The 72089-nt window shown below is 45.1% G+C and overlaps 1 protein-coding gene across 1 annotated transcript; it reads left to right on the top strand.

Annotated features, from left to right (window-relative positions):
* The first annotated feature begins 14663 nt into the window (after positions 1–14663).
* On the top strand, positions 14664–52706 carry LOC135397086 (homeobox protein six1b-like). Its single transcript, XM_064628421.1, has 2 exons — positions 14664–15510; positions 50020–52706. Exons 1-2 carry the CDS (start codon positions 14933–14935, stop codon positions 50450–50452), a joined length of 1011 nt encoding a protein of 336 aa, XP_064484491.1. The 5' UTR covers positions 14664–14932; the 3' UTR covers positions 50453–52706.
* The last annotated feature ends 19383 nt before the right edge of the window (positions 52707–72089 follow it).

Below are 72089 nucleotides of genomic sequence, written 5' to 3'. Positions count from 1 at the left end.
GTGTGAATTATTGAGATGACCTCAGCGTTCAGACAGTAGCACAATAGCGCATCTGTCGGCAGCGCACATCAAAATGGACCAAGACGCGATGTCAGTACGTCTATTGCTTTGATAGCTCTGGAGCGAAGCATTTGGAATGATGCCAAATAACAACACGAAGATGCTAACTCTTGATTTTACTACGATCAGCAAAGACAGGCGGTCAAGAATATGGGCACTTTATGCATGTGAAATGTAAAACGTGATCTCAAAAACATGTAGTTTGCGCGTTTTTTTTTTTTTTTTTTGTAGTTCGCGTTTGCCGAGTTCTTCGTCTGTCACGAAGCGACACCACGTGACGTGTGCCATTTACTGTGAAGTTATTGCATTATAACGACCGAAATCGATATTATTAAATGTATCATTTGTAAATACGAAAGCCAGCACTGCAGAATGATGAGCCCCACAACGGCCGCAGAAAGCTGAGCCTCAGCTACCACGTGACTGCTCTTGGCGTATGAGAGCATTGAAGGGGGAAGATATCGGCGCTGGAAACTTGAACAAATGATCATAAAGACCGCGTAACTTCGCGTGAAACATTATTTTCAGCTCTCGTCGCCACTTACCGACAACCTCTAAAATCTGCTCTACCAGGGGTTCTCTATAAAGTGCGCGCACATGCGCATATCTTTGACACCTTTCACCACGCCGTCAGCAGCTCTACATTCCTAAAAGCCATTCACGCAGACTTCCCACACTTCGGCAGCACCAAACGGAAAACAGAAAAAACGGTATCACGTGACAAGGCGTTCAAGAGAACAAACATGCCGCGCATCTTCGAGCGGTGGTTTGACCTTAGGGGGGGTGTCACATGAAACCACGAGAAAGAGGCGGCAATGAGTGCTGTACGCTAAGCGAATTCGGCGCATGCTAAGGGATGAGCCCTGTCGTCTGCTTTGGTTAGGCTTCGCCTCCTGCGCATCGTCTGCATCTGGATGTTCCATCGCATTGAGAGATGCCTCCTGCGTGGCCTCCCGCAAGGACAAGACTTGCTCGTGCTGTCGGTTTTTTTCTTTACTATTTTTTTCTTCTCCGTAGAAGTGGAGCTCTTAATGTTGCAGATGAATATTTTGGAAGTGGTTTCGGTTTCGGTCCCGTGTCCCGTGATGCTCGTTTATGTCGTGCGTTGCTTGTGGGAGGCGACTCGGTTGAGTGAGAACAACATAATGCACGAAGAAATAACTGAAATGTGCTGATTAGTCAACAGGTATTCGAGTCATTAAAAAGCGGTTAAGTGGGCGAAAAGGACGGGCTTTTATTCTTTGCCGTTTTTGTTTTTGTTTTATTGGAGTCGTTTTCAGTTTGTGTCTCGTTTTCACTCATTTCTTCCGCTGGCTAACCCTGTTTTGAACAAAAATAATAAAAGAAAGTAAGTCGAAAAGCAAAAGAAAGAAATAGCTTATGGGGGTCGCCCACACATGCTCAGTGCCCTCATGTCTAATGAATTACAAGTTTCTAAATGCAACGAACGAAGAACACGGATGCAACCCTTCCGCCACCTCAGCGCATCAAAACACAAAACCATAAAACCACCAAGCACAAATCTCGGGATAAATCTCAAAGTGAACAATGGGGAACCACACACACACAAACACACATGCTGGCTCTTCCATTTCCTACCGCTCCACTTTTCAACCCTATAACCACCACCGCACGTGTGGAGAGAGAGAGAGAGAGAGAGAGAGTAAAACTCAAACAACCGGACCGGCCCTTCATCTGCTGTAGCACGCGAAAGACGAAAAAAGAAAAAAAGAAATGAAGAAAGTGGACGGTGTCGAATTTCACCCACGCTGCACTAATGGCTGCCAAGAGCCCCTAACTCAACGAACAAAAGGAAGCGAGAGAACGGTAGTAAGTTCACACACTCGCCGACATGGGCGCTGCTTGTGCCTCCCCAAAACTATCCTCGTCCCCGGGTATCCCGATATTTGTCCAGCCTTTCCCTGTCTTTTGTTTGTAGCCCTTTATTTTTTGTTTTGTTTTCTCCGAACGTCACAAAGCCAAGGAAGTAAACAGAGAGACACCTCTTCGGAAGAAAGGCAAATAGAAAGCAGACGATACCGGAAGGTGGGAGGAGGAAAAAAGGAATGGTAGGGATGCGTAGGGAAAGAGAAAGTCAGGAACGGGAGCAGAATAGAGATGAGATGTTGCGGCCGACGTACAAATACGATGATATAAAGGTATATCTCCATGAAAGACTATACGTATGGCTTGGAGGTAAGCCATGCCTGCACGAAATAAATAGCTTCTCGCTGGCTATCTTGACGTGGTGTAAGGACAAAATAAGCTGATGGAATTAAATAAGATTAAGCTTACGTTAAGCTAATCGAGCTAAACTAAGGCGCTCGTCTTACGTGGTTCGGTTAAAAAACAAAGAGAAAAATATGGACACGTTAGCCTAGCTTTACGTCGCCTTGTCCACTTAACGTGCTTAGAGTGTCGAGATGGCGCTATCTCATTTCTAGAAAGGACACTTTGCACAGCATACACTGAGCCAGCGTTGTCACATGAGACGCGCTGAAACCGGTCTAAACAGAAGGAACAAAATTCTGCGACGTTCCATCAGAACCAAGCTAACCTGCAATAACCCAAATTAAGCTAGCTCCTCATCGTCTCAAGTGAGCTATACTATAGCGCTGTTGATCGCGAGGCTTTTTCTGTCAAGACAGCGAATCCCCGCAAGAAAAGCGGACGGTTGCAGAAAAGCAGAGCTGAATGACAAGGGATTGATCTTGTCAGCAGAACTCATACGTGCTGTTGACAGCAGCCAATCCCACGACCGGAACGGGGCGGAATACGTCGGAGGCGGAGGGTCTCACTCTGCCATATCACCTGCTTCTTCTTCTTTTTTTGTTTCCTCTCGATGTCCACGAGCCGTGCCTGACAGCGCGTATAGGACGTTCGCGTATAGGACGTTCGCGTATGGTGAGCTCCCATAGTTCGCGTATATCACTGTGGGTTTCTCTCGTGATAATTTACTTTATGTAAGGCCAGCACCGAGGATTAGATGAAAATGTGCACTGTGGGACAAGCCATCATTGGATGAAGAGAGAAATATGCCAACCATGAGGGTTAAGAAATGCGGTCACCCATTCCAATTCCTTTAGTGAGGAATGGGGGATTCGTGATAATTCCATTCCTTTCAATTCCTCAGAATGAAAAGGTACGGTCAATTCCCACTCCTCGAATGGCTTAGCAACCCCACTATATTGCAGGGGACCGGTAGTCGTTACTGACTAGACCAGCAGTGCTATAGAGGAGCTTGACATTACCCAGCACGGAAAAAGGCACAAAGACAAAGTTATTTCGCTCTTGTCCTTTCAGACTCATTGGTATAGCAAGACCTCGCTACTATAAACGTACTGTAGTTAGCCGGGCCAATGTAGAGTTGGGCCACCATCTCCATATATTTCTTTTTTTTTTTACCTACCCACCCACCCACCTCGCTGTTGTCCATTGTGCAGCTGCGGTGCGTGTGTGCTAAGGGCATGAGGGCAGAAACCAGCGGATTCAAGCCAAAAAACTGAACGGGACACCGAGACAATTCCATTCCAATTCCATTCTGGGCTCTGATAAATCTGGAAGGATTGCGGCGGAATCATATTCCAACTCCGGAGTGATAACTCCGCCACCTTGGCCACCATATAGAATTGGAGTGAAAAAAGGAAAAAAAAAATTGAAATAATGAAAAAAGAAAAACAAGAAATACCACAGACTTTTGCAAATGGGCGCCTCGCTTCCAACGAAACCGCGTCCAAATCGACACCGTCATCACCATCAAAGTTACGCAATCTCGTTATCCCGTGCCGGTCTGTTTACGTTAAAGGGTTTGCATTACTTGCTAACTTTGCCACTACGTACGTACGTACGCAGTAAACTCTAAGAAACAAAGGAGTCAAACGGGGAGTAATTGCAGCTTCTACTCCCCTAGATTGCCAATTACTCCCCGTTTTAGTACCCAACCCCGACATTTACTCCCCCGACATTTACTCCCCAGGACTGCAAATTGTCACTGAACTTCGCGAATGGTCTCCTGAATGCAACAGTCTACGGAAATATGTGCCCTTGGTCAATTTGATGACATAAGGCTGTATAACTCACCAAACGTAGCAATTTTCCAGCCACACAGAGTAAGAAACAGTTAGCGCTGCTTTCTTCGCAAATTGTGTCTTATATATGTCGCAAGATTTTATATCACTCCATATATCACGGTTGACGGTTTGCTTACAAAGTATTTTCATGCATGCACACGAATTATGTACCTGGGACTCTCGTGAAATGCAGTCTCCACTCTGTCACATTCATTTACTCCCGTGCATTTGCTCCCGACAGGGACTATTTTTTGTGGCATTGCATTTAGTCCCCAAAAGGAGTAAAATGACTCATTTTTTTCTTAGAGTGTACGTGGAAAGAAGAACAGGACGACCAACTTGTAAACGTAAAATTCAATTGGGAGTGAAAGTGCAAAAATGATGCAGAGAGTGGGTGGTGATGTCACGTTGCCATTGAGACTGCATCATGGGGCCAGTGAGGCTTGAGACGAGGTAACGGCGATCCCCCTGAGACAAGATGATGGGGACACGCCGGGTGTATGGGTGTACTATATACTGGTGCGCGCCTGCGGCATTTTCGATCTGCGCGCGTCCTCATTTCCTCGTACGGAACAAATGCATGAGCTTATAGTATAGCGTTTTTGCACAAATTACCAAGGTTATATGATCGGTCCAAGTACACTCGTGCTCAGTTAGGGTTTCCCGTTTTCGGCGATTATATTTTCCAAGATATCACGATGGTATCGCAGATAGGTGACAGAGAAAAACTATCCTGTTATCTCATGATATTACAGGCCAGCTGACACTTATATATCATTGTAATCGGTTTTGCGCCATTTTGCGCCAAAACAGACCCGACACAACCGCTCAAAATAAATCACTAAGCGGTTGTGTCGTGTCTTTTTTTGTGTCTTCGCCTAGCTCCAGTGTTTCTTCATTATGGAGATCATCCACCAGCTCACGTGCATCTATACGCTATGTTACCGCACCACATGCTACGAATACGAAGAAATAGGGATAAGGCTTTGCGAATAATTAGTACCACTCCGAGATTTATTATTCTTGAAGAACATATCATGCAAGAAGAGGCAAGCAAGTTGGTGTGAACTTGAAGGAGGTAACACATCCTTGAGTTTCTGGAAAGATAGATGAAGAGACGCAACGAAGTGGACAAGACTGTTTAAAAAAATATTGTTATTATTGGCAAGACAGTTTCATGGACAATCAGCTATGAAACTATATTCGATCAGTTATTCACACTATTATGGCCCTAATGGGACTATAGCTTTATCGCAATATCGTCGTCTTCTATAGAGGCACCCTCTACATCTTGTAGTAAATGCGCTTAATTCCACCCAAAATACTCTCAGCTTCTATATATACAAGGGTCCACACTTTGAGGGAGTCACTCCTACCGTTCGGTGAAGGTAGCAGTCACCCCACCCAACCAATGAACCACAAGGGCCGGGGTGGTGGGGGACGCGGGTTCCAGTTTGTCCGGGTTCGAGTTCCAGGTTCGGGTTCAGTCCAAGTTCCGGGTCCAGTCCGGGTTCAGCGGGTTCCACCGACAGTTTGAAGGAAATAGTAAAAGCTTTCTCTATGTGACCACAGCAAAGAAGGAAAGTTTTGTTGAACCGCGTTATTCAAAGCTCGGGTCGTCACAGCACGCAACCGACAAACTGGCGTGAAAAATAAATAAATAAATAAATAAACAAATAAATAAAATAAAAACCTACGCGACCATTCTTGCACCGAGATGTCCGTGTACCAAACTGTCCGCATGCACCGAAACGTCCGCGTATATACAGAGACGTCTGTACCACAATGTCCTGTACGGAACGTCCTGTACCGAGACGTCCAAGACCTCTACGCAGGACCACTATTAACTCACCGTTTTTAGAAAAGAAGACTCTATAGGATTTCGCATCACGTGTTTGTATTTAATAATTTCTAATAAGTGATTCAAAGCACCAATAAAGCAGTTCTCTGGCTTGCGGTTGTCTCAAAGTGACCGCGTCGACCACACTTCAAGGCAGATATGCATTCCAAACCAAATTACAATCAACGACGCACAAACTGCCCTGTTCCATCTGCTCGCAACGAAATTTTAATTGCATAACACCTCATTTATAGTATACTTTTTCGCCGCTGTGCGCTCCGCCTTATTTTCGAAGCAAACGAAGACATCGGATGGGTTGAGCAGAGGTTGTAAAATCTCGGTCATATTTTACGACTCCAGCCGCAGTAAAAGTCAACCAAGCTCTCAATTGCGGTGTACAGAAAACATACGTCTCGATCACGTGACGTTTACGCGTCTGCCTTTAAACGGCCGTGAAAATTCGCACCCTAGATATGTGTGGGGATACAAAATATGCGACAACTGTAAAATAATCTTCAAAAAAGAGTGATATTGAAAGTTGCTGGCAACCGTGAAGACTCATGGCAGTGTCGGCCATTTTGACCCGTCGGGGTGCCATCCTGCAGTAGCGGTATTATTATGCATCCATATCTATGACAGTACTTATTTATTTGTAATGATAACCTTTAACTGCCTCTGCTGTCAAATGCTCCTGTGCATGAGAAATAGCCAACGTAATCCGATTGGAATTCGTAGCCATTCCTTAAGACATTAGGTTCTAAGTAATGTATGCTTGGAATAAGTTCGCCGTATTTGCGAAGGGCAAGGAAAAATAGACTTATTTTTATTTTTACAAGGAAAATATTGATACATTACAGGAATTATAGAGGAAGTCACGTAAGAATTGATAAGTAATTGAGACGTGAGTAAGTAATTGCTCACGTGATGCATTGTATTACTGTCTGGTTGTTTTCTATTTACTTAGTTCTGGAAACCTGTTTGATTGTATCTGTTCTCTTGGTATATATATATATATATATATATATATACTTGTGTCGCACCTAGTTGTGTAACCTGGAGAAGTGCAGTCTCTTGCACGAAAGTTCTTGTTCAAATAAATCTTAGTGGCTCCTAACCGTTTTTCATGTTACGTGTGTAATTGAGACTTGTAACAGTACTAGTTTTAAACCGCTTCCTATGTAATTATACTGCGTATTTGTTTTACATCTTACCCTGTGATTTTAGTGTATTGTGGCTGTTGTACATTGCTCTGTGTTACAAATCTGTACTTACTCCTTTAGTTCTTTTCATCCTTCCTTCATCATCTACACATAATGTTCCACGTGCAATGATATAGGGTACCGCACCACCGCGGTGAAACATCCCATCTCATCGTCATCAGTTATTGTTGTTGTTTCTGTACTTGCAATGTGTCTCTAGGTAGAAAATTCATGTCCCTTTCGTAGAGGAACAAGAATGAATCAATAGAAATAGTAATACACACTGTATTCAGCGCTATTAGCCAGAGTGCGCTGAGCGTGTTTTCCCGATTTCCCTTAGAACCTTTCACGAAATAATCCTGTCCATACCTATACAATTTAGTGTTTCCCCCACGAATCATCAGTATCACTTTGGGTCAATAACACAACTGTGGAGCCCCCTCCCACCGTCTGGATAAACTAGCCAGGTCCACGGCCTGGAATAGCGGAATGAAGGATGTCGTTACCTTGAAATCAACGCAAAAGGAACGGGGGTCATCCGCTGCGTCGACCTTGATTTATGATCGATAGAAAAAGCGCAGTTTACGCCTTCCCCCTCCCTCTCTTTCTCAAGAAGGCCACCAATGCGGAGCGCTCTCTCATTGGTCTCCTCAAACGCTTATTCCGATCATAGCGGGGCATCGTTTGAGGAAACCAATAGGAGAGCGTCCGCATTGTAGCGCTCTTTGAGAAACAAAGGGAGAGGGAAAGCGCACCTTGCGGTTTCTTTCGTCCACTGATGATCGATTTCATTTGATTTTAAGAAAAAATAAACTGGAGATTTTGGCAACTGATGAATCTCGTTCTTTTTGTGTTGATTTCAATGTAACGCAGTCTTTCGTCCCCTTTAAGTTAGCTAGACGATCATTCTTACAGAGCGAAAGCTATTCTAATTCTTTCCGTCTTCCGAAACTGCGATTGAATAATGGCAGTTGAAGAAAAGGTACCAGTTTTCCGAAACATGCTAGTATATGATAGTGAGTTCTAGTATATCGTACGCTGTCAACTTTGCGTAAACGATAGCGTGGTGGTTGTGCGCTAAGCGCAAAGCTCTGTTTACGTCTTGCGCGTCAGCAGACCCACCAACTCTATCCCTTACGTATATACGCAAAAGGCGACAGCGTATACGATATACTGAAAATCACGAATAGCATCCGCTGCTTGCGTCACATTGACAAAGCACGTGAGAGGCGTTCCCATGAATCCTTGCGCCACCAGACGATTTCTGTTTCGTTCATCTGTTGAATCCATTTGACGACGACCAGGACTCAAGACAGGGTCCTTGCCTTTTTACGACCGCTGCTTTTGACGGAAGTCGTAAAACTGTGCTCCAAACCATGGGCCGTTTAATTCCGCTCAAACTGTTACCATTTAGCACCGTATGTGCTGGGAAGCGTGGGAGCAGCTTAAAGGGCCTGTAGCAACTGTCTCGGCAGACGCGGACGGTTGGACGTGCGATAAACAACACTGCGCACGCAACCAGTGACGTCATTCTGCGTAAATACTCCGGGGAACGTCCCTCGACGCTGATGTTGTACATGCTCTCGTGTATAGCGGTAGAGCTCCGGCAGTTGTAGCAACAGTTCCCAATGCAGAAGGCTATACGAAACAGATGACAGATGTCACATGTTCGTGGTTCAAACGTGGCAACTTATCTTTGAGCGTGTCCACGAATAATTCGCTATAGGGTGATGATGACGATGATGATGAAGGAACATGTTGCGCAATAATGGATTGTTGACTCATTGACTAATTGATAGGTAAAAGAAAAAAGGAGATGTAAGTCCGCAAATCACTCGGGACTGGCTACTCCAGGACGCGTTATTTGCGGCTCATTATATGTAAAACAAGTATAGGGAAAGGAGGGTGAGGAAAAAGAAGAAAGGGGAAACTACACAAATATATACACCTCATAATAGTCCGTTTCTATAGACACTTCTATAGTGTTGGCTCATATATCAGCTTATTATTCGTCATCTCAAATCAAGTTGAAAGATGAAAGAAGGAAGTCACTGAAAAACGTTAGCCATAGCTTCCTTCTTTCATCGTTAATTTCTTAGACACTTGAGGCATTGTATTATATTTGTCCTGTCTATGTGTTCCGCAGCCTCAGAACATCAATCGCCATCATGTTCAAATAAAGTTGTTGTTGTTATTAGGGTTTCTATATAGTTTTGGGCGGAAAAAGAGGACGATATTTTGGAAACTTTGCGGTAAAAGTATTTTCTGTTATGTCTGACACGGGGAAAATAGCCAAGAGACAAAAGTTCGCCGGCAATCGAACTTTGAATGGGTTTCCACTTAACAGGTGAAATACGTGACATCACGACCCTTTCGGGACGACCAGCTGCGGGTACTCGTTTTCGCCGAACGCACGAAAAAGTACCCGGCGGTCTATTGTCGGCGGAAAACGCAAAAACCTTACTTACGATTAAGGTGAAAGAGTTCTACCAGCGCGCCGATCAATTATAGCGCTCACAGACGATGTCGGCGATATGGCGATGTGCTCCTCCAATTTAAAAAAAATTACTAATCACGAATTACAAATCATAAGTTCGCACTTGCGTTGAGTCGAACGTCACATCATTATTCCGTTATTAAACCGAACTCGAAGGTTTACAAAAGCTAATCCGAATATACGTACGCTACACTCAAAAGCATTTGGTTGCTCAAACGCTCTTCGAGATTCAACCACACGAAAGTTGACGAAGAGGAAACGAAATTTCGCCACCAGGTGGCGTTGATGATCGTTCAGCACCCACCATTTCTCCCCTCCTTTTAAACGAAAGAGGGATCGCTAATGGCTCACGGAGTGATGTTCACCCCCAGCCAGAACATCCAAAGGAAGGAAGGATCTTGCGTGATCGCAAAGTGGTCGAGCCTCTGAGGCCGCTTCTGAACACCCCGTCACGTGACCAGGCGCGATAGGAATAAAACAAATGCCGAGGCAGAAGGTTACGCGTTAAAACCATCTGCTGAAAGAGACAGCCCACGTTTCGTTGGCGTTAACCAATGAAAAGAGCTCGAAGTGTACGTACAGCATCGACGGCATTATTATTGCGTGATGAACGTGATGACTCACGTCAGTTACTCAGAAATTTCAATTTCAAAGGGTAATGAACGGTTCTCGGCTTGCGTCCGTGAAGGTGCGCATTGGCATTACATTTTCATTCGAGCCATTAAGAAGTTCACAAATAAGATATTACAGTGAACCCTCGTTATTATGACCATGGTCGTTCCCGAAAATTTTGGTCATAATGCGGAATTGTCATATTAACGGGGGGGGGGGGGATTTGCAGAGGTTTCACTGCATTGCTCCCCATGAGCACGGTCGTAAAGCGCGTATGTCAGATTATCGAGGGTCATATTAACGAGTGTTCACTGTATATCGATATAATATGTTTCACATACGAAGATTCCGTATAGTATAGTAGATATATCCCGTGGTTGACTGGTGGCATGCTATTTATTACCGATCGATCTGCCTGTGTGGCGGCTTGTTGCTCTGCAGAAATTGCGTGTCCTGGGCCGACTTCACTGGAACCGTAGCGACGTTTGTCTTACAGCATCTGAAGGCAACTAGGAGATGAGGAAAAACAAAAAATTATCTCCTGTCCTGACTCACGCATAGGGCATAGCCAACGTCCATTCTTTCTACGCGTATGCACACACCATATAATCCTTACGTGCGGAGAGAGTTTACCTTCTCGAGAAATTCTCTCCCGTTTCATGGACAACCAATGCAAGTATAACCTGGCTCTGCCCGAAAGTTTACGTATTAAATAGTTACTCTGACTTCGTGCTTCATTCTTTCGTTATTATTTTTCTTGACGACATACAGAAGTATAAGTCTCGGCTTAAGAACCCCAGATTCACGAATACGCCCGTTTTACAAACGGTATCTCATGCCAACGAGTACATCTCCCTCGTTTTATGAATCGTCGATTTCTGAACAGTGAACGTATTTTAGGTGAACACATTCGGAATACCTCAGTGTTTGCGCACTCGATCCGTGCATGAACGGAAAATATGCTTGTCCAACGGTTTAGCAACGCACAGCTCGTTTCCAGGATAAGATATTGACGGTTATGTACCAGGGAGGGTGACTCAGCTAAGTTTCTGAAGCAAGGACAAGTAGGAAACTGTCCCGTATTTTGAAATTGACACATAACGAGGAGCAAAGCGATCGGCTGGGAACAAAGCATGCCTTCAGGATACTTTAGGAATCACAATTCTTTGGTTCTGCTGCTGGTAAGGGCCACTGATTTGTTTGCATTGACGGAAAGAAAATTTAGGACAATAATGGACTACCGGCCAAGTAATAACGTTAACTCTGGGCACGTGAGCTAATGCATTTTCAGAAATGCGGCTTTTAGCAAGTTTCTCAAAGCTCTCATTTCAATACACACCGTCTCAACGTGGCTTTCACCCCGTAATTCAAGTGCATGACCAGATGCTGTGACATAAGCCTCTGTTCCACTTGCGGTGTCGTGGCGACCACCCAGCACATTCTTATAGAATGTGCACTCTACTGCCCGCAAAGGCGGATACTGTGTGATGAGCTTGCCCGTATCAGCAAGAGGCCGCTCGATTTAGCTGCACTCATTGGCCCCTATGAAGATCCTGTGCTCCATCGTCGGGTTCTTCACCTGTTCATGGACTTCTTGTCGTCCACTGGATTGCTCCAGACGTTTTAGTTATTTCTTGTATTTTCATCCTTCCTTCATCATCTTCACATAATGTTCCACGTGCAATGGGGTAGGGTACCGCGCCACTGCGGCGAAACACCCCATCTCATCGTCATCATTTATTGTTGTTGTCATTTCAATAGAACACCTTCCATCACTTCTGTTTCATTTAGAAACTCGGTGTAAAAAATGAACGATTTCTGACTACCATAAATCGAGGGTTGATCACAAATGTTAGTCGTGTCTCGCATGTTGTTTAAATTCGGTTAGGAACATTTTCCAGGAACATTTTACGGGATGTTCGACTAGTACAGCCACAAAAGGACAAGGCACATTCGCCAGGTAAATACAAATCGAGAAGAGCGTTTCGGTATAGATATTAATGTATAGATTCGCGGCGAGCGAGACTGGAGTCAGTTCAAACGTAACCAATTATACCGAAACATCGAAGCAGACGACACCTAGCAGAAACAGCGCATGCGCGGATATCATCCCGCAGCTATTTGCCGTCACACATGTAGTAAAGCAGATAAATACAAGTCGTCTCGGGCGTTTCGGTGCGGATGTTGAGGTACAGATGCGCCGCGAACCAGGTGACAATCATTTCAAACCAATCGTTTCAAAGCAACGAAGCAGACGACACCCAACGGAAAGAGCGCATGCGCGGACGTATCCTCCCACAGGTATTTGCCGTCGCGTACATATCACCGCGGAAACAGATCCACACCCGTGACAGCTCCATCGCCGAACACATGTCACTGTAACACAATTAACAGAGGCTTTCACAGTTTCGCCCGACACACAACGGTTGGTACGTCATCACTGCTAACAATACCCATCCTTTCTTGTGATTGACACGCCGCTTGTCTGTCGATCCAACAATGAAGTTGTTTTCCTACTCTCGATACGGATGAGGCATCCTATTCATCCTGCCTTCAAAAATCACGCCACTACTTTCAATAGCAATATAGCGAAGTCAAGTTTTGACTCCTCGAAAACAACTGCCTGTGTGCGTTAGCTTCTCACGTACGTGTTTCGGTGAACCGCAACTGTGGTTTCAGCTTACAATCATCATTGGGTTATGCGAGAGATACGATGATACAATTGTGATCGGAAAAATAATGTGTGTGTGTGTGGGGGGGGGGGGGATCTCTGACATGAGGTGTAATGTACCAATGAATGTCCAAGTGCTTATTCTGTACGGAACGACTTTCAGGGAGACGCACCATATCTATAAAGAGAGGCATTGTACACGGCCTTCCTATAGTACAAAATTTGGTCGGAAATATTATACAAAGTGGCGGGGGGGGGGGGGAAATATATTTATTAGACGAAAGGAAAAAAAACCGGGGGAAGCTTGCTATTCCGCAACAAAAAGAAGAAGAATGAAGATGAAGAAAGAATAATAAAATAAATGAGGTAAGTGGGATTCGACGGTATAACAGTTAACAGGCAAAGCACTGACGAGAGCTGTTAAGGACAGTATAACTATAAGTGACATGTCGTCGTATATCAAGTGTGATAATGAAGACGTACCTGCGGCAAGTTGCTGAAACGGAAAATACGAAAAGGGAACGCAAGTAAAAAGGCCTTGCCTTGGAATGATTTTGTAAAAAAAATTAAAGGTATAGGGTAAAAGAAATACCTCGCGCATGAGGAAGCACACGGAATAACGGCCGGTATGAGAGGTTTTGTTTGAGACGGCATGAGCTTGCGGTTTGTGCGGTTGTGTGGTTGGGCAACTATGCAGTGGGTGCAGAAAAGAGAATGGTCTACCTTACGCCAACGAATTGTGAGCCGCTCACTGTATACTATACACTGCAGATGATTCAGAAATGCTGTGAATGGCAAACGTTACAGAACAGTTGGTGTCTCTCTTAAACGCTTCCGGGACTGGATACAGAGCTCGTTAATCATATTTGGCTCCTTCACGTTGACCTAGGAAAAGAAGAATAATGCACGCTGAAGGTCAATCGAACTTGAAAAAAAAAAAAAAAATAGCGGTAACCCGAAACAAAACATCCCGAAAAGTTCTCTGGGCATTGTAATGCAACACCCGCTAGAGCAGCTCTCGAAAACCTTACGGACGCCAACCCGGAACCATGAAAGGCCTCTCGCTCTCATTCCGCGTCTTACAAGTGAAACGCTACGTATCTTTATAATGTTATGTAATTCAACCCTCGTCACAGCCACCAGTAGGAAGAGGCACCCCTGAAAACCCACACGAATGCTCGAACTCGATCCTAGCAGATGGGCTTACACACAAAAACCCTACACCCCTAACTTCCCCAACAAACATCTTTCGGAAGCAAGCAACCTCTCAGCTCTCACATTTCTTGCTTCGGAATCGTATCTCCCTCAACGAAACAACTACTCGTCTAACCTCCTTACAAAAAATCGCAAACCCCTGTTCGTAAGAAAATAAAAAAATAAAAAAGAAAAGAAAAGAAAAAATTAAGAATTGAAACCTTCGCACAACCACAAGGCACACATTCTCAATTAAGAGCCCCACGAGCTCGCAAAAACAAAACTCTTCCACATTCAACCGTTTTACCGCATTGAAAACCAACACTCCGCCCATTCCAGCCCAGAAACCTTGCGAAGGTGGGCAACCACGACGCGCTCGCGCTGAATGGGAGGAGCTTCCACCTCCGTCGCCATGACAACGACCAATCGCAGCAGCCTTGTCCTCACGCGCACTATCATAATCGCGATGGCGCTTTCGAGAGGTAGAAGAGGAGCGAACGAGTCAAAAAAATATCGTCTGCTCAAGAGTATGGGTCGCTAAAACGACAAAAACCGCGTCGCTGGAGGGACGTCGAGATACGGACGTCGCACGAAGGTGTTGTGCGATTATTTCCGCAGGTTGCAGTCGAACCGGCGAGGAGGTGGGCGGTCTCGCAGCGTCGGGGGAGAGAGAAGGCCGATACGACCGCCTCTATGTTCTCGTAAAGTGACGCCTCGAAACAACTCAGTAGTGCCGCGTCTCCAGTTGTTCTGTGTTGCTCGCAGCGCCCGGTGCGTTGCAACAGCATCATGACCGAAGGCGGGGGTGCTGCCATGTTGCCTTCGTTTGGGTTCACGCAGGAACAAGTTGCCTGTGTGTGCGAAGTTCTCCAACAGTCGGGCAACATCGAGCGGCTCGGACGTTTCTTGTGGTCGCTGCCTGCATGTGAGCATCTGCAGAAGAACGAGAGTGTGCTGAAGGCAAAGGCGCTCGTCGCCTTCCACCGCGGGAGCTTCAAGGAACTGTACCGGATCTTAGAATCCCATCATTTCTCCGCTGCGTCCCATCCGAAGCTGCAAGCCCTGTGGCTCAAGGCCCACTACATCGAAGCCGAGCGGTTACGGGGCCGTCCCTTGGGAGCAGTTGGGAAGTATCGGATTCGTCGGAAGTTCCCTTTGCCCAGGACGATATGGGACGGCGAAGAGACGAGTTACTGCTTCAAGGAGAAGTCGCGTAACATTCTTCGTGAGTGGTACGCTCATAATCCTTATCCGTCGCCGAGGGAAAAGCGCGAACTCGCCGAAGCCACGGGTCTCACCACCACGCAGGTCAGCAACTGGTTCAAGAACCGGCGACAGAGGGACCGGGCAGCCGAAGCGAAGGACAGGTCAGTTGCGTGTAACTTACTCTTGTTGCAGAAGTCTTATTTTTGTCCGAAAGGATGCGTTAATGATGGCGACGATATGACGCCTGAGTTGGGGTGAACGGCAGTTAAAGGTGCACAAAGTCAGCTTCTCACTGAGTTACGTGAAAGGCAGTGACATAAGAGAAGGCGCGAGTTTGAATTACCAACGGCATTGCCTAGTGAATGATTGCGAGGCTGGCGGATGGACAGCTGACCATCGCTGACGGACCCGCTAAAGGGTTAGCAGCCATTCTGTGTCAATAATGCCTCAACAACTTTACGTACGTGTGCACCCTGAGTTACCCACAAGTCCACTTTATGGTGTGGTACCTTCATGGGCTAGTACTATTCTATAGTACACCACATCGTATACTATACAATTACTATACACTACAATACTACAATACAATATTGACGTACACTACAACACAAAGTATATAATTATGCGGGATAGATGGATTACCGTATGCAGTGAAAAAACGATCAGCCGCTGGATAGCTATTGTGGTAACACGTGAAACAGTGACATAGCAAACCCTTCTTTGGTTGTCATCGTCCGTGTTTTGTAAACAGCAGTTAAAAGCGGTCGGTTCTTCTTGGAAAGGGAAGATGTGTACTACGCCTGAGCAAGGCGAAGGTGCTGATAATTATCGTGTCTTTAGACTACATAGTTAGCCTTAAAAAAAAAGAAAGCATTGCGCTGATGCCAGAGGGCTATTCTGTCTATACCAGGAAATCCAGTGGAATTACGTTACGCAAAACACAAGTTTTCTTTGCTTGAGAATGCATGCATCTTGACACGTGATGATTCCCTTCGATATGTGGAAGGCTTTGAAAGGACATAGAAGGCACCAAAAGAGCAAAATAGTATTCAAAGGGCGCGAGAGAAACGACACGACGTGTTGAATAGTTGAGTTTGATGTAGATCGGTAAATATAGAAAAAGCAAAGCTTTTTTTTGTTTTTTCAAGCAAGCAAAATTCACAGAATTATATGACATACTGCAATCTTCTTGCAATGTTAACGCGCAGTGTTCAGGCGCTACACAAGCGCACCCACCGTACAACAGTGTCGTCATTTATCTGGCGAAACGTCGTAAAATTTAGCGTATTTCGTGACATATTTAGCGGTCTTTCTTTCGTAGTTTCATACGAGCAGCATATGGGTTGTTCGCTATCATATTCGAAGTAGCTACTGAGACAGAAAACTGGAAAAATAAATATTGGAAGACGCAATGAAGTCAATATGCGCAATGAAGCCACTTCACTCTCTCCCTTTTACCAGTTCGAACGTGTTGCACTTGAAAGTCCCGTTCGGAGATATGTAACTGTGGTACATGACGTCGATTGCATAATCAATTTTTAATGGCCCTCTTGGTAACAACTGAACCCAACTGAACAACAACTGGTAACAAACATGCGTTCGCATACAAAGAGGCGGAAAACGAAGTTATCAGTCTTTCCGTTGACAGGGTGGTAACAGGACACATTTTGTGGCCGGTCCAAATAGAAAGACAGAAACGTACAAAATATGAATGATTGCGTAATAAGTCAGAAGGGCCTTGCGGTGCAAACGCTCGAATCAAAGTTTTGTACCTGCGAGCGAAATAGAAAATTAACGTTTTTGACGATTTATCAGCGTCAGGGAAGTGAGCACACGGCAACCCCGGTAACTCGGGTTAATTGTTAACCCTGAGGGTAATTAATATAAATCAATTAAACGTGTTAAAAAGTGCGAACAGCGGCATTGCAGAAATTTATATAGAATGGGAGGCAGACTTTGCCTTACGGGTATATGTGTAATGTTTTATGTAAGAGCGATCTCTCGTGTGGGACTCGAGAGACATGCACATAGGTTACATAGTTTAGAAGTTATAGTGAATAATGATTTACAACACAGGAAGCAGTTTGCGACATCTTTTTTCATCATATAAATGTTCCGACGTTCCAACGTAAGTTTGTTTGAATAAAAAAACACTTCAAGTTGCACTCACTCTAAAAACATAACTTCGGCGCAAAACACAATATGTGGCAACGATTTTGCCGAAGTTGTCGCTTACGATATGAGGGGAGAGCAGCGCGTACACTTTTTTGTGACGGTGGAGAACATGTCAAAACTGCCACAAAAAAAAACCTTAGGCGTCCCACTTTCAACAAATCGGGGAAGAGAATAATTATAATCATTCTGAATGTCAAACAACAACAACAACTTTGATGATGAATGGAGTTCTGAATGTCAATTTCCTCAGAGCGTGTGTGTTTTGCAGTGAAGTACTGTTTTTAAACTGCGCATTAGGCCTATATACACACTGGTCCATAGTGGAACAACTCACGCAGTGCTGGAAGCACGAGAAGTATCAGTATTCATTCGATTCACGCATTAACCCTGATGTGATATCCAACTTCTGACACGGAGGACATCATCGCCAACGGGCTTAGTTTCTGAAGATGCAAAAAAAGAAGAAGGATAAAGAAAAAAAGCACGTGGCACGCAATGACGTTGTACGATGCGCGCATACAGCGGGCTGTTGCTGCCGTAATCGTTTCAAATCGAACTTTGGGCAAATTAGCCGTGACGGGATCGGCCGAAGTTATATGCACCTTTCCCTTGTGCAGATCTTGCATGAACGAGGAAGAAATTTCCTACAAACACCGTACGCTATATTTGCTGAACCTGCACGCGTAACATGGCAGTTCTTCGAAGTGTTCTATCAATCCGGAACCGATCAATCCGATCACAAAGAAGAAAATAATAACATATACTACAAGCCGTATTTTTAACACCATCTATAGCGAAAAGTCTGGGAAATCTCTGCTACGAATTTTCTGTTTTATACTCGAAACCTGCGCAGGGGGGGGGGGGGGGTATGTTATAACGTGATCAAATACTTCTTTGAAGATTGCATATAAAATTAGTGCGTTAACGCAACCTTCCAGTTAGACGATTCCCTGAATCAAATTCGGGAGAAAATATTTCAATGTCAATGTTCATTGTTATTATAGAAGCGATGAAATAACAATCGGAGCATCGACAATAATGATGAGGCACTGCCTCAGCATTATTGACAAGGTTACGAGCAGCACCGTGAGGTAATATGCTCGAAACAGCCCGTTTACATTTAAACTCGCTTTAAAATGTCGCCAACTTATATGATCGATGTACGCACAGGATACGTATAGTTTCATGTTATGAAGCGTTTCTAGTAAGCGTGATTAACACGGAGCTTTCGGAAATGATTAACACTTTCGATTGTCGTGTCAACCATCTTTATACTATATAACATGAGTGTCTGATATGCAACCAGTAACGTCAACGTGAATTCTCACAAAGAATCATACCTGTTAGACAGCGGCTATACACTCTAAAAACAGAACTTCACCGCATAGCACGCTGTGCGCCAACCATTGCCACGAATGATAGGGTTATCGCTTCTGATTCGAGGAGAGAGGAGGGCGTACGCCTTTTTGTGGCAATTATCATATATCCAAATTGCCACAAAAAGGCGTACGCCCACCACTTTCCTTGAATCAGAGGCGATAACCCTAACATTCGTGGCAATGGTTGCTGCACAGCGTGCTTTGCAGAGAAGTTCTGTTTTTAGAGTGTACCAGTGGTGAAATTGGAGCCCACGCAATTCTGACTGCCGGTAGGTGTCGCTCGCTGTATACTATTATACCACGCAGGTTATAGCTTTACGTCAGCACAAACGGTTATACCGCATCAAAATAAACCCCTAAAATACGACACCAAGATGGGCATTGTGACACTATCCCTGTGGATGAATACGTGAAAGGACAAACTGCGTCTTTGTATGGGGACAGGGTTGCAGAGTTGCCACTCCGGAGTTGGAATGATTCCGGAATGATTCCAGATTTACGAGAGCGCGGAATAGAATTGGAATGGAATGGCCGAAACTGTTCTGGGAATGGAATTGGGCTCTTTTTTTTTCTAGCAGGAATGGAATTGGAATGGAATGGTCTGGACACCCCGGTGTTTTGGTTTCAATGCACTTGTTTCTGTTCTCTAGTGCTCTTTGCACACATTCACCGCACCGGGACACGGTCTACACTCTTAAAAATGAACTTCACCGCATAGCACGCTCCTAGCCAACCACCATCTCTAATGATATCGTTACCTGCCCTGATTTGTTGAAAGCGGGAGGCGTACGCCTTTTTTGTGACACTTATGCCGTTCATAATTGTCACAAAAAAGGCGTACGCCTCCCGTTTTCAACAAATCAGGGCAGATAGCGATGTCATTTGAGATGATGGTTGGCTAGGAGCGTGCTATGCGGTGAAGTTCATTTTTAGGAGTGTAGAGCGAAATAGCCTTGGCTCTGTGCTTTTTCCGTGTTATGTCAATCTCCTCTAGCACTGCTGGGCTAACAAATACAGTATACGGTTACCGGTCCCCCCCCTTTTTTTAAATTGATGGAATTAAAGGAACGGAATGGGGCTGCCAAGCCATTCCAGGAATGGGAATTGACCATATATTTTATTTCCGAGGAATTGGAAGTAATGGAATTACCACAAATCGACATTCCTCCGAATTGAATTGAAATGCATTGGGTGACCCCATTATCATCTCTGTTCGTCTCTGGACATCATCCTTTTGTGTTTTCATCATCTCATCATCGGATTGAACTTTCTGTATTAAGTGTACTGGGGTAGCCAGTTTGACTTCGTCGAAACTCACATCCCCATTTTTTCTTTATTCACATCACACATCTCACATCTCACACCCCGTTCCGCAACCCTGTGGTGTAACTGTCAGTCCTTGTTCTGACATTGAAAAGGAAATGATGCGTGGACAAGATTATGCACCAACCCGGCGCTAATGTGCTGCAAGCAACCCTGACCAGAGATTAGGTTGTATTCGGTGACACTGACCAAGTCATCGATTAAAACGACCAATATTAATGTATCAAAAACAACATCCAGTAAATTTTGCGTCGCGATCGTTTTCGTACGATCCCAGTTGCCAGATGCAGTTGTTCACGTTAGATCATGACGTCATCGTATACTGTGATAGCGCGACATCATATTTATACGGGCGAGGTAATTTCAAGTTGACCTAGACTTCCAGGGATGCATGAACCAGTAGCCTTGCAGGTTGGACAAACCGGCGCTATTTTGAAGGCAGGCGGCCAATTGGCAAGCTGCGCGCAGACAAATTAGTGTCTTAGTTTCTGAAGGACCTCCAGACATTCACGCTATTTTGCCTGGCAACCATGTGGCGGTGAACGGTCTATCCATTGTGTAGTACTAGCTTGCGACGGTATACAATATTGTGCGCGTCACTGGGAGAACACAAGGTATCACAAAAGCCCGATTCTTACATGACCCTGCTATAACTTTCGCGGAGTAATGTTCAGAGTTGTGTAGTTCTCGTAATTAATTGTGAAATTTACTTTTTAATGAAAAAAAAGCTGGTTAAACTCTGTTACTTGCGCCAGCTCGAGGAAGGGTGACCGCTGCTGATCCCTGAAATGCCCTGCTGCTGAAATGCCCTGGTGCGACTTGCGCTGCTTTATTTTCACTTAGTCTCCGTATGTATTTGCTTGCTCTCTTAGATGTTTTTTCGATTTGATAACTAATTATTTTTATTTTTTCGTACTCATCTCGCCTGCACTACACTCTTAAAAATGAACTTCACCGCATAGCACGCTCCTAGCCAACCATCATCTCGATTGATATAGTTATCTGCCCTGATTTGTTGAAAACGGGAGGCGTACGCCATTTTTGTGACAATTATGAACCGCATAAGTGTCACAGAAAAGGCGTACGGCTACCGCTTTGAACAAATCAGGGCACATAGCGATATCATTCGAGATAATGGTTGGCTAAGAGCGTGTTATGCAGTGAAGTTCATTTTTAAGAGTGAGGCATTGGCGAATGCGTATTATCCAAAGTGTTTCAAAGTAATGACGCTCATTGTCAGTATATCATGTGGTGATACTGTTGCTGTCCGCATAGCTCATGGCCTGTGAGATTCGGCGACGTGGTTTTACATTTTCGCGGCGACGATTTTGACATTTTCGGGGGTACCCTGAGTCGTTGGACGACTTCATAGCAAACTGCGTCGACATAACGCCTTTAAGCGACTGAGGGAAATCCAAGGAAAACCTCATGCGACACAGTGGGTGCCGGGATCGGAACTCAGGTCGAAATATCAATCCCAATCAGCACCCAGCGATCATGCCCATAGTTGTTAGCACAGCAATCGCACGAACAAACGAAAATGCGTCAGAAACCACCAGACCACATCAGGCCACGGTCAAGCAACACCTCGAGCGGAACAGAGAGAAAGAAATGATTGACAGGCGCAGAAGGAGTTCATCGCGTGTCAATCAATCCAGAATACATTGTTTCGTCAACGACACCACCTTGCGTGTCGCTGCGAGAGATCACCCACGGTTCCTCTCATTGTTGCCAGACAAGCTCGCGTTTGAAGTCAGCAACAGAAACAATGGAAGATACACCGCAACGGTATACATCGCAGCAGGATCCAGACTATTATGATGACGCAAAACACAATGAAGTTTTTTTTCAGATGGATACGTTACGCATGCGCTGTAATGACAGAGAAAGGCGTGGTCTAAATGTCGTCTGCCGTGACGAGTGCTATTTGATTGGTCCAGAGTGTGACTGTGGCGAGACGTGTAGAAATGACATGTCGTGTGATTGACGGAGAGGAGGGCTTGCGATTGCGGTGGTGGTGTATGACGGAAGTTGCATAAGCTCGTTTTTTTTAACAGTTTAAGAAAGATGACAGAAAAAAAAAATTAAAAGGGCTGGTTAAAAGTTTATGATGAGATTAACTTCTAACGGCGTGTCTTTTTAAAAATACAACAGGCTCGTAGTGTTGTAGTATTAACACTAATACTCACATTGCAGTATGCTAATAAAGGTGATGACGTAGACCAGTGGGACTACACTCAAAGAAAATATAGGAGGTGAAAAGGTGGTAGCTTCTATGGTTACCACCTAGGTCAACGTAGCGTCTGATAAAGGGTGTAAAAGGGCGGTAAAAGAAATTATCATATATCCAAATTTCTACAAAAAGGCGTACGCCCCCCTCGCTCACCGAATCAGAAGCGATAACCCTATCATTCGTGGCAATGGTTGGCAGGCAACGTGCTATGCGGTGAAGTTCTTCTGTTTTGAGAGCGAGGTAACATGTAGAACTTTGCAACCTTCTAGGCACAACAAATATGCGACAACTATTACCTCCTAAAAGGTGTAACTGCTCCATCTTTTTTTTGTAAGAGTGTATAATGTGAAAACTGGCCTATAACAAACCACAACTGGTAACGTCCCTTGCTATGGCGCTAATAATTTGGGGATGATGTCGTCTCATCGTACCGAGCTCCCCCTCGCGGGCGTGTTGAAAATGTGTGAAAAACAACAACAACAACTTTATTTAGATGATGATCAGTAGGGAGTCTCATCGCCAGAGGCGATATACCCTACCCCAGTGCTGGCGGTAATGCGGTGAAATGGAACATCGAGTCGCCTCACAGTGGGGACCGAGGTCCTACGTTGTCCAAAAACTTTAGAAGTGCTTTGATAGCAGAGCGTTGGTGGGCTGGATTCGGCCATGGACCAAGCAATTTTGACATGTAGTGAGAGCGCGCGAGTCCAGCTGATTTAGAAACACGGAAAGTGTGAAACTGTGTAAAACATTGTGTATCCTCGTAGACATTTTGCTAGTTAGTTCTTGCTTCTGCAGATGCCGGGCAACACTGTACATTGCCGGATAAGACCTTTGGGAACCTACCGTAGCATTTGGCAACACTGTACATTGCCGGATAGGACCTTTAGGAACCTACCGTAGCATTTGGCAACACTGTACATTGCCGGATAGGATCTTTGCGAACCTACCGTAGCATTTGGCAACACTGTACATTGCTGGACAGGACCTTTGCGAACCTACCGTAGCATTTGGCAACACTGTACATTGCCGGATAATACCTTTGGGAACCTACCGTAGCATTTGGCAACACTGTACATTGCCGAATACGACCCTTGGGAACCTATCGTAGCATTTGGCAACACTGTACATTGCCGGATAGGACCTTTGCGAACCTACCGTAGCATTTGGCAACACTGTACATTGCCGGATAATACCTTTGGGAACCTATCGCAGCATTTGGCAACACTGTACATTGCCGGATAATACCTTTGGGAACCTATCGCAGCATTTGGCAACACTGTACATTGCCGGATAAGACCTTTGGGAACCTATCGTAGCATTTGGCAACACTGTACATTGCCGGATAAGACCTTTGGGAACCTATCGCAGCATTTGGCAACACTGTACATTGCCGGATAATACCTTTGGGAACCTATCGCAGCATTTGGCAACACTGTACATTGCCGGATAATACCTTTGGGAACCTATCGCAGCATTTGGCAACACTGTACATTGCCGGATAAGACCTTTGGGAACCTATCGTAGCATTTGGCAACACTGTACATTGCCGGATAAGACCTTTGGGAACCTATCGTAGCATTTGGCAACACTGTACATTGCCGGATAAGACCTTTGGGAACCTATCGTAGCATCTGGCAACACTGTATATTGCCGAATACGACCCTTGGGAACCTATCGTAGCATTTGGCAACACTGTACATTGCCGGATAGGACCTTTAGGAACCTACCGTAGCATTTGGCAACACTGTACATTGCCGGATAGGACCTTTGCGAACCTACCGTAGCATTTGGCAACACTGTACATTGCCGGATAATACCTTTGGGAACCTATCGCAGCATTTGGCAACACTGTACATTGCCGGATAAGACCTTTGGGAACCTATCGTAGCATTTGGCAACACTGTACATTGCCGGATAAGACCTTTGGGAACCTATCGTAGCATTTGGCAACACTGTACATTGCCGGATAAGACCTTTGGGAACCTATCGTAGCATTTGGCAACACTGTACATTGCCGGATAAGACCTTTGGGAACCTATCGTAGCATCTGGCAACACTGTACATTGCCGAATACGACCCTTGGGAACCTATCGTAGCATTTGGCAACACTGTACATTGCCGGATAGGACCTTTAGGAACCTACCGTAGCATTTGGCAACACTGTACATTGCCGGATAGGACCTTTGCGAACCTACCGTAGCATTTGGCAACACTGTACATTGCCGGATAATACCTTTGGGAACCTATCGCAGCATTTGGCAACACTGTACATTGCCGGATAAGACCTTTGGGAACCTATCGTAGCATTTGGCAACACTGTACATTGCCGGATAAGACCTTTGGGAACCTATCGTAGCATTTGGCAACACTGTACATTGCCGGATAAGACCTTTGGGAACCTATCGTAGCATCTGGCAACACTGTACATTGCCGGATAATACCTTTGGGAACCTATCGCAGCATTTGGCAACACTGTACATTGCCGGATAAGACCTTTGGGAACCTATCGTAGCATTTGGCAACACTGTACATTGCCGGATAAGACCTTTGGGAACCTATCGTAGCATTTGGCAACACTGTACATTGCCGGATAAGACCTTTGGGAACCTATCGTAGCATCTGGCAACACTGTACATTGCCGGATAAGACACTTGGGAACCTACCGTAGCATTTGGCAAAGTAGCATCAAACACGGATATACTCTACCAAAGTGCATTATCGGGGTAGTGGGTACACATACATGACATGATTGAAAATCCAGTATCGTCCTTTCTCTGTGTCTCTACACCTATACGTCGCGTTGTGACGTGGCCATGCGCGTAAGCTCCTCCCACTTGGTGGTCACTTTTCGTGGTATATAGCGGCATTGAAAGATGACAAACTGCGTCATTTTTCAGTGCGGAAACCATAGTTTTCGTAAAAGGGAACGTGAGAGCGACAATGACGAAGTGTCTGCGGGATAACAGAAGGAGGATGGACGCGACCGGATTTCAAAACACCGTTCTATAGGCCTCGTTTTCGAGCAAACGCTCGTCTCGGCAGCTGCGCCGAAAGTCACCGCCACCATGGCGGCCCAAATGTCATGTGAGTGTCATGTGAATACACACTATACTTTCTACACTCCAAAAAGAGAGCTTCACCGCACTGCACGTTCCTGAGCCAACCATCATCCCGAATGAAAACGTTCTCTCCCTTGATTTGATGAAAACGGGGGCGTACGCCATTTCTGTGGCAAGTATGAACCGCATAATACCACAAAAATGGCGCACGCCCCCTGTTTTCCGCAAATCAGCGGAAGAAACGATGTCGCTCGGGATGTTGGTTGGCTAGGGGTGTGCTATGTGGTGAAGTTCATTTTTAAAAATGTACCCTCACGTTTTCTGGGAACATTGACAAAATATAATGCCCTCAGGGAATCACAACTTTGCTTCCAAAGCTTCACATTAACAAAATCCAACACAACCTCTGCACGAAAAAGCTCAACCCAAACACATACAGGCCACCCACAACAAGAAGCTTCGCTCATCTTCAATGGCAACCTTTTAATTTAGACCACTATATACGCCGACCGGTATAGAAACAATCGATCACGAGCAAAGGGAACGAAGGGGCTGAGGGGGAAAATTTATGTGAATTAGGCTCTCTACGCCTCACATCAAAATAAGTCGTCTGCTACCACGGCAGTCCGCTGTGGCCAGACAGATTTACGGCGGACGAGAACCTTTCATTAGCATAGCAACGCCTTGATTTCGAGAATTGGCTCTGGCGAAACATCACGTCATTCGACTAGTAAACAAGTGGATTCCGTTTATACTTGGGCGAGACTGTTTTTCCACTTGAAGAGCGCGTCGCTCTTTAGAGATCTCTTGAACGTGTTCCACCGTCAATGCGGAAATGATTCACAAATCACGAGAGGGTATAGAGTTCGTTTTCGTGCCGCAAGGGGGCTCTCGAAGCGATGACGTGGCATAATTATTGAGCAGAAGACGACGATCGTTTGGACTAAGCGGAGAGTTCTGTTAGACCGCCATAGTTCTGTGCGGAGTTTTAATATCGAAGTCTGATGTGGTGGGTGAACACTTGATGTTTGGTGTCGATCCTATAATGTGGTAGATTATGCAGACGACAGTGAACAGATATGGCATTGTGTATAATTGGATACGTGTAGCAACGGGTCGGCATATCTGATCGTGTACATTTGCAAGATTGTTAGACGTCCACTGATAAAGTGTACTGAATTTCAGTGTATAACACAAGCAGAAACGAAACTGTTTGTAGACTTCTGCCTGAATGGCTTCCCTTCCGGAGACGCTGTCCTCGGCACCGCACAGAATTCTTGGAGCATCGAAAAAACGGGAAAGTGAGAAGAACCCACCTCGAAAATTTATGAAGTTTCGCTTTAAGTTCCATGCGTTGGTCAGGACCTGCTGGGACAACGCAGTTTCTTGTTGGGTTATCTCAGAACATGCTTGATGGGTGTGGAAGTGATCAGTGCAGAACGCAGCGGACATCCCAGCAGCAGCTTTATCATTTCTTGTTTATTATACGTTTTGAAAGATAGAGCCCTAATGTGCTCCATCCATATCAAGTTTTGATAAGAGATGAGAGCGAATAATTCTGGACGACGATAAAGCACATATCGCATAATGATGGAGTTTTTTTTTTTTTGCTACTGATTTTTGCATTTCTTGAAGCACTGTATTATCGTGTTACTCCCCGTGCACAAAACGGTCCAATTAAAAAAAAGAAAATCCTTCATGGATCATAAAAAAGCAAATTTCATCTTATTTTTTTACTCACGATAACACATCGCGACAATTAGAGCGAACGTGTCACTGCCAATCACCAGAGTATACGGTATACCCCACGTGACCTTCGACTTCAATGGTAACCGTTCGCTGCTATCTGTTCCTAAAACTATATGCACCCTGGCACATGACAAAAATTAAAAATACGCAATAATCGCAACAAACGTTCAACTTGTCTTCTCGAGCAAGTCTTGTTTGTTTGTTTGTTTGTAAGGAAATAAAAACGAGGAGAAATTGAACTCGTCTCTCTACTTGTTCTGCTACTCCTAACCCTCCCCCTCCACCCCACCCCACCCACCCTCCAAAAATACTCCTCATGCGCTCTGTTCGCAAGTTCGTTATTGGTATATAAAGGGAAGATTTATTTGACGCAATAAACTCCGCAACGCGCACACACACACCCCCAGCGCCACACACACACGGGAGAACACACATGAACAAATATAGTATACAGATGAACAACGATAGCATGCACACAGGAATGACAATGATAAAATCTATCTACACAGTGAGGAGAACAGTCAGTCAGTCAGTGAGTTATGGTGGCGCGCTATTTAATATTCGCATGTTCGCTATTCAGAAGTTCACTATTCGCATGTTTTCGAGAAGTCCACTATTCACAATTATCCCAAGATCATGCACAGAGAATCCTACAGCTCTCAACAAATTCCACATGTGCCGCCAAGGCAGCATCCCTCCTGTTCGGTGCCCAAAATCCTAACACCTTCACTATATCGAAGACCCTGCTGTCCAGTCGAGCAAGCGTAGGTTCCAGAGTAGCTCTTTGTGATGCATACCTACAGTGGAGTGCATTAGAATGTGGTCACTATCTGCCACCCGTTGCACAAACTGAACAGTTCGGTCAGTCGGCTCTTCCAACTTTATGAAGAAAATGGCGGCCATAAGACACATTCAACGGGCACCGGTGCAAAAACGTCTGAACGGAGCGCGGTAACGTAGCAAGTCTTCTTCGGAGTTACACGCATGCAGTCCCAGATACCAGCCGTGAACCATATATATACCCATCGTCGCTCTGGTATACGCAGGGCTCCACAAAAGCGTGGTTTCTGCCTGTGTATATATCTCGTTACTTCCGCGCGGCCTGTTACAGAAGCGAATGTAAACCATGGTCCAGAACGCGCATAAACACATCTTTGAATGGAGTAACCCAACGCCCAGCAGAGTCTAGTTTTTTTTTTTTCCTTGCCTGGCGAGGGCTATTCGTATGCGTTCACACATGTATATACAATTGCTTTCGCGAAAAAGTTGCGGTGCCGCAGAAAGGCCAGAAGTGTATCGTAAATTGCGCCTGTTCCGTCAACATTGGGCCGTGACGTCACGACCGGCGGTGCATTCTGGGAATATGTGTGTGTGTGTGTTGAACGTGATGAAGCTAAGATGGATGTTGATAAACGAAGAACTGAATATGTGCGCTATCGTGTCATGATAAGTGACGTACATAGAGTTTCTTTTTCTTTTTTCGGAAACTGTGCCTTGGCTCAGAATCATATAGGCGCCTGTATATATGGTTGTCATATATAGTACAGAGCTCGCCAAGATGAAGTACCGTGTTTGTAATAAAGATAAAATGAATAAAACGTGTGCATGTTTTATTCATTGAAAGATACTTTTACACGATAATTGCAACTTGGTCCAGTTCTTTCTGAAAATACTTAATTTTTATTTTTATTCATTTATTTACTTGTTTCAGGGGTACAAAGTTTGGGTTAGTTTGTACAAAAAGAGGTCCCATAGTTTATGACACAGATATGGTATTGACAATGCATAGGAACAAACGGTTTCTCATTTTGCATAATTTGCTGGAACAAATCTGGAAGCTGGAAATTGTTTACCCGACTTTTTTAGCACTCCGGATACGACGCGGACGTAATACTGTACATTGTCTTGGCTTGGCTAACCCGCGACATAAAGCTGCAAAATATCGTGTGGGTTGACAAAACGTAGATTTCGACACCCGTGACCTATACTAGTTGTATTTGTTTCTGATCATATAAGCATGTACTTACGCATGCTTGTGTATGCATAAGAAGAAGTAGAAGAAGAAAAAACACAACACAACATATGTTGTGTTGCTGATGACGGGTGAGACAGCGTTTTCGTCTGTGTGGACCTGTGTCAACATAGTCGAGGTTGCTAACTCCCGGGTGAAACTGTTAACAACTTTCTAGCAAGAATGGCATAACTTCAGTGCTTGCAAACGTGCACCGAGAAAGGGAACGGAATACAAGGGGGAAAGGTCGTTTTCAAGGCATAGGCATGCCACCCTCGTGTATATAGTCGGCGATTGATTTTCATGTGTGACACTTAAGTAATCACTGTGAATAAAACCTTTTCAGAAAAAAAAAGAAAAAAGAAAGGTATACTTTTAGTCCTTTTGCTCGTTTATGGTGCGAATGAGCGGTATGGCGTTTCGTCTCGTATGCTCAGTGACCGAGGTACTGTTTTAAACCGGGGATGTATGGTTGCCCGGAATCTTCAAGCGCCCTGTGGCAGCACGCTGTGGTACGTCGTCGTGGGATAAAACGTCAAAGAGGATGGGCTCACATTTTCTGTGATTCCATCGCGTCAGTCAACAACACAAAGCATTGCGCTTTGTCCCCTTTCCAGTCTTTGACATATTTCATTGTGTAGATTTTGAATTAATGGACACACTAAGCTTCATCTTCACTGTATAGGGAGAAAGCAGTAGTGGTTTTGAAAGGCGATGTGGGTCGAGCATTGCACATTCGCCCATCTTTCCAGTTAGGGAGATAGTTACAGCTTCTAATGCCCTAGATTACAATTACTCCCCATTCTAGTCTCATGACCCTAAAATTTACTCCCCAGCACAGAAAGATAGTCCCTAAACTTCGCGTATTACATAGCTATTTTGTTACACTTTTTTTAGTCCACTGGCAGATCACTGTGACGTCGCTAATTATCGCAGTTGTTTAGCGAAAGTAATTCCACGAATTATTAGTATTAATCACTCTTTTTTGCTCGTACTCTCATATGATGTATACTGATATATAGAGTAATGTTTGCAATATTACTTCCTTTTTTTCCCCTACAAATCACATAGAAAGCTCAATCTGTCACATATATTTTGTCGACGAGATAGGTGGTAAACTTTCTGCGGACAAAACAAAACGTGAGACAGACTCACAACATCTTATTGTTTCTCAAAGTACGACTTGAAGTACCTGCGCGAGAAACATCTGTATGTACACATGCTTCGGACGCATGCGGTTCTCAAAAACAGTACGTGATCTCTGCTTTGTTGGTTTCGCCTCAATAAGAGCCATCGCGCAGGGAGAACGGCCGGCCATATGGTCTTCCGCGGAGAGGTTATTCCCTCTTGAGGAGAAGGGCTTTACATGCAGCCACCTGTAGAGCTCGAGAGAGATATCTTCAGGCACGGATAAAGGGAATATTTATCGCCGCGAACGTGTCCGCCGAGTCTCAAGTGCTTTAACAGACACCTTGCTATGTCTTTTATACGTGTCTTTTTTTTTTTTCTTTCTTTCACCCGGCGTGTGACTGTGGTGTTGGATGTTAGAGTTTATGGGGGCGAATTGAAAGGATGTGCAGACGTTCAGTACTTTGGAAATTGGAAGTCAGTCCGCGAGTTATGCAGAAACAAAAGGGCGCCACCGTGGAGCGTGTCGAAAAATGCTCGGCCATGGTATTTTCACGGAAAGATGTGCTGTATAGATTCTAGTACGTTTCCTGTGTCCTGCAAAAAGAGAGGCTTCGAGAGAATGAATACTATATGCACAAATCGTCGTCCGTAACATGTGCGCTTATACGGCATATTTGACGGCAGACGGTTTCCTTCATTGTAGCCCCATAGCACTCCGTGGCCATGGATGAGCGTTTCGAATGCTTCAGGTGTGGAGTCTTACCTCTATAGGTACCCCGCCTATACTTGATGAAATACAAACTCCTTCGGGAATATAAATAACATCATGTGCGAGCTTGTCACAAATTAGTGTAACATTGTAACAAAAGCTCAACGTTGTTCAACACTGTTGTTATTGCAGTTGCATTATTGGATTTCATAATCTGTGGTCTTCCTCTAGGTTATGCAAGACCCTTTCGCCGTTCAAAACAGTAAATGTATCCCTGTCATGACATCTAAAACGACATAGAAACAAGAGTCATCGCATTGTGCGTTACCCATCCCTGAGATAATCAGATATCTGTGCACGTGGCTACGCACACACGTTACGAACGCGTCATTTGTGAATGGAGCTGAACTATACTATTACCAGACCGCGAAGCATGGGTTGGCTATTTATCGTAACTGTTGTGGTCAGCACGGGAGGAAAAATAAATTCTGTAAATGTGGTTAACTTCGCGGTCTTAATAATAGACGATCTTAAAAAGATGCGCGCGCCGCCAAACGCGCGCCGCAAAGCAGCATGGGAACTTTGAGGGACACTGCTCTGTCGTCGGCTGTTTTACCTCAGCTGACGCTAATGCTGTGCACACCGGGAATGTTGTTGTTCTTCATCTACTCCCGCCTCTGGTCGTCTCGTAATGCTTGAAGGCGCTTGAAGTTCCCATGATCCCTTGCGTGCCACAGGTGGCGCTTGCTTTTCTGGGCGATACAAGGTCTATTCGCGTGGAAGCGGAAGGGATCGGGGAGATCGGGGGTTCATGACTCCTGCCGGCAGTGTCATAAAGCCTCTCCATGCCGGCTAGCTTACATAAGGGCTTACCGTGAACTCAAATCCCGTGACAATGACGTGCTGGTTTTGTAAAAGCAGGTATCTGCAATGCCAAGTGATATACTGATGTTCGAAGTGGCGTTTCAATTATAGAAATGTTTGACAAGAACAGATTTGTGAGAATAAAGGTCGTCAGCTAAGTCAATTTGTCTTTGTGGAGCTCATATCGTCGCGAATTCCAGTGCGCATACTTTTATGTCCTCGTATGTACCTATATTTCGCGAAACCTTAATTTCGCGAAATATTCGCGAAAATTAATACCTCGCGAAAATATCTACCTTTACAGTGCGTATGCTTCAAATAGTAAAACCAAATAGTAACTTCCTGACAGTTAGTCCTCAGGGGTTTACTACTGAAACTGTTGAAAACCGAACTGTTCAATCGGTTCTACTTTTGCGCGTGGGAACCCCATATGGAGAAAGTGCCTCGAAGTATAAGTCCGACTTCTAAATACTTAAACACACGCACTGCCGCCCAAGAACTCCGGCAAACTGTGAAGTACCTATATGTGATAGCGATGCGATGAAAATGCTTAACAAAACGCGTATTTTGAATGTTCATTGTTGTGGAGATCTTATGAAACAAATATGCAAGTCTTGCAGCATCTGCTGATGGCTTACAACCAGGTGTATCAATATACACTCACACAAATTATACCGCGGTAGCAACGCCATACCTTCAAGCTCGCATATTAGTACCTGCATAGTAGTAGTATTGCTTATAAGCTTGCGTGGAAGTCTACTACCAATTGCGTATTGGTATATCAACCTCGGGTACATTCCATGAAGAATATTTATTGCACTTGCTTACTAAAAGTTCATAACATGACCAAACCTCACCGAACATGAGCTATATCTATGGGTTCGTGTCAGCTCCCGATACTGCTGAAAAATCAAGTACAGGCTGTCTATAAACTACGCTGCGTACCAAGTATATGATGGTACCTTTTTAAATACGTATAAATGCTCAGGTTAGGCCCCCTTATATACTTTTTTGCTCTCATTATGTGCACACCGCATACTTCAACAATGATTTATTCCCTCCATCAAGGTTCATCTTCGCGGATATAGCGCTCTTTTCGCGCGAACGTTCGCATGTTTTTTTTTTTTCCTCCCGCGGAAACTCTCCAAGATACACAAAAACTGCGCCGCCGTTGTTGTTTTCATCCATTTTTTTCCCCAGCTCTATCTGCCTTATTTTAAATCAGTCATCAAAAACTGCCGCGAAATTTCGCTGGGTTCGCGCAGACTTGTTGTAAAAGGACGGCTCTTTGCCAGGATAGAGAAAAGACCAAACTTTTAGTTCGTCAGCGGGAAAATATTTTCGCCCGCCGTCAGCATGTCCTCGTCTGGCTGTTTTTTTTCGCTGGCGTTCCATCAACGCTGAGTTGCTAAGAATGCTCTCGTTGTTGTTCTCAGGGAGGGTTTCATTAGCGTGGCGCTTTTGTCCGCATAATTAGCTGAGATATGCACGAGGAGTATATAGATGTATGGGCTCACATTCAGGATCAGGTATGGTGTACATTGCAGTATTTTAGCTGAGATTTTGCTGAATCTGAGATAGGCGTAATCACGACAAACAAACAAACAAACAAAAAAAGAAAAAAGAAAAAAGATCGTCATAGAGTCACATTTTGTGCTAGACATCGTTACTACTACCAAAATACCCGACTTGAAACACGCCTCTCAACATGAATACATAATATGGGTTGCGTTACCTAACTGGAAAGGCATCACACGAAAAGAACTGCCCATACATAACTTCTCCTTAACTCCTACAATACAAAAGCTTATCATTACGCGACTGGTGTCTCAGATTTACCGGGAAGCGAGTTTTTATATTCGTTCAATTCGTAAAACGCAGGTAAAAAATCGTTGTCTTCATCATCAACTCGGATCGTCGACACACAATTCTCTTTGAGAGGCCGCTCAAAGTATGCAGTGAATCCTCGTTAATATGACCCCCGCTAATCTGACATACGCGCTTTACGACCATACTCCTGGGGAACAATGCAGCGAAACCTCTGCAAATCCCCCTGTTAAAGGTACTGTAAAGCAGCACCGATCAAATGTCATTTAGTGTGGCTATTCGATAGTCCAAACCAACAGGACAAAAACTGCGCAAGTTTCATTCCAATCGACGGTGCAATTAATTAGAAAATTACAATTAAAGATTACGGGCAACACTGTACTAGGTATTCGAAACGAGTCCGTACTCCTGACACATACGGCGGCAACCACATTGCATGCGTATAACACTGGGCCCGAGATAACAATCCACCACAATCCACCATAAAATCCGCCCCTGCAATCCAGACAACGATCCACATCTGAGGATAAACGGATAAGCGAACTGAAATGAAATGCTGAGCCGTTGAAAAAAATGTGTCAGACGTTCAAGAAGCCAGACAGCGTCGGGACTTGTTTGTTCACAGAGGTTCACACAGAGAGTTTGTTCGTTCGAAAGAGGCCGCGAACAGAAGGAGCATGCAGTAGTGCATGCAAAAGTAGGGAGAGCTTCCATCGAACAGCGGCCAGCACTTTGTTATTTCGCAAAAAACACTGTTAACAGGGGTTTCAGAATGCATAGGTAAACAGGAAAACTAATAGTGTGTAATACCAATTCCGGTGTAATAGTGTGTAATACCAATTTTCAGTGTTGCCCGCTGTACAGGGGGTCTAACCAGGCGTCGCACCGCTCCACTACGCCGCATCTTTCATGACAAATTAAAAATATTTATAGCGCGTTGTCGGCCGTATGTTTTCGCATTTGGTATTTAGAAGCAACAAAGTCTCTAGTCACATCACCGGCATATCATGCTTGTCAACTGCTTTACAGTGCCTTTAATATGACAATTCCGTATTATGACCAAAATTTTCGTGAACGACCATGGTCATAATAACGAGGGTTCACTCTATACATTGCCCGTAAACCAGCAAGGGCGGATCCGGGAGTTTCCTCCCTCTCTCAGCTTGTTTGGCGAAGATTTACGGTCGGGCATTATCTTAAATACACTGCCTATAAGATCAAATGAACCACTCGCAGACGACACAACGAATGCAGACGACAAAAATATAGACGTGGGACTCGAGACACCGGGACCCCTCCCAGATCTGCCCCCTGGCAGACATTTCGTCCTTGTGGCTTCGAATCGTCACGCTATGAGTGCCTGCCAACATGTCCACTTTCGTATATCCTGGTTTGCACTTTGTCACACTGATTGTTACGAAAGACGCTAAGGTATTCAAAACCATCGCTTCACCAGCGGTTGCTATGGTTAGTTCGCAGCCGTGTCAAAAAGAAACTTCTTCACAAGGAACAAGCACACGTTGATGATGATAACGTGAGGTGTGTCCGCAAAAGAAAGCTACGTCAGTGACTCTTTGAAAGGTTGTTCTTCTCCATCGGTGGCCTCCTGCCAATTATGCCATAGGCAATGATCAGTCTTAGTGGATATTACATCTTGTCACAAAATATCAATCTACTAGAAGATGGAGGCGATGATTAGCTAACAGTCTGAGGCGATCGTGATCAACAGCGATGGCCTTTGAAGGTATAATAACAGGAAGTAAGGTTGGCGTTGTTCCTGACTGAGAGAAATGAGACTGACGTGATATAGCATACAACGGGATGTTGGAGACGTGGGTACTGCTAGTTATGCAGTACCCGCGACAGTAACCATACAGTGCAAAAAGAGTATACGTTACAATCGTACAACGATATCGATAACTAAAAATCATTGAGATTGGGGAGAAAAGTAGAACGACACAAACATAACTCATGCAGTGCTAGTGTTACGCCATATAAACACGTTTTCTGTTCCTTTTGATGATCGTCGAATGACTGACTGTTTTCCTTCAACGTTTCCTGATTTCGGAATTTGTCCTCGTGAACCCTTGCCACCGGTTCGCTTGTGTTCTCGCCATTCTTTCAGTACCATTTTAAAATACCCGTTTGCCACCGGCGCTGCGTGGAGCCGGCAAACGGAACGAAATTTGATCCGTCGCGACCCCTAGCGAGCGATGCGCAACCCCAAAAGCCACCCCGGCCTTCTGCGACGGCGCAGACGACAAAAATATTAACAAATAAATTAGAAAAATAAGAAAGAAGGGGCCATACACGCCTCGTTTGCAGTGGGAACTTTCTATAACCCCATCTGTTTTTGCGGTTTTCTTTTTAACGTCGTTTCTGGCGTTTACTTTTTTCTTCTTTCCGCTCGTGAAAGCAGCGCCAGTGTCGCCTTAATGATGGGAAGTTTGGACCGCCTCGAGGAAGTAACGTTGTTGTTGTTGTTGATGTTATAGCACGAGCGTTTTAATGGCTCAACTCACTCATTCAGAGTGAATGCATGTTGAGTGAGTTCCATGCATATACATTGGAAGAAAGCCTTTTGAACTTCCCTGTCGAGAAAAAGAAAAGATTCATTACAATGTCTCGAAGACGCCCATTTATAATGATCCTTAATGGATGACTGTGAATGAACGCCGTGTAATGAGTCGCGATACTTTCAATACAACGTCGGTTCATCAATGGACGTGTGGCGTCGTCGTTGTTGTTGAATGAGTTCGCCCCCATTCATTCTTACATTCCTCCGAAAGGAATAAAGCTACAGAGTGATATACGCTGCGCAGACGTTAAAATCGCTGGGTTCACATTGGATGCCCTAGCTTTATTCGCGTATCACATCATGCTTGTCGTAAGCAACGTTCTCTTGCGCGGAATTTGACGTCTCGAGAGGTCAGGCACCGTATAATCGGAAGCTAGAGAAACAATATCTTTAATTGTATGGGTTACATGTTCCTTGCGCATGACGATGGATTGATGATACACACACGAAGGGACGTACGTGCGCGTACTCAAGGAACACTTTGCCTCCATATCTTATTTTTTTAATCAATCAATCAATCAACATGTTGCCTACAAGTCCGTCGCACCAGCTCGTTGGAATTATAGATCAAGCTCGCTCAGTCAGTGCGCAAAATATAATGCCTGATTCGTGAACATCCTGCACTTGCAAGAACCTCCAAGACTGAATAGTTTCGGTTTCTCCAAGATTAAGTGACGTCATCGAGAGTTGGCGACTTTCTCCTAGCAACAGCACTAGCGTCTCCGCTCCAGCAGCAGAATTTGGCACTTTCAGAAAAAAAATATTCGACATCACATCATGTCAAGCATCCGGTCTGGCCCAAAGCCCATAACATCACACCGCCATCAAAGCCTATCACATCATAAACCATCATTCGACATCACCATCAGAGTCCGTCCCGTCATAACGCATCATTCAACATCACAGCCCTCCATATCATAAACTATTAATGAACATCACAGCTTTTCAACTTCACAGCCCATGACATCTAACACACCACCGCGACGGCCGTGTGGGTAAAAAAGCATGCGCTGGTTGGTGGTAGCCAAGGTCGTGCTGGGTGGATGGTGGGTTCGAGTCCAACAACCGGCTGCGCTATCTGAGGTTTTCCCTCGGTTTTCCGACAGACTTTTCATACGAATATCGGCTCAGTTCCCGTTGAAGTCGTCTCAGGACGAAAAAAAAAACCCTTCTGTCCTCCATACTTTCCGCTGTCCTCTCTCCGTCTGTCCGCATCTGTACGGCGCTCATAGCCACAGTTGCTTCGCGGCACTAAGCCGTGTCCGAGCCGTAGTGTTTCACATGAAAACGTCACGATTTCCGATTTCTTTGCTCCAAACTGGTTCGTCATCATAGCACAGCGAAGGGGGCGCGCGTCGTCACCCATCTCCGCTGCGCCTGGGGGTTCTCTGGCGGGCTCTGGCTCCTCCGCAGTACTGAGTCCCCCCCCTGGGGATGCACTCCATCGTCTTTGTAGGTCACTTTCACAGTCGCACAAGTCGAAGTTGCACCGCTGGTAGAGTGTAAGGGCTCGCTGTGTGCAACGGCAAGTCGAATTTGCCTCCGCCGACCCAAGCAGCACAATATATTGGCCCAATATTGGACCAGTATTGGCGATATTGGCCAAATCTTGGACCAATATTGGGCCGGCATTGCCAATATTGGTGCAATATTGGGCCAAGATGTTGTGCCGCTTGGGGATAAGCTTCTTCGGCGCTCCCGTAGCTCTCTCGATCGCTCGGTGCTGGACTTTGAGGGCTTTTTGGGTTCCTCTCGAGCCGTCCTTTCTTCTGATTTCAGTTTCTTTCAATTCTGATCATATTTAGTTTCACATATGCCGACATTCTGGCAAAATTTTGATATTTCAAATTTGCAAAATTGTAACATTTTGGTTATTGCTGTTGAAGCCACTATCGCTTAGGGTCCAGGTAGGACCTCTCAAGCGCTTTCCAACGGCGCCTCGATCGGCGTCCTAGCTTCACGTGATACCGAGATAGACTTCCTAGCTGCAAGGTACGCGCACCCCTATATTTCCGCGCGCACCCAGAGATTGCGGCGTCCGCTGCAATGAACTTGTTAGCTGGACTTGTACACGTGTAGGTCATCTGGATTTAGCCGGTTGGTTGCTATCGGTTTATTACTCACCGAGTTATCGCGCCATGAAATTCGGCATAATTTCGTTGCATGGTAAATTTTCACCTGGCTTCTAAACCGAACTTACGGACGTTTTCACGACAAAAAAGAACACACGACAACCCATCCAACAGCTGTGGTGAGGAAACTGAAATCGACCTTCGAGGAACAATGTTTCCAGACGCCTGGATAGGTTGGGCACCGCATGACGTCACACGTCTCAAAACTAGAAAGTAATTTTATGATCCTTCCCCTTCACACTGAGAAAAAACTATTGTGGGAGAATACGGTGTGAGGGACACGTAGATAGTAGTGATTGATTGATTAGAAAAAGAAAAATGTGGAGACATTAGTCGCAAAAACACTCGGGACTGGCTACGCCAGTACGCGAAGGCTCACTTTGACCATAAGAGCCTAAAGACACGAGATTAAGTCTGTCATAGTGTCACTTTAAATCTTTGGGGGACCTGTGTCACGTGACCACCAACGAGGACATCGCCCACAATTCAAACACGTGGTTACTCGCGCATTGCAGCGCACGTGAACGCAATCACCAACCACACACACAGAGAGACACACAAAAAGCACAGGAATCAGCAACGCAAGCAAAAGCGCGGGAAAACCGATACCGAAACCTTCGTGTAACCGAAGAGGCGCGCGGGTGTGGAAAGCGACGATAACCAACCCGGGAGTTACATCAACGTTCTCGGCCGTTGCGTACACAAGTGGCAAAGTAATCTTGTGTCTGTCCTCAGCTCATATCTTTCGGTGTCTTATCCGACTCTGCTACCGTCAGCGTCACCCGATGCGTCCAAAACGGTGCCCGATCGAGAGACCGGTGACGATAAGCGGTGAAGGAAGCGCGGGCGCTTCTGGGAAAACGTGCAACGGACGTGGACTGATTGACCTGTTGTTTTTGTGCGAGAGACCGGTCCGTCTTTTCCACGTTCTCTGCACTGGACCGTGAAGTTATTGGCACGCATACCATTTGTTCCCTATGCCTTTGTTGTTCATGAACGCCGCCTCGATGTTTTCCCTGGGTACTGCCTCAGACGCCTAACGGCGAAAGTGAGCACCAGCCAACGCCGTTTAAAGAAAGCCGGACCGCTTAAACAATGTGACATAAGTGTTTAAGAGTCCGCCAATCACGATTGTTCTTTCGGCGGTTGTACCTAAACGAGCCTCCATGAAGCCGCAATGGGAGCCACCGATAGCCATAAAACGCCTGTTTCAAATCGTCTGCGTTGGTTGGCTTAGGCAGATGACATCGCGACTCAAAATGATCACGTGACGATTGACGAAGGCGTGAGAGGTGGAATTAGCGCGGCTTTGTGTGTCTAGGTGGCGTTGGCATAGCTTCCAATGAAGCCGGCCCAGGAGAAACGACGCCACCACCATCACCCTTATTTATGCGTAAGAGGTTCTTTAAATGCCCACAGTTCTATATCACCGGCTGTGCTGTTTGAGGTTTTCTTTGGGTTTTCCGGGAGACTTTCCAGAGCGATGTCGTTACAGTTCCCCTTGAAGTCGTCCCAGGACTCATACTAACCCCCCCCTGTCCCCACTCCTCCTTGCTATTCTTCCTCCATCAGTCAATCAGTCCACGTCCGTACGCGACGAATAGCCACAGTTGCTTCGTGGCGCTTAACACTAAATATAAAGAAATAATGCCCACAGCGCCAATACATGAACAACAGGAAGGGAGTGGAGACGTGCGTTCTAAAATGCCTTTGATGCTAGTCGATGTTGATCATAAACTTTAGGTTTCGGTCGCCGTCCTATTTCTGTCTGTCTCTCGGCAACCGTGACACCGAAAGATGGGCAGCACCGAGTGGCTGCAAGGTGGCGATGCGGTGGTTTTTCCAAGCGGACGCACTGAGCGTATATCTGTAGGGCCCAGGGTTCTATTTTGGGAAGAGAGCGTCTTCCGTTGGAGTTCACAGGCCGAGGTCAAACTCCAAGGGCTGAGTCAGAGGAAGGAAAAAAAAGAAAAAGAAACAAAGAAAGAAACACACAGTTAATGTCTCTGTGTTTTGGCCCTCCTGCTGGATGCGGGGACTGTTTTAGCATTGCGCCTGACGTCTGCGTCGCCAGACCACTGTTGTCTCGGAATGCTTGATGTAATCTTTGTCTGGCTATGGTTCCATTTCACTGTTTTGATTTGAATCGAATCGATCTGGTTTGACGCATCTAATGGGTGTGTAATGGTAATGGTGACAGATAAAAGAAAAAAATGGGGAGGTGAGTCACGACTAAATCGGACGGGCTACCCCAGTACATCTACGTAGGGTGATAGGTGTGCATTGTCATCAAGTAGGATAACTAGATGTGGCGGTGCACCGATGGAAGCTCTGTCATACATGCCGGATAGCAATGCATCTGCAGAGGGATATTGCCTTCGAGTGAACTGGTTCGCATGAACAGGACATCCATTTCATTTCACATATTTCCATCAAACGACGGGGGGCTTCGGCAAAAAGCAGCAAGGCTGCTTGACAAGTGCCGGAAACCCGAAGCCGGGACGTCTGGACATTCAGCACCGGTTTCTTGTATATCCCGCAACTTTCTTGAACACATAGCCACTTCGCAAATAGTCGTGGTGACTTTCCGTAGACATTTCCTTTTATGGACATCACGACGGCTTCTTGGTTGGTGGTATGGATTGAAAAACGCCGCTGGCAGTCTTGAACAGCAACAGACTTTCTACGTGCAGACATGGGTTTACGGGTTGAGGCTGTTTTACCTCGCCATGGACCCACAGTTTCAGAACGCTAAGCCATATGCACTATTTACACATGTCGGTCTGCATTTCGCTGTGGTGCCAAGCAAACGCTGGAAACACATTTTGACAAATTGTCATCAGCAGATGCCACCGCATTGTCTCCACCAACACCAGCTGCTCTCCTTCTTAATTCCGTCGCGACCATTCCCTGTTACTTCAATATTAATGTTCATGACCTCTTTTGAGGCGTTCAATACACAGTACTTCCACTTAATGTCGACTTTATTAGGCAATTTCTAATTCTGCAGCTGCGCATAATTTACTGAGACGCCTTTATATCAATACTTCCTAGCATATTCCAATCAGTACCAGTACGAAAAAGGCCTTATCAACAAAGTACCCTTGAACATAGCAGGAGCAGGCAAGCTAGCTGGTGTTGAATTGATATTAACATTGCCTTGAGTTTGAGGGGAAAACACAGGACGAACACAGGACGAGATGAACAGATAATCTATCTGTTCATCTCGTCCTGTGTTCGTCCTGTGTTTTCCCCTCAAACTCAAGGCAATGTTAATATTAAAGTACCCTTGTATTAAAGCTCGTTGTTCCTTTTATATAACCGGGTTTCCCAACTTTCAGCAACGTGTCCTGGACAACACAGACCACATAGATTTAATGAGAGTGCGAACTTGTCTTGCACTCCTGTATAGTCTATACTGCATTAAAGTAGCACAGAAGTCATTTTTAACACCCAGTTTTCTTCCTATAAAACTGTTAAGTAGGCCAGTAAGACGCACCATGCGAAGTAATTTACACCACAGAGTCATAATTATCGCAGAAATTGAATTTAAAATACGCCGCAAAACGCGACCGTGCGCAACGGTGGTGAAGAGCAGTACCAGTATGTGATCTGACTGGAACCTCGCGCTGACGCTATAAGGAGAACGCTCGCTGATTGGCCTAGAGAAATGTCTCTGCTATTCCGCTGTCGTCTGCTACTCGGCTGTTCGGGGTTCAGATAAAGCCTTTCTCATTGCTCGGTAATGCTTCGGCCGCTCCTTCTATCCCAAATTCTCCGGGAAAACTGGCAAAACAGGTTTACGGCGGCAAAGGGACAATGCGCTGACCCCCACTGACCGGCAAACCAGAACGAGTCTCCTTATGCCGTCATCGGTGACGTGCCATCATACCTCCTCATCCTCGTTATAGCTGGAGTGGCGAGTTAAGGGTGAACGCGCGAAGCTATGTTTATGCGAGTTTTTTTGTGGGAAACAAATTGCACACATCAAAACCTTTCGCGCTATTCGGTATAATGACACACACACTTTCATCAGATGTCTTAACCTGAAATTTTTTTGGATGGCCCTCTGTGCTCCTTTAAACCCTGCGATAACAGTCTTCTGCAATGAAACTTAGCGCTCACTTCAAAACCAAACTTCTAACTTACAGAAACTAACAGTGATAGATACATCGAGCACACAACAATGACAACCCTCTTATGACGTCAGCACGTATCATGTGAGCAGAACTTACGAGTGATGACGCCCATGTTTACGCCACCACCGAAAAGACCGCTCAATGTTCGCAGACGCTTACATATATCTCCGTCGTAAGCAAACCCATCGTCTCTTTGATGTCGTCTGTTCGCGATCGAGACGTTTACGTGCGTTTGTGGAGCAGACGTATTTTTAGAGTGCTGCCGCTTCCGCCCGACGTCATCAACAACAGAGGGCGCTTGTGTTGTCCCTTCAAGATATATGCGTAAGCGGAGCGCGTCCCACTCGTTTGCGTTCAATTAGCCATCGGAAGCAGACAGTTTTTTTTTTGACGAAATTATGAAAAAAGTTACGTCTCTTACCATACTGCTTTATCACTTTTTTTTTCAGAGTGATGGCGTCGTCCGTAAGGCAAACTGATACGGCAAACGTTATCATCTAAGTTGTTTTTGTAACAAAATGAAAATTAAATTTTTTTATTTCTTTCAGGTTCTTCTCTGTATTTATTTTGTCTGCTAACACAATCACCCGCAGCATAAGTAGCTTAATTCCCGTGTTGAATTACTCTTGGAGGGGGGGGATCCATTTATTTTGGCAGGAGAAGTCAGCCCGAAACGACGGCTTACTATTACAATTGGAAAGATGACCAAGGTGTGATAGAGTAGGTATGCCACTATCGAAAGCTTTTTTCCAGCAGGAATGTAATTCTTACACGTTGTGTCAATTTGTGTGCACGATAAATAATAAGAACGTGTGCATCTGAACACTTTTTCATACTTGATGACAATACACACTGATTATGGCGACTTTGACAGGTTCCCTACCAAATTCACTTGGTAGGTTCTTTGTTGTCCGGTATGTAAGATACAGTATACGTCCCTGTAAAGGGGACTACTCCATAGGTAGTTCACTAGGTAGGTTCTCTATGGATGACATAACACACATATTTTGACGACATGTAGTCATCTCCCCTAGTGTAGTTCCCCTTGGGTAGTCCTCCTTGATGACAGTACTCATTGATGATATGTAGTTCCCTTCTTGACAACAACACACACATGTAACTGGTGTAAGAATAGATAACCAAACCATCTGCAATATAGCCTAACGGTCGCTGATCACTATTGCTCCACGAATGTTTTTTCCCTAAAATCTTGATGACAGTACACACCTGTACAAAGGGGTCTACTTCCATAGGTAGCTCTCTCGCTCGATGATAATACACCACCCACCCCTGCTTCATATTAATACACATTTTTACGCGAGCTAGAGTTTCAATACGTCCCTTATACTCTGTGGTGCCCAAGTGGCCAGTTGGTGCCCAGCATTACAAGATCCTCCAGAATTGAAGCAGTTTCTTATGCTCGAACGAGCTGCAATCTTGTTGTTATAATGTGCCTCATTCGGTCATTCCGTGGGTCATTTCGGGCTCAAACGCATTAACAACATCAGAAGCATAAATGTCAAGATAACAATTATCAGAGAAGCACGGCTGAACTGCTGCGTGAACTCTCAGATTCTCAGCCGTCGTCGGCGATAACACATGACACGAGGGTTTCGGGTGAAAATGACACTTCGTGGGAATGTAGCGAAGCCTATGCCGTACAGCGGAGACTTCGTCGAAATGACAGTGATGAGTTCTTGCAAATCGAAAGCAATGTACGAGAACGATACGCCTAAAGGAAGCGGTCACAATCTGCAACGCCATGTCAGCCACTTCAAAGGAACAAGGTGATTGGCCTAATGTTTTGGGAACCGTTATCTGGAACCAGGTTCCGGCTCAACTATAGAACTGCCAGCGGCATGACCGAGCGGCCCAAGCAGCACAATGTACTGAAAGTCGAGTGCAATGGGGGTGACAGCACATCCAGAAGAAAGACAACAGGCCAAGTTCAGATCTGCTGTAAGCGGCTTCAACACCATTGAATTACTTCAAGATTATTCATAACAGCAAGGAGAAATGTCAACTAGGCAATAACAGATCCTTCTCCAACCTTCATTGTATGTGGATATATTCCTGTGCTCAGCTTCAAACGTTATGGGCGCAAGACTAACTTCATATTTACTATCACGCTAAAAAAAGGAAACAGAAGGTTGGTCCGTATGAGCTTTGTTTGTAGTTTTCATTTTCTTCACTTCAGATTCACTTCACTTCAAATTGCAATTCCGCTTGTGTGGTACGTAAAAAATCAACTGACGCAGTGGAGGCAGTCTTCGAGACAGGGGCATCTTTGCACCTTATCTCCTCTGCTACTAATAAACAAGCGCCTGCACTTGGAATATGTAAATTTCCATTGGCATCACAACGTAACATATATATTTCTCCTTAAATTCTGCGAAACACGAAAAAAATATTTTATGGTCCATCATTTCAGCGGGATCAGCCCCCTGTGCAGAGCAACCACAAACTCGCAATGTGGCAGACATCACATTTCCAGTCTCCCCGACGCCTCCGGTACTTAATGTGCCATCATCGGCCAATCACTCAATTAATCAAACCTCTTTTCGAAACCGCCGACATAAAAAGAAATAATAATAACGTACGAAGGCGAAAACGATGACGGGGCCAGCAAACCTCTTACACAAGGGCTGGATTTAATGACGCCCTCAACCCGAAAGCAGGCGATGCTCTCGCTGCTAAATGGCATGGATCACGCATGCGCAATGAGAGGGCAAAAACCATTCCCCGAAACAAAATGGCTGCCTAATGGATCGTGGATGTGGCATGGTGAGTGTGTTGTATGCAAGGGGCAAGGCAGATGATCTGGGAGCGAGGCTTGTGTTGGGATTCGTTGGGAGGGCATTCGTGCCTCGCTAATGGTCGATAACGCTGGGTGTTATGGCTCGGTGTAGCTCGGATGGGGTGATGACACGCAGCACGGAATGGTTGCGCGCGGAGTGATACATGAAGTATAGGTGATATTTTTAACGGATCGTCTGAAAGAAGGAGGGGCGAAGTATACAGGGAGATATAAAAGCGTACAGCGATGGGAGTGATTAGGCAAGGCGGCCTCGGTCATTATAGGCATAGGTAGTTACCTAGAGGACTAGGCTTGCGATTAGGCCAGCATGGTGAGCGGCAAGCAAGGATAATATAAGCAAGTTTATGAGGGTCCAGAGGTGCTACTTTCGAAGCTCTTACCAGTTATGATCTTAATGTCTACCAGAATATTTTGTACGATAAGCAAATGGTACGTTATGAAGTCTAGGGGTACAAAAATCAATATCGTAGCGCATTTATGGTTACGAGCCATATTTAAAGCAAGGACCGGAAGCGAATGGTACAAAAAGCAGACATATGTCTGCGTGCGAATACAACCAAGGGTGCCCACCCGAGGCAATGTTTCACGTCGTTGTGAAACTACGCTGTTATCAATCACGACTTTGAAAGTGGGCTTCAACGCAACGTAACTAATCGTTCCGGGTTCCGATCCCTCTTTTGGAGACAGCAGCAGACTGCTTTCTATAATGCGATTGCCAGTCTCTGAAGGTATCATCGCAGGTTACCTGCCAGCAAGTCTTTGTTTTGCGGCTTTGGCCAATGTGATCAATCAATACAAAAACAGCGTTAGTATATTTTAACTATTTGCACAGCTTACCCTGTGTGAAAAGGGCCGTCACGTGTTAAATCTGCGCGCGCGGGAGACGTCGGCAACTAGAACGGAAACATGATATGCTACAATTCATATTCCTCAACGCATTGTTGTCAGGGCACATCGTGCCAATCTCCAGTTTCCGCGGCAGGGAATACACTGCTAACGCCAGCTTATGAATGGCGTCGTGCGTTCCAAAGTCAATAAATGACGTCATTACCGACGCCATCGCTCGTCTTAAACCCGCAGCCCATCAAGATCTGTGAGCTCTGAGAGAATCACGCGACGAGAAAGCGTCTTCTGCTTCGGTCTCTGGGTCTGGTACTCGTACGTGTTCGTCTGGCAACGCTGTCACCGACTTGGCAGCTCCTTTGATAAGACCCTCCTGGCAGCCATCTTTTTTCTTGCTCCTTTCTTTCATTGATGAAGCCGTGCCTCTAAAGCAGACTTCGAGGAACCACACGACTTCCGACGACTTCAGTCCACAAATCTGCCTGCGCGCCTGTACCGATTTGTCGTCTGTTAGAGAAATGGGGCTATTAATCATCCGTTAGTGCACTGTGCACGTTCTCCTATCTGAAAGTATTTGTTATTGAGTATTTGTACGACCGATTCTGCATGAAAACACGCGCGTGGGGGGGGGGGGGGGCGAAGAAAGATGCCATCTGTCGACTATTTGTCGTCTGCTAACGTGAGAAACCGAAACCGAAACTTTTATTGGACAGACCCATAGACATTGCTGCTAGCCTATATTAACACTCCGTAATAACGCCGCCACCTACTATTTTACGCCAAATGTGGTGCACGTACATGATGCTTCCCTAAATATTTTGTTTAGGAAGCGTGTTGAAACACTTCCGTCACTTCTTGAGCAGTCGTCACCAAAGTGCAAGTAAATTTTTCGGTATAAAACCGGGCAAAAGTAATATGGCTATCTCGATGCATTCTTGAACACGTAGAAAGAAACCATTAGTGGACAGCAACTTGAGAAGCATCAAGCAATTCATGAGAACGAATGCGCGTAAAATCGCCATCACGGAAAAGTCGGCTAATTGTATGCGAGCGTGCAGAATTGCATGGCACGCTCCAGCAAGCTGCCTGAATATTCATGCGTTTCCCCTTCTGTGTTCTAAAATGCACCAGACCGCTTACTTCATGACTCGATTGATGGAACGCAGAACGAGAAACGTTTATAAGTTCAAAGTCGTATTCCTGCTTTGTTGAGGAGACGGTTCTTAGAGGTACGCGTTTAGAAGCAGAGCGTTCAAGTCAAATGGGTGAGATGGATTGAAGCTCCAGTGATGCTAGGCAGGAGTCACGCATTTTGGAACTTCTTTTTCGGTGTGCCATTGTGGAACGCGTCTCAGCGACAAGCAAGATGTCATACATTTTGATTGGCCCACGTCTCCACACTTTTTTTTATATTATGCAACCGACCAACCATTTTAATATGTGACACAATATGAAAACATATTAAAAAAAATGCAAAAGTGGCCACAATTTGAACCACCACCTTTAGCAGAAGACAACACTTTGTTCTTGCAGACGACAGAGGGAAGAAGAGCAGAATCGGGCTGCGATGCAAGGCAGACGAGAAAGAGAGAAAGACGATTCATTACGAAAATTGCGGGGGACGTCCGTCAGAGGGAGGCGGTTGGGGTTATCTGGGGGCTGGAACGCTTCAGGGGAAACAAATTGAAGTGTGAGGGGAAATTACACTCCTCTTGTCTTTTAAACGCTGTGCGTGGGGGGGACGGAGGGTGTAGTGGGCTCCCCCGACAACGCAGGGTGAGCAGCTGGCTGGCTGGTGTGCGAGGGCATCACACCGGTTGCCCTTCTACACAATGATTGGCTGAATGAAAACGCATCGAGATGGCCGATAAACAGGGAGATCATATCGAAGAGAGTGCTGACAGGGATGGGGAGAAAAATAAAGCCGTACTCTGCATTCTGTATGCTCTATTGTCAGAGGTCTTGAATAGTGAACGCGCTCTCTCTGTTATTGAGGGTACATGACTTTGTCTTGGACCGAGCGGTGGCATTGTCATCGCTAATGTCCATGATTTATTCACGTGCTACTCTGTCGTATGCGACAGCGAGTAGGAGACGAGAGAAGCAAAGATAACGGCTTCATGTAGCAGGTAGTCGACCTATACGGAAGGTATTTTATAGTTTCATTGTGACATAATCTCGTTCCACAACTAGAAATCTGTAGAAACGTGCTTCAAGCGGAGCACGAAATAGTGCTACACAGCGCATCATAGCGTTTCGAACGCAGAAATGCTTCAGAGACGTTCGTCTGCTAATCAGAAGCACTGTTCAACCACGTCTTCGAACTGTCGTCTGCTTCGGTAATTTGGAGCACTTGGATTCGTACATTTCGAGCTCTAAGCTGCTACAGGCTCAGTGTCACGACCACGACCTACTAGATTATAACGACCATGTCGTAATCGGCAACCCCGATGAGGAGCCCGTCCGCACGATCCGCTAGGGGCGCTACTTATCGGCCCGCGAGATCTCCATCATGATTGGACAATGGAACGTATACGGATACAACGGACGTATACGACTACATACAACAGTACGACAATACGACGCAGACGACAGCAACAGCTCCTATGAAAGCGCGTAGAATGATGCTGATAATCGACTTTAGAAAGAAGTAATTCCCTTGGGGCATCCATCGCCTGTACAAAAATACTAAGGTAAGCTGAAGTACAAAGTATTGCAGAAATTGAGGAAGCAATAACCGGGCCGATTGGTAGCGCCAGCGCTTCGAAATGCGGAGCTGGGAAGCGGTGCCTTTTTGACGTGGTCGTTATAATCTAGTAGGTCGTACTCAGTGTACAGCCGAACTGAATATTTTCCGTTAAGTGTGATCCTACCGTACGTCGCAATAGCGTTCTCTGTCGTAGCGTTCTCCGGCTTTTCACTGAGAGCTATACGCTTCCTTGGACGCTGGAGGAACTGCTGCACAGTCCCACAACGTGTCCTAAATATAGCTTTGTCGCTTCCCTTCTAAAGACCGCGGGCAGACCCTAGGACCCGAACCACAGAAACAACTGCCGTCTCTTCATCGCATGTACCACTATTTGCTTGCTGTTTTTCTTGAAATGCGAGGAAGCGTTTTATTCCTAAAGTATTTTTAGAAGAAGGTTTCTGCTCTTCCTGTGGTAAACTGCCTTGTCTTCGGTCGTATTTGAGTGCTTAGCTTGGTTGCTTTCCATGTGAGACTGTATAATTATAGAGTGTGCAGAATTATGATAACAAAAAAAAGAGAAAAAAAAGAAAGAACAAGAATAAAGAAGACGGTTATGCTGGGGTGAACAAGCTCGGAAAGGGGCTCGAATTTCCGTGTGCACCGCTACGTGCCAGAGAACATGCTGGTGGGGGTTCCAAGGCCAATCCTTGCTTCCACTTGTGAAAACCCAAGCAAGTGTCTACGGCGGAGTTTTCAACCGTTTAAAGCATTGGTTCTACGTGTTTTAGAAAAAATAAAATAGAAAGAAAAGAAAAGAAATGTGTACTTTACGGGCTTGACAGAAAGTTGTGTGCTACATATCTCGAAAGGTCTGATTTGCAACCTGTTCACCAAATTAAGTTTGATTGATTTGCCTACTGAATTGGACTGTACTGCGAAATATGTGTATCAGTTCAATGCCAACTACGATGAGGGTGACCTAACCAAATATGATTTTGTGTCTTACAGGGATCCCAACGACAAGACCCCGCAGAAGGTATCAGGCAACAGCAACCACTCCAGCAAGTCTGGCTCCGATTCAGGGGGTTGCCTAAGTCCACCAGACCACTCGTCCAAGCTTCAGGACCGGAAGCCGTCATCAATCCTGGACTCACCCCCTCATCTTCAAGGCCCTGTCAGCCCTCCGCCCCCTTCAACCCAGACCACAGACATCTCTTTACATCCACACAGCGTCAATGGCCTTTTCGGCAACGACCTCAAGTCATCCACGGTCTCTTCGGCTGTCTTAGGAGGCCACCCGCAGACAACCCTTTCGGGCGGCGACCCCTCTTCCATGATCCCGGGTACCACAGCAGGCTTCCGACTGGGACATCCTCTGGTCTCCGCTGCGGCCCTCGGAGACCTTAGTCTTGGACTCACGCCTGACTACCAGGCTTTATGACAATCAGTTGCGGGGACCACTACTGAGTGGCCCCCGCTCTGCTTGCTCCCACCGGAACCTCACCTTATGGCGGCGCAGTCCAGGACTGCAAGGACTGAGTCCATGTTCTGTACGTAGGGGAAATCGCCGTCCGGATGTTACGCTAGTCGTCAGCGGAAGTGACGTATGCTGACGTCACGTCGTGGTGGTGTGCCCTGGCTTCGGCGAGTGCTAGTCTAGATATCGCGCGAACTCGCGGGATTTTCGTTGCTTTGTCTCAAGAATTCCACTGTCTGAGTAGCGGGGCTCGTCCCGAGTGAATGTGTGTAGCAGACAACATCACAGTGACTTACCGTGTCGTCTGCTCGTGTCCGGAGACTGTGTCTCTCACTTCATGGAGTTATTAGCCTGAAGTTGATGTGGCTAGCAGGGACAACGTCGCATGCAGAACATTTGGAACTGCGTAGTGTTTTAGTTGTTGCTGAGAAGGCTTACATTCTGGAGTTTTTTTCTTGAATACCTAATAACAGGACATGCGAAACAGGACATCAAGAACTTAATCAAAACTGATTCCTTCGGAAATCCAAATCAGCGAAAGTAAGGAACATCTGTCTATCATCATCAGTCCTGGACATGACGTTTCACTCTTCTGTTATAACGAAAACGCTGAAGAAGAGGAACAGCAGAAATAGATTGTAGAAGAACACAAGACCTTCAGCCCCCCCAAACACCTTCTAGAGCGACCTGTGTGCAAGGTGCACTGTGTACTTTACTTTGTACATACACAAAACTTATTCCTTTCATGATTCAGCTGGACGCGCAGTTCATTGTGATATATAAGTTCGTGTGCGTGCGTGTGTGTGTGTGTGTGCAACAGAAGCGAAAATCAGTTCGAAGATCGAAAACGAAGAATGACTTCTACCTCTACCGTGACTTTCCTTCTTTTAAAAAGTCAAGAAAGTTTTTGTAGTTGGTAAGAGTGTATACAGCTTCTTTCGTTCCCGCCTGTCGCTTGGCAGTTTGCTGTTTATTAGTGTGTGACGTTGCTTTTCACAGTGTGAAAAGCAATTCATTCAGCACCAGGAACTGTCTGCTGCTCCGGGGAGCAGGTGATATAGGAGAAGCGAGATGTCATCTGGTTTTTTTCTCTGCGAAAGTGTTAATGAAAATGTGTCAACACCGGAAGCAACCCGAATCGAAATTGAAGTTTTACGAAGGAGATTGGCAATGCTCCTCACGTTTTTAGTGTGTCTCTTTGTGGATTAAGATGAACACGCTGTGCGTTATAGATTGTATCTTGCGCTCTTGTGGAAGCAGATGGTTTTAGAAAGCACGTTACGACTTTTGTAAAAAAAAAAAAAAAACTGATAGTGAATGAAAAATGGTTTCCAATGATTAAGCGAGAAGCTCTGGGCAAAGGTATAAAATGTCACTGTAATAATATTACCAATGCTTTTGGAAGCGCGCTTTTGCGTGTGGAGAGCGACTAACGACTCCAGGGTTGGGGTGACTTAGGTTTACGGTTTTACGATTAGTAAAAGTCTTTCATAAAGATGGCGTAGTGAAACGAAAAGTGGTTTCCATTGGTGCACATTTCGTCTAGGTTCTGCACGTTTGATTAATATCAATATGTTGATCCAAATAAGAAATAATTTGGAAGGAAGTCTAGACGTCGGACCATATGACTGCATGCTAAACGTTTCACATCAAAGGTTTCTGGCACTTCGAAGCAAGGCATATGACAGTCTGGCATACGACACTATTAAAAGTCAAGCAACAGTAAATAGCACATACAAACTTTACAATTGCTTTTGCCCAGTGTTTCTCCGTATGTCGTTATAAGTTTTACGGCAAATGTTAAAATATTAGAGACAACATTATTTTACTGTGTAAAGGTCGATCGCTAAGAGCATTGTCCTTGCGTTCAAACACATTGTATCCATATTGACCTATTCGAAGGATCACGCGAAAAAAATCTTACAACACGCCATCATGTGCGCTGATGTTGACTATGGGTCGTGGCAATTCGTTTAAAATAACATCTGCTCAAGTATGCCCTTTATGTGTAAAAATGATAAATGACGGTATTGTATGTCACAGAAACTGAACGTTTATTCATAGTGCACGAGGAAGTGACGAGCGATTACGAGCAGAGTGACGCTGGTCTCCAGATGAAATGAAAGCGACTGTGCACATAGATAATGACACTGTTTCATATTGTACATAGGGATGGAATATAATATAAATAAAACAGCAGGAATGACATGAAACAGAAGTGGTTTCTGGATCTTTTTTCGAGCATGCTGTGGACACAATGACATCGCTTGTTTTGAGCACTTTACACATTACGTCTTTCAGACTGATTACACTCGCTCTAAACGCAATACGAAGGACACTGAAGAGCAAATTATGAACCAGTCGCGGCAGACACGATGCTTTAAAGGGTCACTGTAGTTGACACGGTGCCCTTAAGACCTGCACATACGCGGGCAAGGTAGAGCTCCTTTGAAGCACGAGTGCCCTCCGAGTGAAGTTGCTTTGAAATCAGTTTGCGCAACACATGACGCTACCGTTCTTCCTGAACTGTTTTCCAGAACGGTCTTCCTGAATCTCGCGCACGCCGCCAGATGGTGGTGGTGGCAGTGCGATGGTGATGGGACTGCTTGCCGTAGTGGATCACGCTTAGGCAGACAAAGTCACGACTATCAAAAGATGGATCATACGTCCTGGGCGGACTTCATAGGGAGCTGTGCAGACATTTGCCTCAAAGTGCTTGAGGAAAACCCAGGGAAAACACCCAGACAACACAGACAGCGCCAGGATACGAACCTGGGCCACGCGCGCCGCCAGAAATATGGCACTGGCTCTTCAGCCAACCCCCCCAAATGACAGAGCAATACAATATATTTTCGAGCAGTGAATTCTAAATCGCTAAATGTGTACGCGTTTTATTCCAATATAGTTCGGCGAGTGTATGTGACAGCGAAATTTTTAATTAGTAGCAGAAGTCGCTGGTATTGTGGTGTCGTGTAGGAAACGTGGTGGGTACTGAGGACCTTCGTGCGGGCCTATCGAATTAAAAATTGCTCGTATTAAGCGTGATTAGACTGCGTGATTAGACGAAGATTACAAAACTGCCTCAATGATTCCTAAAAAAATATTTCTAACACGTTTCAATTTCTCCTTCTTTTCTGGCCATCATGTATCTACATGCCAGTTTTAGTCCATGCCAGCTTTAGTCCATGCCAGTTTTAGTCCATGCCAGTTTTAGTCCATGCCAGTTTCAGTCCATGCCAGTTTCAGTCCATGCCAGTTTTAGTCTATGCCAGTTTTAGACTGCCAGTTTCAGTCTATGACAGTTTCAGTCTATGACAGTTTCAGTCTATGACAGTTTTAGTCTATGACAGTTTTAGTCTATGACAGTTTGTCTATGCCAGTTTTGGTCTATGACAATTTTAGTCTCGCATATTCGTGAGATTCGTGCAAACCATCGGCAGGCCGTGCGTTCGAGACTACTCCGTTTCAGTCGCAAAGGAGATGGCCAATCCAGTCTTCCCAAGAACGAACGGTACCCAAAAAGGAGATTCTGTCGTCGTGTCACGGGGGACACAAACGCCGTTCCGATATAAATGCCCTTCTCTTGAAAGGCCTTCAGGGCGCGCTCGTTTGTCAGGGATATTAAAGATATTTCAGGTGTAGCCGTTGAACAACGCAAGAATTCACAGTTTCATGTTACGTGACAGCTACGATCGCGGATGACGCCACAGCAGTTAACGTCTTCGCAGAGGACGATATATGTTTCGGCAACTATAGTACCACGTCAACCCAGATGCTAGGGCCGTCCGACGAGGTTCGAGCACGCGAATTTGTCCGGAGGTTCTCGGAGCTAGGGAGAAGCGTAATAGCCGTAATTCCCTTCAATATTGTCAAAAGTTAGCCGTGAACCCTAAACAAGACTACACTACTCTTGCCTCGCTATGGATAAAACGGCTGAAAAGCAGGGTTCTAGCAATGGATATCACTTTTGAGTAGCCTACATCGCTGCTCTTCTTAAAGAGCGTATACGTACTTAACATGACGTAGGATTACATATGCCAACACTCCACTGAAACAAGGAAGGTTAAACCCGAATACCTTCCGTGTAACAGCAGCATAGCTCACTCGTGCTTTTCGAAGAGAAGCCAAAAGATGACTGTATATCACCACTTTCCTGTAAGTCAGTGACATTAATGCTCAATTTATGACTAATCCCAGAAGTCATTTTGGCCTTCATTAAGTGTGAAGCGGCGACGCCACCTGCCGGGCTGAGGGAAAAACTCATTTGGAAGCAGACGACGCGTTTCACAAGGGTGCGGTCCGCTTTTCGCGCGAGAATTAATCACTACTCGGTCACCTTTTCTTGCGTTATTTTCCGCACATATCCTTCTTAGTTTTTATTTTTTTCATTTTCTGTGTCGTCTGCTTTCGAGGCACACTTCGCGTAAAATAAATGTGCGAATGAAAAGTGGCCGAGACAATTTATTTTAAATCGGAGCAGAGGATGTAATTCTATTTGTAGGCGACGTAAGTCTTGTAGCAGAAGCAAAGCGAGGAAATGCGTATATTTCAAAGCAGACGATAAGTTGATTCCGAAGCGCGATTTCACGGAGAGGAAGCGCCTGGGGTCAAGAGTATACACAAGTGGGTGTGGGACCAATCAGTTCTGCTTCTGTTTAACGGAGCGTCGTTGCATATGGGCTGCTGATTGGAGTCGGCGTACTCTGAAAAACAAGGTGCCAAATGTTTTATTTTCTCTTTTTTCCCAAGTCGGTGGCAGGTAAGCTCGGAATGGAAGGCCTCGTTTAGCACATCTACCATATGTCAAGACCTGTAGATCGTAGATCAAGTATAAGCATCAAGATCGTCCTGCTGGCGCCGTTTCGAATGTGAAACGAAAAAGTTATAAAAAAAAGCAACAGTGCATATATCGAGACACAGCGTAAATCTCGAGCTATGTCGTTGCCTGTTCTATATATGTTTAACGTAAACGTATCTTTATCGATCGATAAGTATATTAATCAACAGATGTAATCATGAACAGAGATCAACACGGGTGATATGGGAATAAATCAGCGCCCGCATATGCGGAGTAGGCGCTGACAGCGAGATAGAGATAGATTAGAAGGAGGAAAGCAAGAGCGCCGACAATCTTGTTGAAAAATAAAGATAACATTAATCAAATCAATTGGTTCGCCATATTCTTCCCATTCGTCAATGCAAAACGAATCTGTGGGAAGACACGGGAATGAACCGGAACTATCTACTTAGACACGGATGGTGTTCACGCCGCTCGGTGTCGCAGTTCGTGCTTTACGAACCGTCCGTTCAGCATCCAATAATAATTTATAATTCAGCAATACTTACCGACGTTCGCGTCGGCTATAGTGCTTATCGTTGGCTCACTGTAGGGTTCCGCGTTTTCGATGTTTATTTTTGTGCGGATTCAGTGTATGTTTTTCGATGTTTATTGATTTTCGCGAAATCGGTGTTTTTCGATGTTTTTCCTTGCGTGTGCATGGTTTACCCGACGGTTATCGGCGAATAGCAACTACAATGTAATTTCAGTGCTGTTCGCGTCTAACGCTGCTTAAAGAGGAACGGCCTGCTGAGTACGAGAATATGTTAACAACACCTCCAAATACAAGTGCCTCTAAGAAACAGCTCCACCAAATAAGTCGCGTTCTATAAGTGCTGCAAGAAATGACCGGAAGACGTTTGTTCACCTGGTTCGTTACGAGGATTCTACAGATTCTCGTACATAGATTTGCGCGCCGCACCTCTTCCATTGCCCACATTAATTGTCACGCGACAATACTTGCGACAACATCTTCCTTGCCTGAGAGATCACAATCTTGATTTTCGCAAACGTAGTTCGTGGCCCTCTTCCTGTTTGTTCCCACCTCGGGTGCCGCGGAAAGACAGCAGCGCCATACGTGGAAAGTGGAGGTGTATGTACTGTTGTAACCTCTCCACTAAACAACTAATGGCCGGTGACCGAGATTCTACTTGACGTCACGTCCCTAAAAAGTTCACAAGAGCGGCGGGGCACCTATACAATGGCAGAACAATGAGATTCCGACCAGCGCACCCGATCCGGAATAAATGGATTGACCCTGGAACACTCAATGTGGTCGCAGGTCATCCTACCATAGGGAATACCAAGAAAACAAGAGTAATAAAGGAAAATAAGGAAAGCGTGCTCGGCATGTTGGCAAGCTGGGCATGTGCAACAATTTATCTGTCGCGGTTCTTGGCATGTTCCTCTGTATTGGACGTTTTTCGATTAAAATCGAAAACGCGGAACCCTATCAGAGCCAGATAGAATCGCATGTTTTAGGTGCGAGGAGTGGAAAACAACAAGTTCCTCTCCCCTCTCTTTTTTTTCCTTACAAACAAACAAATTACTCCTGAGCAGATTCTCAGAAATAAGAAGGACCAGTGGCCCGCTAGTTGGTGGTATAGCCAAGGTCGTATACTGAAGACTGGGAGGTGGTGGGTTGGAATCCTACCACCGGCTACGCTGTCTGAGGTTTTCCCTGGGTTTTCCGAAGACCTTACAGACGAATGTCGGTGCAGTTCCTCCCGAAGTCAGCCCAGGACGCATACATATCCCCCTGCCCCCACTTCTTCCTTTCTGTCCTCTCTCCATGTGTTCATATCTGCACGCCGCTCATAGCCACAGTTTCTTCGCGGCGCTAACACGGAATAATGAAAAAAGAAGGAAGACGGTTTCGAAGAACTCTTGCTTAATATTAGCCACTTAATAAATAACGCGATGATCGAATGCTACCATCTTCTGAATTCGTTTCGCACACTAGAAGGAATGGGGTAGCATTCTGGTCATCCCCATATCATCGTCATCATGTATTTCTCTCTCTCTCTCTCCCCCTCTCTCTCTACTTTTCGAATTAATATTCCTCTAAAAAGAAATGTTATCAGATATTGCTTCAGGGTAAGGCAGAAACTTGTACCCGACGAAGCAAAGAGAGGATAAGATAGCAGAATTTCGCGTCAAAAGAACGAACGGTATACTGTGAAGAGCGCGTATTATTGTTTCTGAGACGTTTATGGTTGCGGGAAAATCGTTTAGGGATCGATGTCACAGTAATTGCTTTTGTCTTCTAACGAAGTTTTAGTGTACACAGGGCTAGAGATGCGAAGTTCCGGAAAAAAACGGAAATTTAGGGAAAAACACATTTCTTCGTTTTTTTTCCTCGTCTCCGCAAAAAATTGCCCAAAATTTCCAGGCGACAAAATTCAAAAATGTAAATTTTCGTGCCTTTGATGCGTTCCAACCCGCCAACAGTGCCTTAGGTGCCTCTAATCCGAACAACAACCACCAACTTAGTGCTCCATCTGGCCGCTCTAAGCGATCGCATTCGCGTTCACATTATGTCGGGGTTCCAGTCGGAGTGGACGGGTTGTTCTATTTACCTATCGCTGAGTAAACAGCAGCCTCATGGAATGCTCTGCTCTGCATTTATGCCTAGAGGATGAACACCACTAAAGCTTCTAGCTCACTGTATGCTGTGGTTTGGCCGGCAGTGCTTCGACTCAGCAGTAACCACGTTTGTTTCCATCTTTTCAAATTTTTCGGGGGGGGGGGGGGGGGGGGCACGAAGGAAAAAAAAGTTTTTTCGAGCGATTCAAAATTTCCTCTCTACACAGGACAAGAGTTTCTGCGATCGCTTTGTGCACAATCGCATTCGTATGTGACAAGCGCGAAAGGGAGGCAGCGTGGCAAAGATAACAGCTGCCTCCGTTGAGATCGTGGCTATAATATCTCTTGAGAAAAGCACGCAAACGCAGCCGTTCTGGCTCATTCAGAGGCGGCTCAGCGCCATGCAGCCGGAATAATTTTTCTTCCGTTATGCCTACATTACGCATTACACGGGTAGCGTGGGGAAATACCAGGCAGTGTTAGCAGATCGTATACTCACTCAACGAAAACAATACGATTAAGGAAGCTCCCAAATCAAAGATCTGCAGCAGAATGTCAGCCACTCCAAGGGAATAAGGTTGATTGGCTCGCCATGGCTTCCGAACAGTTATCGTAGACACCTTCAGATGCACTCAAAACTCGCTATTGTCTGCAAACCACCACTACTGTCCGCGCACGAGGGGTGCAGGGAGGTGGGGGGGGGGGATATATTTATTAGAAAAAAAAAAAGAACAGAAGAAAGATGAGCTAAACGGGACGTCGGCTTGCTATTCCACAAATAAAAATAAAAATAAATAAAACAAGAAGAAATAAATAAAACGCAAAGACTTAGGAAATAAAGGATAAACTAACAGACGAGAGAAGGATGAGACAGATTAAAGACAAAGATGCCTTTAAAAAAAGGTTACTAACAAACGATGAAAGAAGGATGAGATAAATTAACGAAAAAGGTGACTTAAAAAAGTGTGTTTAATGCGTTGAGGGTGAGAGTGGGGCACTGAAGAATGAGATGGCACGATTTGAGTTCACAGACAGTTCACGAGAGATAACGTGCACAACCACTTTTTAGAGGTAATTATTCTCGGTACGTAAACACAATTTGCAGAATTCTTCAGGTTGACATTTAGTACCTGCTAAACTAAGCTTACATTAGTGAATGCACAAGAAGAAAGCCTCTTATATCCAGTAGACGCTTTCGTCGGCTCATGGCCCTGTACAAAACGGCCCCAAACCAATGCTGACTTCGCTCCTACTCCTCCACTGAAGTAGCCTTAACTTTATATCAGGTTCTCCAGTAATTACCCCCGGCAACCAGCGCACGTACAATACTCAACCAATACCTCCCCCTTCCGTAACTCCACCCAACGACCACAAAACATCAAAGTCATCGCTCAATCGGAATCAATTAATCACCGCAACAGCTTAGCCGCGAAAGCGACCCCAGCAAATCGCATCCTCCTCTTGCTTGCACGCTAAATGCAACTAATATCGCGGCACATCGTATACGAGCTGCACATAGAGCCATTATTCATTATCTCTATATGTGCATTATGAGAGTTTCATACATTTATATTGGGGCCCCGAAGAAACCGGTATATACCTGCATAGAGCGTATACGTGCGTATAAGGCGTGCAAGGAACACCAAAAAGGGCCGACGCCACATGCGAACTCACACAGCCGTCATTATCCCGAAGCAATGAGCAGGCCATTAGCACACTTCAATTTACGCACCGCGAACGAGACGCGCTGTAGGCCATTTGGACGAAGCGATAATATTGCGTGCTCGGTGTGCAGTAAAAGGATCCCATTTATTGTAGGAAAGGTAACCCTGAAATGAGCGCTACGCAACGAAAATTTACAAGCTTGAAACATCGAACGCGTTAAGACGATCGTCTATATATTTCTGTATGAAGGCGGGCAGCGGGCTTCGTGTGGCGTAGATGCCGTAAGAAAGCATATACGGGGTGTTTCATCTAAAGCGATAAACAATTCTAACTGGCAACGTACTCGCTGGATGATTGTGGGACTTTCGGCAATTACCTTGTGGAAACTTTAGCCACCATTGAGGAAGGCTTTGGACAATTTTTAATTGCGGAAATTTATTTTTGTCAATTGAATTTTGAAAATTGCCAAGCGAACCTCACTGTTTTTTCGGAAACGTGAGGTCCTCCTCGGATAACCGCAGACCCAACAAATACTATATGCACAGTATTACAACAGAAATAGTCGAAAACATTAGTGCAAAATTACGCTTTAGCCCTCACTGCTTGAGTATCACGTTAGGTGGAACACCCTGTATACGCCGCAGATACGAGTGGAACAAAAAGTGAAGCAAATCAGAGAATTGATTGATTGGCAAAAGAAAAAAAAATAGAGATGTTAATCCCAAACAACTCGAGACTGGCTACTCTCGGGCGCGTTATTTAGGGCTCGCTATATGTAAAACACATGAAGGGAAAGGAGGGTGAGGTAGGGGAACGAGGGCAATTGAGATGAATTGATGTAAATACGCACGCTGATTGTGCACAAGCGGTATAGCCGACTTCATAAATACGAACTATTTTGCGGTTAGTGATAGTTTTTTTTTTTACTGAACCAAGCAACTCGTTATTCGAACAAGCTGAACCAACTGGTAAAATTTATCAATTGGAATTAAATATAAGCGGGGACAGAAATATGATATACAATACGTTCAATAATAAACCACAGAACGACACATATCAGATTTCAGGGAATCATCACCATCATAATCGTCGTGCAGATGGCTCCCATGGACGTCTGGATATCTTCCCGCGACGGGGCATCTTTCTGTCATTTCTTGCTGCGCCTTGTTCATGACTCCTTCCTGCTTGCACATCTTTGTGTTTGTGCGCGTTTTAGAAAGGCATCTGTGTAGTCACGCGTGTAAGTTATTACTGCTGGATTATTGCCTTATGAATAATTAATTTATTAATATTATTACCTTATTACTGTTGCTGGATGGTTTGGGGAATCATTCATTACAGTCTGTAACATAATCGCTCAATGACGCGCATGCTTTTGAACCAGCCAGCTTTCTATTATGACGAGATATATGATAGCACGGCAAGATAACAGAGTGTGGCGATCAACACCACCTCTGCCGGGAACCATCATATATCCCTGACGAAAATTAAACATCCATCTACCCTGATAAGAAAGAAAGTAGAAAAGAAAGTGAGCTTAGAAGACACATTAAAAACCAATTAGAATTTCCCTATTAATAGAGCACACGCATCTAAACTTTCACCCCGACCGCACGGATCGGTGAAACTCATATATATATAAACTACAACAAGCTCCCTCATTAACAATCAGAACTAAATTAACTCCTAGCGGATATAATGGCGAGAAAATACACTGTGGAGCGTGTCCACAAAAGTAAAACGTCCATAGTATCATAACCGGCGCGGCAATACACACCGGTGTGGAAGGCAAGGCCGGTCCACAAGCCATTTAACGCGCACGTACGCTATGGAGGCTGTGCCGGAGTGAAATGAGATTTGCTCTTTTTTAATTGGCCCGGGTGAGGGAGTGTCTCGGGTTACTTCAACGTGACACACCCACGGCCTCAAATTAGAGAGGACGCCACACGAAAGAAAGTAATGAACGCCCGGGGCATTCGCAACACACACAAAGAAAAGCGCGTGCGTTGCCCACAAAATGGCGGCCGCTGCGGAGTGCCACAATGCGGCCGGAGGGTAGTGACAACTTATTCCGATGAAAACGTGTGGTGATAGCGACTGAGAGCGCGATTTGTCCCTCTTCACAGCAACCAGTGTCAACGCCACCTAGAATCAGGAACCTTGCTTGAAGCCTCCTCTCACTCCTTCGTCACGTGGGCGTGTGGTTGTTTTTATTGTTTGCATTCCATCGCCTGCATTCCATCGAGCGGTGTGCCTGCTCAACGTGGACATATACAGTCGCGATGTCGTCTGCTTGAGGGAACCGTCGCAGAATAGTTCAATTCACAGACTTGCCAATGGCTGCTCATGCGGGTGATAGCGGTTCGTCTCCATAATTCGTCGTAGTTGGAGTACTATTGATGTCACGCCGTGGGGGACATTACGTCCCTTAAGCGCTGTAGGTTTCCTACTTGTGTAGATAGCGCTTGGCCGGTGTGCAGTTTTTGTTCGAGACACCACATCCGACAGTCTCTGTAGTAACCGCTGAAACGCCGTACTCTACGTGTAACCATGATCTTTCACGAGGAAGCCCCGATAAGGAGGAGAGCGATGCGAGAGAACAATACGAAATACAAAATAAAAGCTTTATCTCAGCGACAATTGGAGTGGTTCATCACCACAGGTTTCTACGCCATTCCTCCTGGTGATTTCGTGTAAATTATAATGACCAGCCTCCCAGTCAGGACCCAGGTCGTAGAAAAAGGTTAGTACATAGTGTTTTTAGGGTAGAGCGTTAGCGGACTGAATTTGATCATGAATTGCGAAATTTTGAGGTAACGGCAGCGCGAAAGCCTAGCACATTTCGAGACGACTGGTTGTGCTCGTTTATTCGACTAGCGCGCGATACGCGAGACACAGTCGTGACGTATGAGAGTCGTCATACGTCATCGACTCTATAGCGACCACCATCGAGGGGAGAGTCGTTGAGAGTCGACTCTCGAGCACCTCTAGTGGTGAACCCTCGAAATTTCAGAACGAGAGTCACTGTCTGGCGATGACGCCACACAGAGAAAAATAGACGTTAAAAAAAAGAAAGAACTTTTTAAGGTCCTTCGGCTTGTTTGTATTTTTCACCTTTATTAGGTGACCTTAACCTTTAAAAGGTAACGGTTAAAAGGTTCCTCAAAAGTAGGACACTATACACAGTAGAGTTTTTTCGCACTTTTTTGGTGTAAATGGCTTGTCCCATGGCGCGCACACGTTTTTGTGTTGCCTTTACACTCAAATGATGGGTGTTTTCTAATACACCCTTTAGTTAAGTGTATTTCTAATAAAACACTCTTATAATGGGCGTTTGGAAACAAAAACACCATTAAAAGGGGAGTATTCTATTGAAGACACCTTTTATGATGGAATTGTTTGCTGGCAAATATTCCTTCGCAAATAGCTAGCGAGACCAGTGGCCGAGACATACAGTTCGACGTTGTTGCTTCTATGACAAGCACCCCCATGAATACGGCAGACTATACCAGCAATAGTTCCATCGTAGAACCTAAACCGGAGCGCAATGCGTCACAGGCACGCCTCGTTAGCTCGGTAACACTGTGGGACGAACGTGAGTGCCGAGACTTTAAGAGACCTCGGGCACCCTCAGTAGCCTATATTGGTGTGTCGGATGGATCAAATACTGAAATACAATTTGTTGGGGCACGTTCGTTACATGTGGTGCAAAAACCTGCGTTTTTGCAATTAACACCCACGCTTGCAACGAGTCAAAGATATCAGCTAAGTTCCTAGCATCTTTCCCTGTCAAATACTGTGTTTTTAACTCAGGTTATCGTCTATAACGTGATAACTTGCTCAGCGGAACTGTGAAACCACCATTTTTTTTTCTCTCGCGAAATAAAACACCACTTTTAACACCATATTCCCAATTCAAATGGGTGTAGAAACGATGTATTAGACGATAAACACCTGTTTCAACACCCCCACTTTACACCCTTAATGATCGACATTGGATAAAACGTGGTGTATGTCGATATTACACCTTTAGTAATGCTCTTCCTGCACCCTTTGCGTAATAGAAAATGGTGTTGTTATAAGAATACACCTTTTTTGAGCAAATAAATGTGTAAAATGATTTACTGTGATAGGAGATCCTTAGCCATTCTTTCGTTCTCAAAGATAGGAAAGGTTCAGAGAGAGGTTCTTGCGCAAAGAAACTCTCGAAGAACGGTTAGTTTTCTGTATGGAGAGCCGCACCGCGGCGTTTTCGCCCACCAAGAAGCGACTCTCTAGATACAATACAATCTGGGTACAATAAAAGGACATAACCAAAGTAAGTGCGGTCCCTAAGTGTTGGCAGTGCAGGCAATGAAGAGGGCATTTCCCGCGCCACCGCAGTGACGGTGTCCCGGAGAATCTGCGTGGCGCAAGTGGTACGAAACGAAAATAAGAAAGAAAAGGACCAGTGTGCTTGATTGTTCGTTGTAGAAAAGAGAGGAGAAATTGAACTCGTCTCTTGACGTGTTCTGCTCCTCCTAACATAAATTCTCCCCCATTAAAAATAAAAAAATCTACTACTTCACTACATACTTCTCAAGTGCTCTGCCCGCAAGTTCGCTATACACAAGTTCGATATTCACTATTCGGAAGTCCACTACTCACAATTATCCCAAAATCATGCACTGAGAACCCTAGAAGCAGACTTGTGCGTAATTGCGTTACTTGTAATCGGTTACCTTTTTGAGTAATTTTTCGAGTAATCAGTTACTTTACTGTCAAAGTAATTTTTCGAGTAATCCATTACTTTTCTGAGTAATCGATTACTCAGTAATTGATTACTTTTCCGGCAGAGATTAGCTTATCTTTCAGATGTTCTGCCCCAAGTCAAGCCCCTGGTGCCATCAGCCTTTGTTGGGCTGTTCTACTATAGCAAGCGGAAGTCATTGCAATAACGCTCTGGAATTTCAGAGTCTCTCTCCCTAATCTCTTCCTACACCAGGGTGATGGTACCTGAAGCTTTGGAGGTTTAGTGAGTCATGGGGAAGTTCCACGCAATGCTCTTCCACAATCGGGTCAACGTCTTCCCGGGCGTACAGATCTCCTTGTCCTACGTGTTTTTGTTTGTCTTGTTATTTCAGCTGTTCTGCTGTTGAGCCTTTTTCTTTTTTTTTACTGAGGCATACAAAGACGGTTAGAATTTGCGTGAATGCAGAGTAACGACAGAAGTAACGCGTTACTTTTCTACTCGTTACTCAATTACATTTGAAGTCGAGTAATTGGTAATGGTAATCAATTACTTTTTCCACAGAAGTAACGGTAACGGTAATCAATTACTTTTTTCGAGTAACGGGCACAAGTCTGCCTAGAAGGATGTGTCCATCCCACAGTTCTGAACAAATTCCACAAGTACAGCCAAGGCAGCATCCTTCGTGTTCAGGGTGTCCCACCGAAAAAGGTCCAGAGGCTAAAGAAAAAACGGAGTGCTCTACACAAATGGAACCAACTGTACGTGCTTGGCAGTTGTGTGGTCTATCCAAAAATATATTTTTCATTGCTCGCAAGTTCGCTATACACAAGTTCGCTATTCACTATTCGGAAGTCCACTGCACCCAATTATCCCAAAATCGTGCACTGAGAACCCTAGAAGGATGTGTCCATCCCACAGTTCTGAACAAATTCCACAAGTGCAGCCAAGGCAGCATCCTTCGTGTTCGGTGACTATCTGATATTCTGCAGGAGCGGAGACTTCGGCAGCTCCTCTTCTGCTATTCTGCTACTTCTAGCTACGCTACGATCTGCGCATTCAGGAACAATCAGTACAAAATTCTGTCAGAGACCATACAGGGTGCAAGGTGCACTGCTGGAGGGGTTCCTTTGCATGCCGCGCACGGAGCCAAGAGAGCCACCAAATTGAGCCGAAATGCAAATCAGGCTTCGCCCCGTTCCTTCTCTTATATACCCCAGCATACAAGACTGTACGCGCGCGCAGGACATTTCTCAAGACGGACGTCAACCGTACGTCTATTTAATCCTAATTTAATTCCGTTCACCCACATAAACGTCGCTCTTTAACCGACACTCTTGAATACGAAGCGGACGACCTCGATTTATATGCGCCTCTTCTTACCGCTCTTCCGAAAATTAAGTAATTTCGGGTGACTTTAATTACGTCCCTTATATACGCTCCCAACGGCCAGTTACGTACTCGTCCATAATGATGCTACCCCGCTTCTTTGAGCGTACAACAAGGTAGAGCAGCTGGCAACACGAAAATAATAAAAACAGCTTTTTTTTCCCCCTTCAGTTATAAGGTAAGGCACGTTACACAAGTGCATGGCGTATATATATACGTGGACCGCTTCCATTCTGGTATGCAGGGTTGGGTGTCCAATCTCCATTTAATTAACAGTACCCGCCGAGGCCGTTTCGGTGTCACGTGGTACGAGGCCCTATTTTGGCGTAATGAGACGACATCAAGATAGTGAGGGTGTGAAAGCAGGATAAGTTATGACATCACGGTGGCTTTGAACGAAGGTGTATGTATATACTCGAGGGTGTGGTATATACAGCTTGCGTTTCTTTCAAGCCAGGGTGGACTACGTAGAAATACGTCAATGCGGAGCATTATAATGGAGTGGCGATATTCTGCGTTCCGGGGCTGGTTGCGATGTTTTCTGCCGTTTTTGTGGTCGTTGATCTCCGATGCGATCGCCGGTTATCGTGGTTCGTATTGCGCGTGAAGTAGCGGTTTCACAATTCTTCGGTATATATCCCTGGAGACGTGTGGTAATTATGTTCGTTACATGAGAATATAGTATATTCAGAGATAAATCTGACAAATTTGTTCCGGACTTGTTTTATTCGTATGTACCTACCGGGCTCATGCCAGTTAGCTAGCACCAGGAGCTAGAGGAAAGTTGCAGTGACAGACAGTTACCGTGCGCTCACTTTGCGTATTGCACGCTCCGTATCATCGCCACTGTCCTCATCACCGCAAGCATCCTTAGCATCCTTTCAATACAAGCTATGTTGTCCTGTTTTATACAAGCTAAGTTCGATCAGTTGTCTACTAACGTGCTGGAATAAACTGTCAGAGAATCATGGCGTTGACATATTCGCAGATTTTTCTAATGTCACTAACGCCATCAAGTCAATTTTTCATGTATAATTTATGTAGTCTTCCCTTTAGGTGTTTCACTTTTCCCACGACCGTCTAACATTTGCTGTTTCGTCTACTGTATTTGATGTGTAGCTTCTTTGTATTTATGTGTATTTATGTTTATCTGTGTATTTTTGTATTTTTGAATTTATGCATGTTTGGTGCACCGTTTCCCAGACCTTCGGGTTGTTTATGGGCACCTTATCAAAGCTAAATTATTATTATTATTATTATTAATACTAACAACGTGCGTGAAACGCGAAAGAAAGAAAAAAAAAGGACGTCCGCGAGGCAACGAACCTATAACAAAAAAGACCCAGGCTGCGAAAAGATATGCGAATCCCTAAGGGATACGAACATATAATACTATATATAGACGGCAACTAACATTCCGCAATCATTCCCTTCGAGGCATCAACGACATCCCTTTCCAGGACATCACCAATTGGAACACCCCGTTTACAAAGTCTTGGAGTACATCGCGCACATAAAGAATCGTGCCCCTATATACATTACTATGGTATATAGGAGGCATCAACTCTTGCATCGAAGACGCTCACCAGACCACCAGCCTCCTCCTTCACGCCGTATACACTCTCACGGAATCATCTCTTACCTTATCCACCCACCAGGACTGGTTTTTCGACTGAACCCAAGAAGCGGTACATAACCTGACGCATGTACCTGTATTTGAGTCATGATCTATGGACGGACGGCACGTCCACAGACACAGAAAGGAGCACCTATGGGATTCCCGCGGCGAAGCGAAACGCTCCAAGGCGCTAAAACCGCTGCTAAATCAATAAGGACACCGCGGTGGACGAAATGGATTCTGGGTTCCCTAAGGTTTTATTAATGGCTCTTCCCGTCGATGGCCTTTTCCAGAGCTGGCCTCAGCCGCGCCCTCGAGCCTTTTTTTTTTTTTTTTTTCGCGCCGGTACTGCTAGACTGCGTGGCTCCACGCAGGTATACAGCAGTGTGGGATGGCTGCAGAGGAAGAAAATATTTGTTGCATTGTTTGCTCAGAGGCATGGACACGCGGAGTGGAGGATTTGAAAGTGTCGGTATCGTGTGCCGGTGATGCGTGTGTTGAGCTCCGAGGACGCTAGATGCTTTCGTCTCTTCAGCGCGGGTTGGATGGAAAAGTGGAGACAATAGTAAGGATGACGACAACAGTGATTCTTAGTGTCGTTTAACATGTGGATTAATAACGTTACCTTTCGCGGTCGTTGGCCTGGAAGAAACACAAACGTGCTTGAAAGCGAGCGCGGACAATTTGTGTGTGGCAACTCTAAACTGCAGTCCACTCTTTATATTTCATATTTATGTTTTCATGGATAGAGGACTACGCAATAGCGCCTTTCACTGCAAATACAACACAGTATTGATGCCCTTCCATTGACACATTGGTGCTGCGCCACTCTTACCAACAATTTCGACAATATGGTCTGAACTTATAATCGCTGCAAAAAAGTAGCCAGAGCACGAGGGTAAACAACATTGACGACTACAAGAAATATAGTCCTGTTTTGCTTTTTCTCAGTCGGGGTTATTTATTTATCTACTCACCCCTACCTTATCTTGTGACAAAACCTGTGAAAATTTTCGTGGGTGTCTCCTCACGATGAGAAGACTCAGTGACAGTAAGATAATGCGTTAGCGGCCCCGTCTGCTACGTACACAACATAACACAGAGATAATCCTAATTCCTACGTCCTAACTTAATACTTACATCCTTCTTGTTCAAGGTAATCAGAATTCTGAGACAATAAGCGAAGATGAAAACTACATTTTACGGTTTGCAATTTACCCCGTAAAACTACAAAGCCGCGCGCTGAATAAATGAGCGTGACGATCTCGACAGACGCAGCAGAGCACACAACGGATCAAACGGGCAGACGCAGAACACGTCCCGACCCCCCGGGAGACCACGACCTTGCAGCCATAAGGTGCACAAAATGGCCGGCTCATTTCAGCACCCGTGTTTATCGGAACATCCCATCTCGAGTCCTCCAGATTCCTCTCCCGTCCCCCGGGGATTTATAAAATCAAAAGACCCTGCATTTATATAGTGAAGCATGCAGAAATAGACCACAAAGCGTAGCAGACGACAGGGGACGTGGCTAGCCCGCTGAAGCGTGCTTGGTCTTTTTAGCAGAAGACACACAAAAGGAAACGTCGTGTGCGCGCGCATTGAACGATGTTGCTCTTTTTCGAAAGTTTTATGTAATAGTTGCGGAGAAAAGATCGGAAATTCAATGAATCGTGACAGCAATTTAATGAGATTTGAATTGTAACTGCGCTGTGGCCTGTCGTCTGCAATGATGCTCGCTGCATGTCGATCGTCGTCAACGTTCGCTCCAGTCATGTGTGTGTGATGTTGAGAGGATATTTATCGCTATGGTGTAGGAAGAGGAATATGGAGATGTTGTGCTCCTACTACAACAACAGCAATTATATTCTGACGATGAAGTGGGGAGGTTTTCCAGTCTACAGCCCAAAAGGTAGCTAGTCCAAATCACTTAAGTGTATTTGAAATAGTAGTTGACAAGCTACATCACAAGGAGTGGTTCGTCTTGGAGTTCCCCCTAGAAACCAATCGTACCATATCTGTTACGGTTCATTATTACTCAAAAGTGTGAATGACTAAGAAAGGGATAACGTATAGCCAAAACAATGAAATAAAAAGACATGAAGTACATTATAAATTGTTGCTGCCGCTAGTTACATTAAAACCACAAATGGTATCCTCCTCATTCAATGATCCAAAATTCCCAATTCTTGGATGGCGTTTGGCAAAGATATTGCGTCTCTAAATTCTGATATTCAATTACTTTCCTTCAAGCAGAACCACCATGCATACTCAATGAAAGACAACTTTCCCTTCGATCAAAACGTATCTGACACGCAAAACGTCATTCATGGGCTTCCAACCGAGAGTCCCCTCAATGCATCAGAAACCGTTGCCCGTTCTCCGTCCCCACCACTCCAACCAGCTCGAAACGGAGCTAGGCCTAAATCCAGCAGATAAACATCGGAGGCGATAAGAATCGGCCATTTTGCGACCGTCCAAAAGCGCATTATGGGCCCCCGACAAGAAACCGCGCTGCCAGAATCCATGTATAGGTCCAATTTAGCGATGGTTATCTGACACTTTGGGTCCAAAGATGGCCGCCTTTTGAAAAGCAGACGACAGTTACCACCGGGTAGGCACCCTCGTCAGCTGTCGCCCCCTGGCTTACGGAACATCGACAAGAGATGCGCCGGGTGATGACAAATTGGGTGGGCTTGCTAACATGTATGCCGTGGCGCTATATAGTGTAGGGGAAGGTGTGCTTTCTGATGCGGAAGCAGACGACAGAGTGCAAGAGTGACAAGTTTCAACGCACCGTGCGGACGCTAGGGTGCGCTTGCCAGATGGTGGGTGCCTGTCTTTGCAGACGATTTTCATTTTATTCTTTGAACAAAGTACTTTCGCACGGTCTTTTAAGTCAGAAACTAACCGCCTGTGCTTTTTCTCATTTTGCTAAAGTTGTTGTTTGATGGTGCGGAAACAAATTGCCTGTCATGGCAGCCTGATTCCCTGGGTCTACAGCAACGAGTGAGCAGAATGCCATAAACAGTCATATGGTGCAGGTACCACACAATACTTGCATAGTATTTACTCCGTAACAATTACTATTAATGAGTTCGTTCAATGGACGTTTAACGTGACGAAATTTTTTACTCTTCGATGCGTGTGTCGTATTGATCTGTGTGTGCAGTGGATCACTAGTTTGTGGACTGCTGGACTAACAAGACCGCAAGAGCTGTGAACACTACTTGATGGGATGATGATTCGAAAAAGTAACTTGTAAAAAAAAAACAGTAAAACTAGTAAAAAAACAGTACTTGATTAAAACGAATTTGAGGTTGTTCCTTTGGAAGCGCACCTTGAAAACCATCTCTACTACTAGTCAATGAGTTATTTTTCCCTCTAGATGCTGCCATTCATAAACTGCTCTGACAGCAGACACAGACAAGTCTCCGTACGAAAGACCAAATAGAGAGAGCGAGAGAGAGAGAGTCGTCCATCATTCTCATATTTCATCTCAAAGACACCAAAGGTCGACAGAAACCAACCACACAAACACAGACACCATGGTTGCCAGAGCACTTGAACGACACCAGCTCCGAACGGCGGAATAAAAGACCGAAAAGGCCTTCCCAGAGACCACCTCAGGGACAGAAAGCAGTAAATGAGAGTTACATCGACCTCCCAGCACCGACGAGCATTGGGAAAACACGCGCTAATAAATGGCTGCGACTCTGCGGGACTCTGACAGCTACGGTATGTGAAAGCGATGCAGGACTGACCCAGGCAAGTATGCGCGAGGCGCGACTATACCAGGGGTGACAAATACCATTCCAGAAAAGTAGCCAAAGGGGCACGTAAAACCATTAGCCACGGGAATAGTAAATGGGACTGTGGTGTGCGTGAGTTTGAGATGAGGTTGCGCATGCGCTGTGGTGTAAATTATTGGGGTGGGATCAGGACACGTGGGTGTGAAGTCAAATAGGTGATTAGTCTTCTGACGCGGTCTTCGAAAGAGGGAATCGTAGTGAAGGGAATGAGATAAAAAAAAGAAAAAAAATATATACGAGAAGGAAACGAATATAGAGGAAGGCCGTGGGTTAAGGAATCTGGGCTTGAAACAAACTAAATGCACGACTGAATTGGTGATGAGGGACTGGTTCTTGAAACGGGGTCGTAAAGGACAGCAAAATTTATAGCTTTCGCACCAGGTTGGTCGTGTAAATGATGTTAGTTGTGATTTGAACGTGCATGCCTGAAACTCGCGAAGATCGCAAACGTTCGCGTTACTTAATTTGAATTTCTAACAACACGAAGAGTAGACAGAAAGAGAGAGAGGGGGAGATAAAAGACAGCATTTGTGGGCATTCTGCCAAACGCGTTTATGGGATTGTCACGTGACCATATTTTATCCGCCATCATCATCATTATCATGAACAACTCAAAAACAACGCGAAGCACGATCTTAGCAAAGGAACTACCCTGTTTCGTTGAACCATCAAGGGGGGATATGTTTAATGATGCTAAAAAATAAATAAAGAAATAAAAGAGAGAAAACAGAAGGGAAAGGTTAGCCATGGTGCAGGCTTGCTATTCTCCAAAGCAAACAAATAAACAAAAGGAAGATGAAAGATTCCACCAAGATTCCAAACATCGATAGGTGAAGAAATTAATGATGATGTTTAATGATCAATAGGTGGTTTGCAACATCCTGTCAAAATGACGAAATGAAATTTGCAATGTCACATGAATTAACGCTTCCGGTCCAAAAATAGAAAGAGAAATAGAAAAAAAA

Source organism: Ornithodoros turicata, chromosome 6 (genome assembly GCF_037126465.1).
Source record: "Ornithodoros turicata isolate Travis chromosome 6, ASM3712646v1, whole genome shotgun sequence".
Taxonomy (NCBI): domain Eukaryota; kingdom Metazoa; phylum Arthropoda; class Arachnida; order Ixodida; family Argasidae; genus Ornithodoros; species Ornithodoros turicata.
Note: the sequence above shows the minus strand (reverse complement) of the source record. Positions and strands in the feature narration are given on the sequence as shown.

Excerpts from the sequence above, each read along its gene's own strand:
- LOC135397086 (XM_064628421.1), top strand. The coding sequence starts at position 14,933 with ATGACCGAAGGCGGGGGTGCTGCCATGTTGCCTTCGTTTGGGTTCACG. Across the intron at positions 15,511-50,019 it reads GCAGCCGAAGCGAAGGACAG|GGATCCCAACGACAAGACCC; the intron begins GTCAGTTGCGTG and ends TGTGTCTTACAG.